General features: G+C 42.8%; 1 protein-coding gene and 1 long non-coding RNA gene across 2 annotated transcripts; both read right to left on the reverse strand.

Annotated features, from left to right (window-relative positions):
- Positions 1-25,896: 25,896 nt before the first annotated feature.
- On the reverse strand, positions 25,897-47,479 carry LOC311120364 (NLR family CARD domain-containing protein 3-like). Its single transcript, XM_084194976.1, has 10 exons — positions 47,366-47,479; positions 42,685-42,769; positions 42,327-42,555; positions 40,054-41,851; positions 39,588-39,761; positions 37,589-37,762; positions 33,968-34,141; positions 32,010-32,178; positions 31,799-31,805; positions 25,897-29,094 (listed from the first exon to the last, which is right to left on the reverse strand). The coding sequence occupies exons 1-10, from the start codon at positions 47,431-47,433 to the stop codon at positions 28,571-28,573; spliced, it is 3,402 nt and encodes a 1,133-aa protein (XP_084051102.1). The 5' UTR covers positions 47,434-47,479; the 3' UTR covers positions 25,897-28,570.
- Positions 47,480-62,202: 14,723 nt separating this feature from the next.
- On the reverse strand, positions 62,203-67,141 carry LOC311120362. Its single transcript, XR_014612151.1, has 3 exons — positions 67,074-67,141; positions 64,696-64,752; positions 62,203-62,260 (listed from the first exon to the last, which is right to left on the reverse strand). It is a non-coding gene; the product is annotated as an uncharacterized lncRNA (long non-coding RNA).
- Between the last annotated feature and the right edge of the window lie 4,948 nt (positions 67,142-72,089).

Here is a 72,089-nt window from a genome sequence, read left to right on the forward strand (position 1 = left end):
CCCCCACTGCTGCTCTCACCCCCCACCCCCCACCCCATCCCCTGACATGCTGGACTCTCAGGTTCTGGTCAATAAAGTGCAGCACAGTACAGTACAACTTTATTTGTCCATGTTACAGGGAACAAAGGGAATTTGTCTTTCTGAAGGGGTTGGTCACAGATCTGCCAGTTCAGATCCAATCCCACGTTTTGTTGTCTGGCTCAGGACTCAAACCAGTGACCTTTCAGTTACTGGACTAATTCTCTAACTTCCACCTCCTAACACTTCTAGCATGGGCTTCCTAGGCAAAGTTCCTTTTACACTATCCCATGTGTGTAGAAAACATGAGTCTGTCTCATGATCTGGTAATGAGGTAGTCCTGCCTTCAACTTCAAAATCAGTGTCACCCTCAGGTCAAGAGGGCATTACCTCTTGATCTAATGGTCAAGACACTGGTTTTTCCCATGGGACACCTGGGTACAGATCCCGCCCATGAAATGTGCACACCTCTCGCAAGGCACCATTCCACTGCTTCCACCAGTGTAGTGTTTTTTTGCAAACAGCAACGGTGTAATTCCCCTTTCGTCTCAAACCCGGGTCTCCCTGCCCGTAGGCAAACAAATATATTGTAGTGAATTCAGTGGGTAGTCCCAAACGGGTTTTGAACCTGGGTCCATCAACTGTCAACCCAACACCTTAAGCGTGTTAGGTTCTAAATGAACATAGTAAAACTCAGGGACGTTTAGTAAAGCTCAAACCAAGTTTATTCACCCATTGGATCATACAGCTGCATAAGACAAATAACATATTCACACAAGCACTGGTATTTAACCCTTTCTCCTATGCTGAGCCCCTCCTTCCACATCTGAACAGCCAATACACCTCTGTTGCTATCCAGAAGATTAGTGATATATGTTCTTCCTCACTTCATCTAACCTGACCTCTGTCCAAATTGCTCACTCCTCCCCAACTCACGGCTGTCATGTTGACTTGTACCAGACTTTGTCTCTTCTCCTCCAATAGGATCCCTGATGACTAACAATAACATATCCTGACAGAATGGAAACGTTATACATTCCCCTCTCTCCCTCAGTGACATGAATAAGTCTATTTCATGTTTAGAAGTCAGAACCCAACAAGCGCTACGCCAAGAGGTCCGAACCTCTCGATGATGTGGCTAGGTGTTGGATTAAGGTCGCTACATTACCCCCTTCCTTGGGGAGAGCATGCCCCCACACTTCTTTATAGCAAGTATCTCACGTGTACACGCCTCTTTGATGGCCTCACAGGCACTATCCCACTTCTGACACCAAAGTAACGAATTAAGGGATAGCTCCAACCGGGACTCAAACCCAGGTCCAGCGACTATCAAGCCAACACCTTATCCATTACACCAAGAGATCAGAAGGTGGTAATTGGTAGGTGTTGGGTTCAGCTTGCTACAGTATATACTTATATAGGGCAATGTGTGATCTGGGAGCGGCAGCACTACCACTAGTGCTCCTGACACAGCCGAACACAATCTTTACCTTCTGAACCTTAAAAACTGACCTAAAGTCAGATACATTTAGACAAACCACCATGTGAGCAGCAAGTGTAGGGTTAATGGAGTGAAGTGGGGGATGGGTAGGACCACCAGTATCAACTATATGTCTATGAATGCATTACTATTAATGCAGTACTAAAACGGATGGATGCTCTTCATCAACACCATCTCACCTGTGAAACTAGATGTCAGCAATCAATCAACAAGACTAATGAAATGGAGCAAATGAAGATATTAGAACTGCTAAAGGTCAGATATTATATTCTGTCACCAATTTCCTACTGGTAGATGTTGTACATGATCTGTCAATCCTGAGAGCAACGCTCTCTCTCCTCCTCTTCCCCCATCTCTCTTTGCTGGGGTGAAGTTTCCCCTAGATACAGATCTAGGATCAGCTTCCCCTCCCCCAAACCTAACAAGGATCATTAGTGGGGGGAATTTAAACCTGATCCAAAGCCAGTGTCTATTTGGGAAACTTGTCCCCTCCCCCACAACTCTACATGTGGATGCGGCTTCCTCCATCTCACCATGTTCACAAAGAAAACGGCAGTGTATTTCAGCTGTAAGTATTTTGAAGTTACTAGCTATATTATTTGAATTGAATTTACCTAGCATCATTATTGTTCAACAATAACTCGGCCAATGTAGCATGTTATATTTTGTCGATGCATGGAAAAGTATTACCTATGTTGAAGCATTACGTTAGCTAGCAGCTAGCTAGCTAGCCACTTTTCCTGGCTATACTGATAGGTTAATTAGCTAGCTAGCTAGCTAGCTGCTAAAGGTAGCTAGACTAGTCATTAATACATTTCAGAATTTCTTATTAGTGCATTGCTTATCTTTGCTATGATGTTTTAGATGTTCTCATATGAAAGCATTTTGTGTTGTGCCTAATGTTAAAACCTCCATAGGTAGGCTAGCTAGCTAAATTAGCTACTGGTAGCTAGCTATATTGTAATGCAAATGTGGTGCCTTGTGGTCCTAGCTAGGTAGCTTTGCTGTGGCAGGCAGAGTAATTTTTTGCGCAAGTCACAATGTGAGCCATTTTGTTTAGCAGTGATTGCATTTGGAAATAGCAGTAAGGATAGTTATTAGAAATATTTCACTATTCAAATATGGATATTTGGATGATCCAAATACATCTTTTTTTTTTTGTTGGTGAAAACATTTTTTGTTTGCTGCAAGACTGGCAGAGACAGTGTGGTGCTAGAAGTGCAGGTTTGATTGGGAGAGACAGTTGTTGCTGCCATAGATCTGTTATACTATACATTATTAATGACATGTCCATTTTTTCATTTTTTCTTGTCAGAACATGGATAAAAGCAGGAATCTCTCTGTTGCCAATGTATGTAGCCAACCTACTGCATCTCCTGCATATTAAAGTGCCAATCAGCAGTTGCAAAATCCATTTTTGGACATGCAATTTAATGATATATACCCATTGATTCGTGAAGAATATAACTTATAAATGCATCATGAGCTTAGTTCAACTGTTGTACCCATCAGAACTCAACATATCAGCTTGTCTTCCTCCAATGTGTGGAAACAAAGTAAATGTAAACAAACACTATGTAGCTTCAGAACGTGGTTAAACATGGATCAATACAACTAATGGGAGGGAAATGGAGCCTTACAATCAGCTGTTATTGGCAGAGAGATTTCAAACTCACTTTGTTATTGGTCTATTAACTTATACCACATGGTGATGTCACCAAGCAAGACAAAACTCCACCAAATGCAAAACGTGCTGATTAGATGGTTCTGTGTAGATTGTATTTTCAATCAGCAACTATCAGGAAATAACACTGATCACATTTTTTCATAGTTTCATCAGCTGTTGTACAAATATGATACAAAACACAGAAAAAAATTGAATTTAGACTGTGTTGACCTTTCATTTTAATGGTTTTAATTTCAATATTACAGACGTAGAAGGAGGACAGTAACACTGATTTACAGATGGATTTATCAGCTGCATCAGAGTCCGAGTATGAACCTGACAGCGAAAGCTGTAGTGACAGCTGTTCAGAACTCACTCAGTCTGGTAAGTTGGTGACGGTAGACTGCGGCTGCTTTTGTAAAGCAAAGGGAGAGCTGTAATGCTGTTGCTTGCTTATATGTGGATTTGTTGTTACTCTTCTGTATGTGCCATCTCTTTGTGTTTTTCAGGCAAGCCTGGGAAAGGACTGAAAAAACACACTAAAGATTCAAGACAGAGACACCAGGAAGAGGCCCAAAAGGACTTGGACGCAGGATCAGAAGACAGCCAAGGTTGTTCAGAACTCACTCAATCCGGTAAATTGGTGAGGGTACACTTTGAGACTGCTTACCTGACACTGACAAAGTCTTGTAACTGGTTACAATTCGCTCTACTGCCTTCCTCTTGTAGCCTAACTATTTGATGTGTACCGACCTGTAAAGGTCAAAGCAATGTAGTGAAAACCTAACCGCTGCCAAGCTTAAACCTATCCAGACCCTTCAGATCTGCCAAGCTTAAACCTATCCAGACGCTTCAGATCTGCCAAGCTTAAACCTATCCAGACCCTTCAGATCTGCCAAGCTTAAACCTATCCAGACCCTTCAGATCTGCCAAGCTTAAACCTATCCAGACCCTTCAGATCTGCCAAGCTTAAACCTATCCAGACCCTTCAGATCTGCCAAGCTTAAACCTATCCAGACCCTTCAGATCTGCCAAGCTTAAACCTATCCAGACCCTTCAGATCTGCCAAGCTTAAACCTATCCAGACCCTTCAGATCTGCCAAGCTTAAACCTATCCAGACCCTTCAGATCTGCCAAGCTTAAACCTATCCAGACCCTTCAGATCTGCAAACATTTATGGTTGAGTCCTGGAGTAGGGAAAGCATTGACACCAGCTTTTAAAGGTCTATTCAGTGAGATGACGTTGCATGCAGGAATTCAACACAGTGGGTCAATTTCCACAACAACTAAGAGTGTTGAAGCTCGAGGACAAACTTTTCCTCTGTTTTGGTCTCGTAGCTCCCACGTTGTAGCAGATACTCTGCTTGACTGTGTGTGAGCAACTTCCCACTGGGCACTGACGTCAATTCAATGTCTATTCTACGTTGAACCACGTCATTTTATTGAAACAACATTGATTCAACCGGTGTTTGCCCAGTGGGTTCTTGCACCGCACTCATTGCAATACCTGGTGTGCTGCTCATTACAACGTCATCTGGCTGAGTGAAGGAGGGAGAGAGACAGACTGTTGAGGTGGAAGTAGAGGGAGAGAGACAGACTGTTGAGGTGGAAGTAGAGGGAGAGAGACAGACTGTTGAGGTGGAAGTAGAGGGAGAGAGACAGACTGTTGAGGTGGAAGTAGAGGGAGAGAGACAGACTGTTGAGGTGGAAGTAGAGGGAGAGAGACAGACTGTTGAGGTGGAAGTAGAGGGAGAGAGACAGACTGTTGAGGTGGAAGTAGAGGGAGAGAGACAGACTGTTGAGGTGGAAGTAGAGGGAGAGAGACAGACTGTTGAGGTGGAAGTAGAGGGAGAGAGACAGACTGTTGAGGTGGAAGTAGAGGGAGATTGAGCAGTCAGTACTGTTAACAAATGGAAAGCCCAATGTTCAGGGCCATACAATTTGTCCATTGTACAGTATACAGCCTACAAGGCACTGCACTACAGTATACAATACTAAAAGGGACAAACATCAAAGGAGTAAACATGTGATCAATGTGCTTCTTCTTGTCTTTGGGCTGGGTCAGGCCAGAGCACTTCGTCCACATCACAAGCAATATTGTCCCTCCTGAGGCAACGGGCGAAGAAGCCTTTTGTGTGCCGTATCCAGCCCTGACATTACTCATTACATTTACGTTTTCATTTTAGTCATTTAGCAGACGCACTTATCCAGAGTGACTTACAGGAGCAATTACGGTTAAGTGCCTTGCTCAAGGGCACATTGACAGATTTTTCACCTAGTCGGCTCAGGGATTAGAACCAGCTACCTTTCGGTTACTGGCACAACGCTCTTAACCACTAAGCTACCTGCCGCCCCAGGCTTGAAGCAGATTTACTCTGGTGTAGGGTTGTCTATCATACACTTTCCATCTCCAAGTGGAGAAAAACTCTTCAATCGGATTCAGGAAAGGCGAGTATGGAGGGAGGTACAAGTTCATAAACTGCCCATTGATGTTAAACCATTCCCTTACCTGAGCAGCTCGGTGGAAACTGACATTGTCCCACACTATCACATAGGTGGGAATGGGATTCTCATTTAGCTCTTGACCCTGCTGCTCTTGAACCTGCTGCTCAAATAAAATATCTCTTAGATTGGCAATAGATCTTAGAAGGTGCCGGGTGTTATATGGCCCGAGTGTAACATGGTGATGTAGAACGCCATGGTTGCCGATAGCAACACAGATTGTGACATCGCCACCTCGTTGACCAGGGACTTCAACAACGGCCCGCTGTCCAATCATGTTTCGGGCCTCTCCCTTCTCCTCTTTGTTAGATTGAAGCCTTGATTCATCGACAAAGATGAACTCATGGGGTCTGTCCAAGGATTCCAAGTCAAATATTGTCTGTGTAGAAATACAATATACTGTATGTAGGATTTTGTAAGTGGTCCAGAGACAGTGCTCTACTGTAGAGTACAATTAGGCCTACTGTATGCACTTCTGATTCACATACATTGGATGTACTGAAGAGTAATGTCATTCACATGGTATGTGTTAGCACTGTAGACAATCTGGATTACAGTAAATGTTTCTGAATGTACACTTACTTGCACATACTGAGCTCGCAGTTCTTCCACCCTTGGTGAGTTGCGCTCAAAAGGTACTCTTTATACTTGTTTCATTCGCATCCTGTTACGACGGAGGACACGGTCAGTTGTGGTCGATTCCCTGGAAGTGTGTGTTGTCTTGTATCACCCGTTCCTGGATTTCTCTGAGTCGTATTACATTATCTTGAAGGACCATGCCAACTATAACGGCCTCTTGCTCCCGAGTGAATATAGCTGTCCTTCCACCTGCATGTGGCAGCCTTGCAATTCTACAAAAAGTAGTTGTGCAGTTACAAAACATATTCATGCAGTACAATACATACAGTGATTCACTTTACAAATGTATATTGAAACTGCTGCATATAGTGTAGTACAGTCAATTTGCAATTACAAAAATACAGTAGTACACTGTACCTGTTCTCTTCTCTGAATGTCCTTACTATGGTGGACACAGAAAATCGGCTCAAATTGGGTTGCACTCTAAGTCCTGCTTCCCTCATTGTCAGTCCATGGACAAGAACATGGTCTATGACTGTTGCTCGAATTTCATCAGATATTTCCACTCTTTGTCTTCCTCTTCCTCTTCGTCCTCCTCTTCCTCTTTCTTGCCCTCCTCCTCCTCCTCTTCCTCTTCGTCGCCCACCTGGCATACGCACTCGTCCTCGTCCTCTCACATTGTTTCTTCTATCCATTCTCAGACTTTCTCCTTCCCACCTTCAACAACCTGTTTGCTCTCTGAACTGCCTTATATTGGTTGTGTCGCATCATTTGAAACAGGTTAAATCCATTTTGAGTGGTTGTGTTCAATCAATGACATGTGTTCTCTATTTGTATTTGATTGTTGCCTCTTGTGTTTACCAGTATGGATGACAGGTGCATTAGAGTGCAGAATGTGTTTGGAGAATGAGAACGTGTTTAGAGTTTTGCTGAAAAGTCTAAGTGAGATCTGCAAATTGTGTTTTACCATGTGAGATGGTTTAAGGTATTGACAACAGACTGCATAATTAGCTAAATGAGTCCAGGCAACTGAGAACTTTGTTCAGCCAATGGGTTTTAGTGTTTTAGCAATTGAGAAACACTGTAATGCCACAGGGGGGCAACAGTGTCCAACTGATCAGGGAAACCCAGTTGGCAGGACGTTAATGCCACAGGGGGACAACAGTGTCCAACTGATCAGGGAAACCCAGTTGGCAGGACGTTAATGCCACAGGGGGGCAACAGTGTCCAACTGATCAGGGAAACCCAGTTGGCAGGACGTTAATGCCACAGGGGGACAGCAGTGTCCAACTGATCAGGGAAACCCAGTTGGCAGGACGTTAATGCCACAGGGGGACAACAGTGTCCAACTGATCAGGGAAACCCAGTTGGCAGGACGTTAATGCCACAGGGGGACAACAGTGTCCAACTGATCAGGGAAACCCAGTTGGCAGGACGTTAATGCCACAGGGGGACAACAGTGTCCAACTGATCAGGGAAACCCAGTTGGCAGGACGTTAATGCCACAGGGGGACAACAGTGTCCAACTGATCAGGGAAACCCAGTTGGCAGGACGTTAATGCCACAGGGGGACAGCAGTGTCCAACTGATCAGGGAAACCCAGTTGGCAGGACGTTAATGCCACAGGGGGACAGCAGTGTCCAACTGATCAGGGAAACCCAGTTGGCAGGACGTTAATGCCACAGGGGGACAACAGTGTCCAACTGATCAGGGAAACCCAGTTGGCAGGACGTTAATGCCACAGGGGGACAACAGTGTCCAACTGATCAGGGAAACCCAGTTGGCAGGACGTTAATGCCCTGGCATTTGCTGCCCAGTAATAATGCTTAAAGATGGGGAGGCCTAAGACGCCACTTTCCTTGGGCTTTTGCAAGTGGGCTTTACGAATACGATGGTTTTTGTAACCCCAGACAAATGACAAGATTGCAGAGTCCAAAGTCTTAAAAAATGACGAGGTAAGACAAATAGGAAGATTCTGGCAAAGATATAGTGTAACAAAGTGAACATGTAAAGTTTCCATCAACCTGGGTGCAATGTAGACATCAAAGAACGGTGCAGTTCGTGGTAGAGTAGTGGGTGCAACCATTCACTTCAGGAAAAGGGGTGATATAAATAAAGTTTCCTTTCATTTTGTGTTACTGAATTCATAAAAATATTTGCTGCCATTGTAGTAAGGTTGGTAACATGAGAGGTCTTCGGACTTAGCATTTTTTTTACTATTTTCTTTTGAAAGAACAACTAGTCGGTTTGGAGTGCCTCTCCCCTATTTGGGAAGTTGGTCTGGGAAGTTGGTCTGCCCGCTCCTCAGTCTGAGAGATATTCTGAGAGCAGGTTCGTGTTCCTCTGTTTATAAAAACGGTTTAAAGCTGTATAACATAAGTGTTTTGGAAAACTGGTTCATATATCCTAAAGTCAATAGCAAATGTGGCTATGTATATATTTATTTTGCCGTTAATGTATTGAAGACCTATTTCAGCAAGTGAACCAAGTTTTTGCTGGCTTAGCTAGCCATGTTAATGATGAGCTAACTAGCACTGTTGGTCACTGCACTACAACGTCATGCTAGCTATTGCCAGCAGGTGACTTATTGAAACTAAGTGAATGTTTATTTTCTTACTACCTTAAAAGGTTTATATAAAAGGGTTGTACTTGTGCTCTGTATTTATGGATTAATATTACTTCACATTGAGGGTATGTATCACTACTGTTGCTCCTATCTAAAATATATATTGTGTCCTACTAACCAGTGAACGTGAGGCTGTGACCGTCCTGTCAATGCCTGTCATCACTGTTTGATATCTTTTACTGCAGATAAAAACCGAGTCAACCTGAAGTGTGGGTGTCCGTGTGCCTTTCTTCTGGGGGGATATGTGAAGTTGGTTACAAAAGGAACCTGGGAAGAGAAACCATTTTTATGGCATTAATGCGCCCCATCATAGAAAGAGGCAATATTCCCCAGCTCTCTATGTTTTGTTTTAGCTTTGCAACCAGATCACTGTAGTTAAGCTTGAAGATAAACTTTGGGTTTCTAGGTATGTTTAGTCCCAGGTAAGTTAAGTGATCATGCACCACTTTAAATGGTATCCTCTCTAGCTCACTTGTTGTAAAATTATCTGAGATACACATGAGGTCACTTTTTCCCCAATTTATTGAATTTCCAGAAGTTTGCCAAATGAATTGATTAAGTCTAGTAGGTTAGGGACAGAGGCTACTGGGTCTGAGAGGTATAAAAGCACATCGTCTGCATATATAACGAAATGATGCTTTCTATGTTTCCTACTTTAAGACCTTGGATATTAGGATGATCCCTTACTTGTATCGCCAGGGGTTCAAGGGAGACAGCGAAGAGCAGAGGACTGAGTGGGCAACCCTGCTGGACAGATCTCGGTAGTTCAAAGGGACTGGATTTGTCTCTGTTGGTCAGAATAGAGGACGTTGGGCAGGCGATCTCCTCCAGTCACATGTCATTCCCTTTTGTTTTATGGCAGACTCATATGAAATAATATGACCTCTCATAACCACTTGAAAAGGTTCCTATAGTGTAGAATCAGATACCACTCCTGTGTCATTAGTCTTTGGCTTGGATGCATATTTGATGTGGTTGAAATACTGTCATCTTTTATGATGCTGATAAAGACAGGGGCCGTCTGTTAAGGTGATAACTGCACAGTGTAGCTACAGGTTATACACTGAGTGGACTAAATATTCACAACACTGTTATGACCAGTTTCTCTGGTATCTCGTACTTCAGGATTTAAGAGAGTAGTCGACCACTTAGATGGAGATTTGATTCATTGTTATTTAATGGTTACAGTACTGGATTCAATGACAAGCGGTACGGGCGTAGCCTCTTGTCATCTGAATGACTTCCATAGAAAACCTCTCAGTTTATATAATGCTCTCCGAGCTACTTCCATCCCACAGTTGCCAACCATTATTGAGTGTCACTCATCTCCTACAATAGGATCCCCATACATAGTATCGTGTGGCACCCTAGCCAGGCCATTCCATCACGTACTCTTTCTAAGATTAGCAACAGTGGCCCCTAATCTATCTTGGCACGCCGACCTTCTGGCCCCCCATCCGTGACCGACACAACACATGGCGTGTCCTTCTCCTCTCTCTCACCTACAGCTGATGACTTTAAAGACATTAATAAATGCTGTATCAAAAGACGTTATATCAAACACCTTCCTAATATTGAGTTACCGCCCCACTTTTGCCCTCAGAACAGCCTCAATTCATCGGGACATGGACTCTGCAAGGTGTTGAAAGCGTTCCACAGGGATGCTGGCCCATGTTGACGCCAATTCTTCCCACAGTTGTGTCAAGTTGGCTGGATGTCCTTTGGTTGGTGTACCATGAGCGTGAAAAACCCAGCAGCGTTGCAGTTCTTGACACAAACCGGTGTGCCTGGCACCTACTACCATACCCCGTTCAAAGGCACTTCAATATTTTGTCTTGCCCATTCACCCTCTGAATGGCACACACACACAATACATGTCTCAATTGTCTCCAGGCTTAAACATCCTTCTTTAACCTGTCCCGTCCCCTTCATCTACAAGTGACATCAATAAGGGATCATAGCTTTCACCTGGATTCACCTGCTCAGTCTGTCATGGAAAGAGCAGGTGTCCTTAATGTTTTGTCCACTTAGTGTAAATTGCACAATAAGAATCCATTGATGGATTTTTCTTATGTAGTCTATTGTTTTCTCTGTATTGAACCTGCCTGCCACCCACCCACCTGGGGACTGTGGGTTATGAGACAACCCCCGCATCACTAGCTTGCATGTTCTGCAGCCTTGTAGAGACAGGGAGGGGATGACTGGGAGGCAGGTTGGCATTTATTGTCATGAATCTTGCCCTGGAGGCAGTTCTGCAAAGTGGTCACTAGCTGGCACAGGCATAAAGAAATAATATCTGATTTTAATGCTAACCTTAACCTCACTGCTAATCCTTACCTTAAATTAAGACCATACAACACAATTATTTTCCACAAATGTTTACGATATAGCCCATTGTGTCTATGCAGCTGGGATATCTAGAGGAAATTCCGCAGTTCTGCCTCCAGGGCAAGATTCATGACAAAACGTCAACCTGTGACTGGGAAAGGGAACGTAAAATCGATAACGAAATTGTTTTGACAATTAAAGTGCTTTTTATTATGAAAAGTACAAAATATCCATGTACAATTTTTTCAACATAAAATATATACAACAAATTATCACATTGGTATTTTAACGGTGTTATTGTAAGAGTTTACATTTTTAACTTGCTTTTTCTTGTTTAAAGTATGTTTTATTATGAAAAGTACAATATATCCATGTACAATTGTACAATTATGGAGCATATGTCCATATACAATTATACAATTCGTTTTTCAACATAAAATATATGCAACAAATTATCACATTGGTATTTCAACAGTGTTATTGTAAGAGTTTAAATGGTTAGAGGATTAAATGGTTAAACAGAGGATACATCTAAAACAGTATCAACAAAGTGCAGTATGTTCTGAGTATGTTACCTTAACGTCAACTCATAACATCCCACTATAACTTCATGGGAGTCTAGTGGAAAGACTACATGTTGCTTTGGGTGGATTCATCAACATTTGCAGAATATTCCTGTAATGTCAGATGGCATCTTGTCAGATGGCAACAGCCTAGTCGGCTGCAGACACTCATAAGGAGTTCAAGTAGTTTATTTGCCATTTGCAGGTATTAAAAGTAATACATACATTGGAATTCCTTGTTGGAGCTCATATAGGACAGTACATACCAGTGGAGGCTGCTGAGGGGAGGACGGCTCATAATAATGGCTGGAACGGAGCCAATTAAATGGCATCAAACACATGGAAACCATGGAAACCATGTATTCGAAGTATTTGACACCATTCCACTTATCCGCTCCAGCCATTACAAGCCTGTCCTCCCCAACTAAGGTCCCACCAACCTCCTGTGGTACGTACACACAAACAGTAAAATGTATCATAAGAATATCAATAAAACATGCAAAGTGGTAAGATCATAAAAGGAAAAAAAGTGTGTGTGTGTCCAGTGTGTGTCTGTGCGTGTGTCCAGTGTGTGTGTGTCCAGTGTGTGTGTGTCCTGTGTGTGTGTGTCCAGTGTGTGTGTGTCCAGTGTGTGTGTGTGTGTGTGTCCTGTGTGTGTGTGTGTGTACCCAGTGTGTGTGTCCGGTGTGTGTGTGTCCAGTGTGTGTGTGTGTGTGTCCAGTGTGTTTGTGTGTCCAGTGTGTGTGTGTGTGTGGGTGTGTGTGTGTGTGTCCAGTGTTTGTGTGTCCAGCATGTGTGTGTGTCCGGTGTGTGTGTCCAGTGTGTGTTGGTGTGTGTGTGTCCAGTGTGTGTGTCCAGTGTGTGTGTGTGTGTGTCCAGTGTGTGTGTGTGTACCCAGTGTGTGTGTCCAGTGTGTGTGTGTGTCTGGTGTGTGTGTGTGTGTGTTCAGCGTGTGTGTGTGTGTGTGTGTACCCAGTGTGTGTGTGTGTGTGTGTACCAAATGTGTGTGTGTCCAGTGTGTGTCTGGTGTGTGTGTGTCCGGTGTGTGTGTGTCCCCGGTGTGTGTGTGTGTCCAGTGTGTGTCCAGTGTGTGTGTGTCCAGTGTGTGTGTCTCCATTGTGTGTGTGTGTGTGTGTGTGTGTCCAGTGTGTGTGTGTGTGTGTGTGTCCAGTGTGAGTGTGTGTGTGTGTGTCCATTGTGTGTGTGTGTGTGTGTGTGTGTCCTGTGTGTGTCCAGTGTGTGTCCAGTGTGTGTCCAGTGTGTGTGTGTGTGTGTGTGTGTACAGTGTCCAGTGTGTGTGTGTCCAGTGTGTGTCCAGTGTGTGTCCAGTGTGTGTCCAGTGTGTGTGTGTGTGTCCAGTGTGAGTGTGTGTGTGTGTGTGTGTCCAGTGTGTGTGTGTGTGTGTCCTGTGTGTGTGCTGTGTGTGTCCAGTGTGTGTCCAGTGTGTGTGTTCAGTGTGTGTGTGTCCAGTGTGTGTGTGTGTGTCCAGTTTGAGTGTGTGTGTGTGTGTGTTCAGTGTGTGTGTGTGTGTCCTGTGTGTGTCCTGTGTGTGTCCAGTGTGTGTGTGTTCAGTGTGTTAAAGTTACTGAGGAACCCCAAACATTATCAACACAAAACCCTGGATAGAGGGGCTCAGTGAATGTGGAGTGGAATGTGTACAGGTGGGTCAGTGTGTCAGAGGAGACTCATGGAAACCATGTATTTGATCTATTTGATGCCATTCCACCCAATCCGCTCCAGCCATTACAAGCCTCTCCTCCCCAACTAAGGTCCAACCAACCTCCTGTGGTACGTACATACAAACAGTAAAATATATCATAAGAACATCAATAAAAAATACAAAGTGGTAAGATCATAAAAGGGAAAAAATGTTCAGTCATGTTCTAAAAGTATGATGGAAACAGTTTAGGTTGCTTGATTTAATAGGCAGATAGAACTGGGATAGAAGCTGTTCTGGAACCTGTGATCCAGAAACTGCCTAGCAACCACTGGTCCTCACCAGATTGGTGCCCTCACAAGGTCCTCACTATTATAGGAAGATGTGTGAGTGTGTGTCCAGTGTGTGTGTGTATCCAGAGTGTGTGTGTGTGTCCAATATGTGTGTGTGTGTCCAGTGTGTGTCTAGTGTTTGTGTGTCCAGTGTGTGTGTCTCCTGTGTGTGTCCATTGTGTGTGTGTGTGTGTGTGTCCAGCATGTATATATACTGTAGCTATAGCCAACCACTGAACGTTATCCTGCTCCCAAATATATATACGGTAGCTATAGCCAACCACTGAACGTTATCCTGCTCCCTAACATATATATACTGTAGCTATAGCCAACCACTGAACGTTATCCTGCTCCCAAATATATATATACTGTAGCTATAGCCAACCACTGAACGTTATCCTGCTCCCTAACATATATATATATATATACTGTAGATATAGCCAACCACTGAACGTTAACCTGGCCCCAAATATATATATATATATATATATATATATATATATATATATATATATATATATATATATATATATATATATATATATATATACTGTAGCTATAGCCAACCACTGAACGTTATCCTGCTCCCAAATACATATGTAGCTATAGCCAACCACTGAAAGTTATCCTGCTCCCAAATATATATATACTGTAGCTATAGCCAACCACTGAATGTTATCCTGCTCCCAAATATATATACTGTAGCTATAGCCAACCACTGAACGTTATCCTGCTCCCAAATATATATACTGTAGCTATAGCCAACCACTGAACGTTATCCTGCTCCCAAATATATATACTGTAGCTATAGCCAACCACTGAACGTTATCCTGCTCCCAAATATATATACTGTAGCTATAGCCAACCATCGCAGTTGATATGGTCAGTAGTGACTTTGCCACATGATAGGTAAACAAACAAACAGGCAAGTAGCCTACAAGCGGAGTATGAAAAATATATGCACTCACTAAAAACAAGCGGATTCAGCAACACGGACACCGATGGAAATTCTTGCGATTTGACAGTTCCCAAAGGACATGAACTGGTTGAATCAACATTGTTTCTACTTTATAGGACAAGGCTTAATCAGTTTTATGGGAAACCAGCCAATAGTGTACAGCCATAATATAAATGTTTAATGTCTGTTTCCACTAGATTGCGTTACTTACTGACCAGACTGTCTGACCTGCACTGCCTCCTCCTGACTGATATCTAACCAGCCCAGAGGCTTGAAGAGACATTAGACTGTCTGACTGATATCTAACCAGCCCAGAGGCTTGAAGAGACATTAGACTGTCTGACTGATATCTAACCAGCCCAGAGGCTTGAAGAGACATTAGACTGTCTGACTGATATCTAACCAGCCCAGAGGCTTGAAGAGACATTAGACTGTCTGACTGATATCTAACCAGCCCAGAGGCTTGAAGAGACATTAGACTGTCTGACTGATATCTAACCAGCCCAGAGGCTTGGAGAGACATTAGACTGTCTGACTGATATCTAACCAGCCCAGAGGCTTGAAGAGACATTAGACTGTCTGACTGATATCTAACCAGCCCAGAGGCTTGAAGAGACATTAGACTGTCTGACTGATATCTAACCAGCCCAGAGGCTTGAAGAGACATTAGACTGTCTGACTGATATCTAACCAGCCCAGAGGCTTGAAGAGACATTAGACTGTCTGACTGATATCTAACCAGCCCAGAGGCTAGAAGAGACATTAGACTGTCTGACTGATATCTAACCAGCCTAGAGGCTTGAAGAGACATTAGACTGTCTGACTGATATCTAACCAGCCCAGAGGCTTGAAGAGACATTAGACTGTCTGACTGATATCTAACCAGCCCAGAGGCTTGAAGAGACATTAGACTGTCTGACTGATATCTAACCAGCCTAGAGGCTTGAAGAGACATTAGACTGTCTGACTGATATCTAACCAGCCCAGAGGCTTGAAGAGACATTAGACTGTCTGACTGATATCTAACCAGCCCAGAGGCTTGAAGAGACATTAGACTGTCTGACTGATATCTAACCAGCCCAGAGGCTTGAAGAGACATTAGACTGTCTGACTGATATCTAACCAGCCCAGAGGCTTGAAGAGACATTAGACTGTCTGACTGATATCTAATCAGCTCAGAGGCTTGAAGAGACATTAGACTGTCTGACTGATATCTAACCAGCCCAGAGGCTTGAAGAGACATTAGACTGTCTGACCTGCACTGCCTCCTCCTGACTGATATCTAACCAGCCCAGAGGCTTGAAGAGACATTAGACTGTCTGACTGATATCTAACCAGCCCAGAGGCTTGAAGAGACATTAGACTGTCTGACTGATATCTAATCAGCTCAGAGGCTTGAAGAGACATTAGACTGTCTGACTGATATCTAACCAGCTCAGAGGCTTGAAGAGACATTAGACTGTCTGACTGATATCTAACCAGCCCAGAGGCTTGAAGAGACATTAGACTGTCTGACTGATATCTAACCAGCCCAGAGGCTTGAAGAGACATTAGACTGTCTGACTGATATCTAACCAGCCCAGAGGCTTGAAGAGACATTAGACTGTCTGACTGATATCTAACCAGCTCAGAGGCTTGAAGAGACATTAGACTGTCTGACTGATATCTAACCAACCCAGAGGCTTGAAGAGACATTAGACTGTCTGACTGATATCTAACCAGCCCAGAGGCTTGAAGAGACATTAGACTGTCTGACTGATATCTAACCAGCCCAGAGGCTTGAAGAGACATTAGACTGTTTGAGCTACACTGCCTCCTCCTGTGAGAGCCACGTCAGGCGACACTACACCGTCCCAACAATGCAAACACACATCCTGGTCGAGGTCACTGGAGACGGGGGGACACAAAGGCCACCATGGCAACGCTGGAAAGACAAAGAGAACTCAAGAGGTAATTTTCTGTTATTTAACGTTCCTGAATGCCATTGACAATACCCCAATTTGATAAATACTCCTATTTGATATACCATTTCTTTGTATTTCAGTTAGAGAAACTAAACTGTGAACTGTGTGTGTCATGCTTAGGAAAGTGACACTGAGGAGGAGGAGGAGGAGGATGAGGAGGAGGAGGAGGAGGAGGAGGAGGAGGAGGAAAGGGGGAGCTTCTGTAAAAAAGATGAAGATGCAAGTTATTAAAGTGGAAGAAGATTCTGCTGAGGAGAATTCTGACAAACTATTGAGGAGGATTTATGAGCTAGAGCAACAGAACAGAAACATCGATATAGACTTGAAGCAGGAGAACTCTGAACTAGAGAAATCTTCTGAAGACTTAAAACAGAAGAACTCTGAGCTAGAGAAAGACTTGGAGCAGAAGAATCAACACGAAAAGTCATGTTCTATAAGTTAATCTCAGACTACATTCTTAGAAAAGAAGGCGCTACCTAGAACCATAATGGTTCTTCAATTATCATCGTAGGAGAACCCTCTGAAAATAAACAGTTTTTGTTACAATTGGAATCCTTTCACCACTAAAAGGTTCCAAGTAGAACCGTTTTCACCACCCAAGGGTTCTACCTGAAACAAAAAAGGGTTTTCCTATGGGGACAAACGAAGAACCCCTTTGCCTGTAGTATCAAAATAACTATAAATGGGAATTCTCTTCTTGGAGATAAGTGTCAGAATCTGGGCACTAAACTCACTGTTTTTGTGTTTTAATCACTGTTTATATCCATTTCTACTCAGAACAGACTAATAATACCCACCCAGTCCTGTAGATGAATACCTCTCTGAGTGGTTTTACAGTGTCTCAGTCCTGTAGATGAATACCTCTCTGAGTGGTTTTACAGTGTCCCAGTCCTGTAGATGAATACCTCTCTGAGTGGTTTTACAGTGTCCCAGTCCTGTAGATGAATACCTCTCTGAGTGGTTTTACAGTGTCCCAGTCCTGTAGATGAATACCTCTCTGAGTGGTTTTACAGTGTCCCAGTCCTGTAGATGAATACCTCTCTGAGTGGTTTTACAGTGTCTCAGTCCTGTAGATGAATACCTCTCTGAGTGGTTTTACAGTGTCCCAGTCCTGTAGATGAATACCTCTCTGAGTGGTTTTACAGTGTCTCAGTCCTGTAGATGAATACCTCTCTGAGTGGTTTTACAGTGTCCCAGTCCTGTAGATGAATACCTCTCTGAGTGGTTTTACAGTGTCCCAGTCCTGTAGATGAATACCTCTCTGAGTGGTTTTACAGTGTCTCCGTCCTGTAGATGAATACCTCTCTGAGTGGTTTTACAGTGTCTCAGTCCTGTAGATGAATACCTCTCTGAGTGGTTCTACAGTGTCTCAGTCCTGTAAATGAATACCTCTCTGGGTGGTTCTCCAGTGTTTCAGTCCTGTAGATGAATACCTCTCTGAGTGGTTCTCCAGTGTCCCAGTCCTGTAGATGAATACCTCTCTGAGTGGTTTTACAGTGTCCCAGTCATGTAGATGAATACCTCTCTGAGTGGTTCTCCAGTGTCCCAGTCCTGTAGATGAATACCTCTCTGAGTGGTTCTCCAGTGTCCCAGTCCTGTAGATGAATACCTCTCTGAGTGGTTCTCCAGTGTCCCAGTCCTGTAGATGAATACCTCTCTGGGTGGTTCTACAGTGTCTCAGTCCTGTAGATGAATACCTCTCTGTGTGGTTCCCCAATTTTCCCAGTCCTGTAGATGAATACCTCTCTGGGTGGTTCTCCAGTGTCCCAGTCCTGTAGATGAATACCTCTCTGAGTGGTTCTCCAGTGTCCCAGTCCTGTAGATGAATACCTCTCTGAGTGGTTCTCCAGTGTCCCAGTCCTGTAGATGAATACCTCTCTGAGTGGTTTTACAGTGTCCCAGTCCTGTAGATGAATACCTCTCTGGGTGGTTCTCCAGTGTCTCAGTCCTGTAGATGAATACCTCTCTGAATGGTTCTCCAGTGTCCCAGTCCTGTAGATGAATACCTCTCTGGGTGGTTCTCCAGTGTCTCAGTCCTGTAGATGAATACCTCTCTGAATGGTTCTCCAGTGTCCCAGTCCTGTAGATGAATACCTCTCTGAGTGGTTCTCCAGTGTCCCAGTCCTGTAGATGAATACCTCTCTGGGTGGTTCTCCAGTGTCCCAGTCCTGTAGATGAATACCTCTCTTAGTGGTTTTACAGTGTCCCAGTCCTGTAGATGAATACCTCTCTGAGTGGTTCTACAGTGTCTCAGTCCTGTAGATGAATACATCTCTGAGTGGTTCTCCAGTGTCTCAGTCCTGTGGATGAATACCTCTCTGAGTGGTTCTACAGTGTCCCAGTCCTGTAGATGAATACCTCTCTGAGTGGTTCTCCAGTGTCCCAGTCCTGTAGATGAATACCTCTCTGAGTGGTTTTACGGTGTCTCAGTCCTGTAGATGAATACCTCTCTGAGTGGTTCTCCAGTGTCCCAGTCCTGTAGATGAATACCTCTCTGAGTGGTTCTCCAGTGTCCCAGTCCTGTAGATGAATACCTCTCTGAGTGGTTCTCCAGTGTCCCAGTCCTGTAGATGAATACCTCTCTGAGTGGTTCTCCAGTGTCCCAGTCCTGTAGATGAATACCTCTCTGAGTGGTTTTACAGTGTCCCAGTCCTGTAGATGAATACCTCTCTGAGTGGTTTTACAGTGTCCCAGTCCTGTAGATGAATACCTATCTGAGTGGTTTTACAGTGTCTCAGTCCTGTAGATGAATACCTCTCTGAGTGGTTCTCCAGTGTCCCAGTCCTGTAGATGAATACCTCTCTGAGTGGTTCTCCAGTGTTTCCGTCCTGTAGATGAATACCTCTCTGAGTGGTTTTACAGTGTCCCAGTCCTGTAGATGAATACCTCTCTGAGTGGTTTTACAGTGTCTCAGTCCTGTAGATGAATACCTCTCTGAGTGGTTCTCCAGTGTCCCAGTCCTGTAGATGAATACCTCTCTGAGTGGTTCTCCAGTGTCCCAGTCCTGTAGATGAATACCTCTCTGAGTGGTTCTCCAGTGTCCCAGTCCTGTAGATGAATACCTCTCTGAGTGGTTTTTGTCACGATCGTCATACATAGAGGAAGCGGACCAAGGCGCAGCGTTGAAGGTGAACATATCTTTTATTTACTGATCAACCGATCAAAACAATAAATGATAACGTGACGTCTACAGTTTCACACAAACTGAAATGAACAAGAAACCACAAACACAACGTGAAAGACAGATAGTTAAATATGGCTCCCAATCAGAGACAACGAGCCAACAGCTGACACTCGTTACCTCTGATTGGGAGTCACTCAAACAAAGAAATACAATAACCTAGACCCACAACAAAACATAGAAACTAACACCCTGGCTCAACATACGAGAGTCCCCCGAGCCAGGGCGTGACAGTACCCCCCCCTAAAGGCGCGGACTCCGACCGCGCCAACGAAACACAACAGGGGAGGGACCGGGTGGGCACTCCGCCTAGGCGGCGGATCCGGCTCCAGTGGAACAGGCACGTGCCGTGCCGGACCGACGACGCACACCACTGGCTTGGTGTGGGGAGCAGGCACGGGCCGTGCTGCACTGACGACGCACACCACTGGCTTGGTGTGGGGAGCAGGAGCGGGCCGGACAGGGCTGACGAAACGCCCCACAGACTTGGTGCTGGGAGCAGGAATGGGCCGGACCGGGCTGGCGACGCGCACCACAGACCTGGTGCGGAGAGCAGGAACGGGCAGAGCCGGGCTGACGAGACGCACCACAGACTAGATGCGGGGAGCAGGAATGGGCCGGACTGGGCTGGCGACGCGCACCACAGACCTGGTGCGGGGAGCAGGAACGGGCAGAGCCGGGCTGACGAGACGCACCACAGACCTGGTGCGGAGAGCAGGAACGGGCAGAGCCGGGCTGACGAGACGCACCACAGACTAGATGCGGGGAGCAGGAATGGGCCGGACTGGGCTGGCGACGCGCACCACAGACCTGGTGCGGGGAGCAGGAACGGGCAGAGCCGGGCTGACGAGACGCACCACAGACTTGATGCGGGGAGCAGGAATGGGCCGGACTGGGCTGGCGACACGCACCGCAGGTTCGGTGCGGGGAGCAGGAATAGACCGGACCGTACTGGGGACACACACCACTGGCTCTACACCGGGATCTGGAACGGGCCGGACCGGACTGGCAACACACGCCAGTACCTCTCGCCGTGCCTCCACACCTTCCATCCCCTCTTCTACCAGTGGCCCCCGTAACCCGGCGGCCTTCTCCGGCAACCCACTGGACCGCTCTATCGCGGCCTCCTGCTGGTCCGCCGTCGTGAGCCCCCCCCTAAAAATTTTCGGGGCGTCTCTCCTACCCGTGGACCACGTCTCCATATCCTTCGCCAGCTTCTCGCCCTTCTGCCATAATGTCAAGCCCTTGTCTTCCTCCCTCGGCTTGACCCAGTCCAGGAGGCGAAGGAGATCTGTGAGGGATCTCCCTGGCGATGGCTCCTGGACACGCTGCTTGGTCCCATCTTGGTGGTTTCTTCTGTCACGATCGTCATACATAGAGGAAGCGGACCAAGGCGCAGCGTTGAAGGTGAACATATCTTTTATTTACTGGTCAACCGATCAAAACAATAAATGATAACGTGACGTCTACAGTTTCACACAAACTGAAATGAACAAGAAACCACAAACACAACGTGAAAGACAGATAGTTAAATATGGCTCCCAATCAGAGACAACGAGCCAACAGCTGACACTCGTTACCTCTGATTGGGAGTCACTCAAACAAAGAAATACAATAACCTAGACCCACAACAAAACATAGAAACTAACACCCTGGCTCAACATACGAGAGTCCCCCGAGCCAGGGCGTGACAGTTTTACAGTGTCCCAGTCCTGTAGATGAATACCTCTCTGAGTGGTTCTCTAGTGTCCCAGTCCTGTAGATGAATACCTCTCTGAGTGGTTCTACAGTGTCTCAGTCCTGTAGATGAATACCTCTCTGAGTGGTTTTACAGTGTCCCAGTCCTGTAGATGAATACCTCTCTGAGTGGTTCTCCAGTGTCCCAGTCCTGTAGATGAATACCTCTCTGAGTGGTTCTCCAGTGTCCCAGTCCTGTAGATGAATACCTCTCTGAGTGGTTCTCCAGTGTTTCTGTGTTTAATCTACATGACATATCAGCTCTTACTGTTCTCTTCAGACTTGCTCATTCAAAACCTCTATTAGAGGCATTTTCACATTATCCCTGTAGGATCTGCTGGATCCTGGAGTGTTCAGAACATTAATGCTTAAAGAAAAAAATAAGCAAACACATTCCCCCTTCCGTATGTTTGGGGAAGAAGGTACTCTGGTCAGATGAGACAAAAATTGAGCTTTTTGGCCATCAAGGAAAACGCTATGTCTGGCGCAAACCCAACACCTCTCATCACCCCGAGAACACCATCCCCACAGTGAAGCATGGTGGTGGCAGCATCATGCTGTGGGGATGTTTTTCATCGGCAGGGACTGGGAAACTCATCAGAATTGAAGGAATGATGGATGGCGCTAAATACAGGGAAATTCTTGAGGGAAACCTGTTTCAGTCTTCCAGAGATTTGAGACTGGGACGGAGGTTCACCTTCCAGCAGGTCAATGACCCTAAGCATACTGCTAAAGCAACACTTGAGTGGTTTAAGGGGAAACATTTAAATGTCTTGGAATGGCCTAGTCAAAGCCCAGACCTCAATCCAATTGAGAATCTGTGGTATGACTTAAAGATTGCTGTACACCAGCGGAACCCATCCAACTTGAAGGAGCTGGAGCAGTTTTGCCTTGAAGAATGGGCAAAAATCCCAGTGGCTAGATGTGCCAAGCTTATAGAGACATACCCATAAGAGCGTTGTGCCAGTAACCGAAAGGTCGTTGGTTCTAATCCCCGAGCCGACTAGGTGAAAAACCTGTCGATGTGCCCTTGAGCAAGGCACTTAACCCTAATTGCTCCTGTAAGTCGCTCTGGATAAGAGCGTCTGCTAAATGACCAATTAATTTTTTTATTTATACCCCAAGAGACTTGCAGTTGTAATTGCTGCAAAAGGTGGCTCTACTAAGTATTGACTTTGGGGGGGTGAATAGTTATGCACGCTCAAGTTTTCTGTTTTTTTGTCTTATTTCTTGTTTGTTTCACAATAAAAAATATTTTTCATCTTCAAAGTGGTAGGCATGTTGTGTAAATCAATTGATACAAACACCCCAAAAATATATTTTAATTCCAGGTTGTAAGGCAACAAAATAGGAAAAATGCCAAGGGGAGTGAATACATTCGCAAACCACTGTATATCATGTATAATTAAAATTAATATGTTTTGTTTAACTGATTGAACAAACGTTTTGTTTTTAACTTTTATTTGTGGTGTGGTTTTCATATCAGCCCTTTTGGGCTTCCAGCCTCACCTGAACACCGTTTTTACCTGTTTATTTATCTGCAGTGTTTTGTCTTTCACTTCTTTTCTTTGGTGTGAATAAATAAAACCTAAAACCTAATTGAGAAATGGTTTCACTTGCAATGACTTGTTATGTTTAAACCGTGATTTAAACTGAGACTCGGTGATATGACATGTAAGGCTGTGTGTCTGCCTGTATTCATATATGGACCTGATTTCCATTCAGACTGCTTTGTCCAGCCAAGTGGCACTTTGTGGGATACATTGAATGTAATGGAGTTTAAGTTGTGTTCCCAGCAGTCCACAGGATGGCGCCAGAGCAGCATAACTGGACTGGTGGGACCTGAGTAATATACCAGGGAAATACACTATATATCAAATCAAATCAAATCAAATTGTATTGGCCACATGCGCCGAATACAACAGGTGCAGACATTACAGTGAAATGCTTAATTACAGCCCTTAACCAACAGTGCATTTATTTTTTTTAGAAAAAAAGTAAAATAAAACATCAACAAAAAAGTGTTGAGAAAAAAAGAGCAGAAGTAAAATAAAATAACAGTAGGGAGGCTATATATACAGGGGGGTACCGGTGCAGAGTCAATGTGCGGGGGCACCGGCTAGTTGAGGTAGTTGAAGTAATATGTACATGTGGGTAGAGTTAAAGTGACTATGCATAAATCATTAACATAATATACACAAGTATGTGGACACTCTTCAAATGAGTGGATTATGCTATTTCAGCCACACCCGTTACTGACAGGTGTATACAATCGAGCACACATAGTTACACAGTGCTTTCGGAAAGTATTCAGACCCCTTGACTTTTTCCACATTTTCAGCCTTATTCTAAAATTGATTAAATTGTTTTTTTTTTACTCATCAATCTACACACAACATCCCATAATGACAAAGTTATGGGTTTTTAGAACTCCTGCATTGTCTTGGTTGTGTGCTTAGGCTCCTTGTCCTGTTGGAAGGTGAACCTTCACCCCAGTCTGAGGTCCAGAGCGCTCTGGAGCAGGTTTTCATCAAGGATCTCTCTGTACTTTGCTCTGTTCATCTTTCCCTCGATTCTGACTAGTCTCCCAGTCCCTGCCACTGAAAAACATCCACACAGCATGCTGCCACCACCATGCTTCACCGTAGGGATGGTGCCAGGTTACCTCCAGACGTGACGCTTGGCATTCAAGCCAAAGAGTTCAATCTTGGTTTCATCAGACCAGAGAATCTTGTTTCTCATTGTCTGAGAGTCCTTTAGGTGCCTTTTGGCAAACTCCAAGCGGGCTGTCATGTGCCTTTTACTGAGGAGTGGCTTCCGTCTGGCCACTCTACCATAAAGGCCTGATTGGTGGAGTGCTGCAGAGATGTCCTTCTGGAAGGTTCTCCCATATCCACAGAGGAACTCTGGAGCTCTGTCAGAGTGACCATCGGGTTCTTCGCGGGTTCTTCGTCACCTCCCTGACCAAGGCCCTTCTCCCCCGATTGCTCAGTTTGGCCAGGCGGCCAGCTCTAGGAAGAGTCTTGGTGGTTCCAAACATCTTCCATTTAAGAATGATGGAGGCCACTGTGTTCTTGGGGACCTTCAATGCTGCAGAAATTTTTTGGTACCCTTCCCCAGATCTGTGCCTCGACACAATCCTGTCTCGGAGCTCTACGGACAATTCCTTCGACCTCATGGCTTGGTTTTTGCTCTGACATGCACTGTCAACTGTGGGACCTTATGTAGACAGGTGTGTGCCTTTCCAAATCATGTCCAATCAATTGAATTTGAAGTTGAATACAAGTCCTTTCCTTTAATCACTGTATATACCTCCTTTTTAATCACGTTGTTTTCCCACTCCGATATCCGTCTCGAGTCCTTTTCTGCCGTCCATGACGATGTTAACTCCAGTGGTGGAAAAAGTACCCAATTGTCATACTTGAGTAAAAGTAAAGATACCTTACCAGAAAATGACTCAATTAAAAGTGAAAGTCACCCAGTAAAATACTACTTGAGTAAAAGTCTAAAAGTATTTGGGTTTAAATATACTTAAGTATCAAAAGTAAATGTAATTGCTAAAATATACTAAAGTATCAAAAGTAAAAGTACAAGTATAAATCATTTCAAATTCCTTACATAAAGCAAACCAGACAATTTTCTTGTTTTTTAAATTTACGTTCAGCCAGAGGCACACTCCAACACTCAGACAATTTACAAACAAAGCATTTGTGTTTAGTGAGTCTGCCAGATCAGAGGCAGTAGGGATGTTCTCTTGATAAGTGTGTGAATTGGACCATTTTCTGTCATGCTAAGCATTCAAAATGTAACGAGTACTTTTGGGTGTCAGGGGAAAATGTATGGAGTAAAAAGTATATTATTTTCTTTAGGAATGTAGTGAAGTAAAAGTAAAAGTAGTCAAAAATATGAATAGTAAAGTCAAGTACATATACCCCCAAAAAACTACTTAAGTAGTACTTTAAAGTATTTTTACTTAAGTACTTTACACCACTGGTTAACTCTCTTTCTTAGCTAGCTCGACTATGCACTTGCCTCTGCTAGCAATACACTGTGCTAACATTAGCCTAGACTGTACCACAGAAAATAACAGTTTTAAACAGTTGTAAAAACCCACTTCTTCCAGACAGAATAGTTCCTGTAGATTCAGACTTACTCATCACCAATCTTTTGTTATGTCTCGTGGGTTTCATAACCACGTCTGTATAACAATTCAATAATGATGAGACGGGAGACAGGAATCAGTTCAACCATTTATCTGGAACGTGATCATCTCAATACATACAAACCCCCATGATGCTCTGCGGCACAACCCCAATATACAACAAATACATAAATAAGTAAATGGACACTAAACAAAACTCATAGAGGAATTTAAATGTTCAGTTGTAGAAAGTAGGGCCATGGGATAGGGTCAGAAAGGTCAGTATGTTTGATAACTGGTTCCAGAGGTGACATAACAAGCTTAAGGTCCATTATAACACAGTGAAGTAGAGGTGGGAGCTAAAAGCAGACATGGACAGTGAGACGGTGTGAGGAGGTCAGGGGTGAAACACTAGATCAGGACAGGTAGAAATGGCAGGGCTGGTTGTGTTCAGTGTGTGTGTCCAGTGTGTGTGTGTGTGTCCAGTGTATGTATGTGTGTCCAGTGTGTGTGTGTGTGTGTGTGTGTGTCTAGTGTGTGTGTGTGTGTGTGTGTCCTGTGTGTGTGTGTGTTCAGTGTCAGTGTGTGTGTGTGTTCAGTGTGTGAGTGTGTGTGTTTAAAGTGTGTGTGTGTGTGTGTCCTGTGTGTGTTTGTCCAGTGTGTGTGTGTGTCCAGTGTGTGTGTGTGTTCAGTGTGTGTCCAGTGTGTGTGTGTGTGTGTGTGAGAATCCAGTGTGTGTATGTGTGTGTGTGTCCAGTGTGTGTGGATGCGTGTGGATGCGTGTCCAGTGTGTGTGTGTCCAGTGTGTGTGTGTGTCCAGTGTGTGTGTGTCCAGTGTGTGTGTGTCCAGTGTGTGTGTGTCCAGTGTGTGTGTGTGTGTGTGTGTGTCCAGTGTGTGTGTGTGTGTGTGTCCAGTGTGTGTGTGTGTGTGTGTGTGTCCAGTGTGTGTGTGTGTGTGTGTGTCCAGTGTGTGTGTGTGTGTGTGTGTGTGTGTGTGTGTGTGTGTGTGTGTGTGTGTGTGTGTGTGTGTGTTCAGCGTGTGTGTGTTCAGTGTGTGTGTGTCCAGTGTTCAGTGTGTGTGTGTGTGTGTGTGTGTGTGTGTGATCAGTGTGTGTGTGTCAATTGTGTTTGTGTATCCAGTGTGTGTGTCCAGTGTGTGTGTGTGTGTGTGTGTTTGTGTGTGTGTGTGTCCAGTGTGTGTGTGTGTGTGTGTCCAGTCTGTGTGTCCAGTGTATGTGTGTGTGTGTGTGTCCAGTCTGTGTGTCCAGTGTTTGTGTGTGTGTCCAGTGTGTGTGTGTCCAGCGTATGTGTGTGTGTCAAGTGTGTGTGTGTGTTTGTGTGTGTCCAGTGTGTGTTTCCAGTGTGTGTGTGTGTGTGTCCTGTGTGTGTGAGTGTGTGTGTAAGTGTGTTTGTGTGTGTGTGTCCAGTGTCTGTGTGTGTGTCCAGTGTGTGTGAGTGTGTGTGTCCAGTGTGTGTATATGTGTCAAGTGTGTGTGAGTGTGTGTGTGTGTGTCCTGTGTGTGTGTGTGTCCAGTGTGTATGTGTGTGGGTCCAGTGTGAGTGTGTGTATGTGTCCAGCGTATGTGTGTGTGTCCAGTGTGTGTGTCCAGTGTGTGTGTGTGTGTCCTGTGTGTGTGTGTCCAGTGTGTGTGAGTGTGTGTGTGTCCAGTGTGTGTGTGTGTCCTGTGTGTGTGTGTGTCCAGTGTGTATGTGTGTGTCGTGTGTGTGTGTGTCGTATGTGTGTGTGTCCAGTGTGTATGTGTGTGGGTCCAGTGTGAGTGTGTGTGTGTGTGTGTGTGTGTGTGTGTGTGTCCAGCGTGTGTGTGTCCAGTGTGTGTGTCCAGTGTGTGTGTGTGTTTGTGTGTGTCCAGTGTGTGTGTGTGTGTCCAGTGTGTGTGTGTGTGTGTTCGGTGTGTGTGTGTGTTCTGTGTGTGTGTGTCCTGTGTGTGTGTGTGTGTCAGGTGTGTGTGTGTGTGTCCTGTGTGTGTGTGTGTGTCAGGTGTGTGTGTGTGTGTGTGTCAGGTGTATGTGAGTGTGTGTGTCCAGTGTGTGTGAGTGTGTGTGTCCAGTGTGTGTGTGTGTCCTGTGTGTGTGTCCTGTGTGTGTGTGCGTGTCTAGTGTGTGTGTGTGTGTGTCCAGTGTGTGTGTGTGTGTGTGTCAGGTGTGTGTGTGTGTCCAGTGTGTATGTGTGTGTCCTGTGTGTGTGTCCAGTGTGTATGTGTGTGTCCTGTGTGTGTGTGTCCAGTGTGTGTGTGTGTCCAGTGTGTGTGTGTGTGTTTGTCCAATGTGTGTCCAGTGTGTGTGTGTGTGTGTGTGTGATTAGTGTGTGTGTGTCCAGTGTGTGTGTGTGTGTGTGTGTGTGTCCAGTGTGTGCTTGTCCGGTGTGTGTGTGTTCAGTGTGTTTGTTCAGTGTGTGTGTGTGTGTGTGTACAGTGTGTACAGTGTGTGTGTACAGTGTGTGTGTTCAGAATGTGTGTGTGTGTCCAGTGTGTGTGTGTGTGTGTCCAGTTTTTGTGTGTGTCCAATGTGTGTGTGTCCAGTGTGTGTGTTTGTCCAGTGTGTGTGTGTGTCTAGTTTGTGTGTGTGTGTCCAGTGTGTGTGAGTCCAGTGTGTGTGTCCAGTGTGTCAATGTGTGTGTGTGTGTGTGTCCAGTGTGTGTGTGTGTGTGAATCTAGTGTGTGTGTGTGTGTCTAGTGTGTGTGTGTGCGTGTGTCCAGTGTGTGTGTGTGTGTCCAGTGTGTGTGTTTGTGTCCAGTGTGTTTGTCCAGTGTGTGTGTGTGTCCAGTGTGTGTGTGTCAGTGTTACCATGGTTATTATTTACAGGGACACTGAGGAGTCAACATTAACCCAAAACCCTGGATAGAGGGGCTCAGTGAATGTGGAGTGGAATGTGTTCATGTGGGTCAGTGTGTCAGAGGAGACTCTGTAGAAGGACAGAGTGCCGGCTGGCCAGTCCAGATACACTCCTACTCTGTGGGAGCTGGAGGAGGGGACGTCTATGGTAGTGGACTTATTATTGTGCCAGACAGAGTAACTGTTGTCAGAGCAGTTCAGACTCCAGGACTTGTCATTGTCTCCAATCATACAGTCATAACCCCCTCCTCTCCTGCTGATTCCTTTATATGCCACTCCTATAACAGCCCCTAACCCACTCCACTCTACCTCCCAGTAACAGCGCCCAGTCAGACCCTCTCTACACAGCACCTGTCCCCAGTCCTCAAATCTCTCTGGGTGATCAGGATCCGGCTGCTCCTCTCTCCTCCATGTCACCTTTCTGTTCTCCTCAGACAGAGAGAGGAGTCTGTTTACTGTGTTTCGGTCCAGTATGAGATCACAGACATCTGATGGATGAAACCAGACACAATATTAGAAATCATCATCATTCACATTAGAATGTTAACTCACTTTTCACTAATTCATTTAATGTAGATGTTTCTAGGTATCAAAAGGAGAAGTTAAGGTAACTTGAGACTTGTTGAATGATTTACATTTTTTTTACATTTTTAGTCATTTAGCAGACGCTCTTATCCAGAGCGACTTACAGTTAAGTGAATACATTTTTTTATACTGGCCCCCCGTGGGAATCGAACCCACAACCCTGGCGTTGCAAACGCCATGCTCTATCAACTGAGCTACATCCCTGCCGGCCATTCCCTCCCCTACCCTGGACAATGCTGGGCCAATTGTGCGCCGCCCATGAGTCTCCCGGTCGCGGCCGGCTGCGACAGAGCCTGGATTCGAACCAGGATCACTAGTGGCACAGTTAGCACTGCGATGCAGTGCCTTAGACCACTGTGCCACTCAGGAGACTGTGCCACTCAGGAGAATGATCATATGTTATACTGTATGGTAATATAAAACACACTTATTCCCATTAATTACACACACACACACACACACACACACACACATCCTGAACACACACACACACATCCTGAACAAACACAAACACAAACACACACTGGACACACATACAAATCCTGAACACACACACACACACTTACACTGAACACACAAACACACACATCCTGAACACACACAGGAACACGCCACACACAAACACACAAACACACACACATTGTCAAAGCAACTCTTTGTAAACTTTGGTGTCCCTGATTTGTGCTTCTGTAGAACTACAGCTGATATTTAATATGACCAAGTAAGTAATGATGGTGGTCTTTGACTTTGACTTCACTTGAATTAAGACTTATTCTTAGTCATATTCTTCACAGCAGTCAACACTCACATTTTCTAAGTCCAGGTTTCATTGTGTTCTCTCCACCATGTTCCACACTGTAGCGGTAAGCAGAAGAACAGACAGTCATTGAGGGATACACCTGAACTCACACACACACACACACACACACACACACACACACACACACACACAACACACACACAAACAGTCAGCATATAACTTTGTGTGTGTCCAGTGTGTGTGTGTGTGTGTCCAGTGTGTGTGTGTGTGTGTGTGTCCAGCGTGTGTGTGTGTGTCCAGTGTGTGTGTGTCCAGCGTACGTGTATGAGTGTGTGTGTCTTGTGTGTGTGTGTGTGTCCAGTGTGTGTGTCCAATGCGTGTGTGTCCAGTGTGTGTGTGTGTGTCCAGTGTGAGTGTGTCCAGTGCCTGTGTGTCCAGTGTGTGTGTGTGTGTGTGTCAAGGATGTGTCCAATGTGTGTGTGTGTGTGTGTCCGTGTGTCCAGTGTGTGTGTGTCCAGTGTATTTGTGTGTGTCCAGTGTGTGTGTATGTGTCCAGTGTGTGTGTTTGTGTGTGTGTGTCCAGTGTGTGTGTGTGTGTGTCTCCAGTGTGTGTGTGTGGCAAGTGTGTGTGTGTGTGTGTGTATGTATGTGTGTGTGTGTGTGTGTGTGTCCAGTGTGTGTGTGTGTGTGTCTCCAGTGTGTGTGTGTGTGTGTGTCTCAAGTGTGTGTGTGCGTTTGCATGTGTCCAGTGTGTATGTGTCAAGCGTGTGTGTGTGTGTGTGTGTCCAGTGTGTTTAGTGTCTGTGTCCAGTATGCACACACACACACAACACACACACACACACAATGGACAGACACACACAAACAGTCAGCACATACCTTTGTCCAAGTGTGTGTGTGTCCACTGTGTGTGTGTGTGTGTGTCCAGCATGTGTGTGTGTGTATGTGTGTGTGTCCAGTGTTTGTGTGTGTGTCCAACATGTGTGTGTGTGTGTGTGTGTCCAGTTTGTGTGTGTGTGTGTGTGTGTGTCGAGTGTGTGTGTGTCCAGTTTGTGTGTGTGTGTCCAGTGTCTGTGTGTCCAGTGTGTGTGTGTGTGTGTGTTTCAAGGATGTGTCTAATGTGTTTCCAGTGTGTGTGTGTCCAGTGTGTGTGTGTGTGTTTGTCCAGTGTGTGTGTGTGTGTCGAGTGTGTGTGTCCAGTGTGTGTGTGTGTGTCAAGTGTCTGTGTGTCCAGTGTGTGTGTGTGTGTCCAGCGTGTGTGTGTGTCCAGTGTGTGTGTCCAGTGTGTGTTTGTGTGTGTGTGTCAAGTGTGTGTGTGTGTGTCCGTGTTTCCAGTGTGTGTGTTTCCAGTGTGTGTGTGTGTGTTTGTCCAGTGTGTGTGTGTGTGTCGAGTGTGTGTGTCCAGTGTGTGTGTGTGTCAAGTGTGTGTGTGTCAAGTGTGTGTGTGTGTGTTTGTGTGTGTCAAGGATGTGTCCAATGTGTTTCCAGTGTGTGTGTGTCCAGTGTGTGTGTGTGTGTTTGTCCAGTGTGTGTGTGTGTGTCGAGTGTGTGTGTCCAGTGTGTGTGTGTGTGTCAAGTGTCTGTGTGTCCAGTGTGTGTGTGTGTGTCCAGCGTGTGTGTGTGTCCAGTGTGTGTGTCCAGTGTGTGTTTGTGTGTGTGTGTCAAGTGTGTGTGTGTGTGTGTGTGTGTGTATGTGTGTCCAGTGTGTGTGTGTGTGTGTATGTCCAGTGTGTGTGTGTGTCCAGTGTGTGTGTGTGTCCTGTGTGTGTGTGTTTGTCCTGTGTGTGTGTGTTTGTGTCCAGTCTGAGTGTGTCCAGTGTGTTGTTTTCCAGTGTGGACACACACACACACACACTGGACACACACACTGGACACACACACACACACACTCACACAAACACACACACACACACACACTCAGAAACGTACACTGGACACAAACACACACAGTCTTTATATAACTTAGTCCAAGTGGTGGTCAGAATGTTTGTCTTAACTAGCCTGATAACTCCAACATGTCTGATATGAACATTGACATAAACCCTCTACATACTTGAGTTTCTCCAGTCTGCAGTGTGGATCCTCCAGTCCAGCAGAGAGCAGTCTGACTCCTGAGTCTCCTGGGTGATTGTAGCTCAGGTCCAGCTCTCTCAGGTGTGAGGGGTTTGACTTCAGAGCTGAGGCCAGAGAAGCACAGCCTTCCTCTGTGACTAGACAGCCTGACAGCCTGCAAAGAGTCAAATCATATTAAAACCACACTGCTATTCTTTGGTGGTGAAAATAGTGGCAGTATATTTTTTCAACATATTCAGATACATCAGTGTCCTGAAACCTGCCATATCTATTCATAAATTAATGTATCATTATTAGAAATTATCATAATTTTGCTTGTAGAGAGAAAAATGTATAGTACAAATATTTGAGTAGACTGACCAGAGTAGTTTAAAAAGCAGTATCAGTCAAAAGACAGACAGTGAGGTATCAGATTTAGATTGTATTGAGTTTACAGTCCACACCATATCTATTTTGACAAAGATAACATTTTAAATGTGGCTCTTTACTCCAGCATTTTGGATTTGAGATCAAATGTTTCATATGAGGTGACAGTATATAATCTCACCTTTTATTTGAGGGTATTTTAATACATATCTGTTTCAACATTTAGAAATGAAAGCACTTTATGTATCTAGTCCCCCTATTTGAAGAAGTCAAACGTATTCTGACCAATTCACTTACAGTGTATTAAAGTAGTCAAAAGTTTAGTATTTGGTCCCAAACTCGTTGGTTGCATTTGCAGTTTGTTTTGGTTGTGTTTTGGGTTATGTTTTGCCCGATAGTAACTAAATGGTGGATGATGACTAGATTAATCTTCTGTCTAAGTGAGTAGATAACATGTTTCTAAACACTACTAAATTAATCCTGATGATGCTATGATTAAGAAAAATCATGAATGAATCATGAATAATAATGAATGAGAAAGTTACAGAGGCTACAACAAAACATGCTAACCTCTCACCATTACCAATAACAGAGGGGGTATGATCCTTGTTCCTCTGTAACTTTCTCATTAATCATCATTTACGATTCATACATGATTATTCATAATCATGGTAGCGTCCACATGAATGTAGAAGTGTTCAGAAACATATTCTATTCTTACTGACAATACAAGTGAAGTGACTCCAAAATGACAGGACATTATTCACCATTCAGTTTCTATTGGGAAAAACATCATCCAAAACACAACCAAGACAAACTGCAAATGCATTCAACAAGTTTGTAGAATCACAAGCTTGATGTAATCACTGTGGGTAAGGAATATGGGACCAAATACTAAACTTATGACTACTTTAATACAATATAAGAGAATGTGGGTCACACCCTGGCTCTGGGACTCTATATGTTGAGCCAGGGTGTGTTCATTCTTTGTGTTTATTTCTAGGTTGGTAGTTTCTGTTGTGTTTAGTTCTATGTTGGCTAGAGTGACTCCCAATCAGAGGCAACGAGTGTCAGCTGTCGTTGGCTGTCTCTGATTGGGAGCCATATTTATTCTGTCTGTTTTCCCTTTGTGTTTGTGGGTTTTTGTTCCGTGTTCGGTCATTGATACCGTGGACTTCACGAGTCGTTTCTTGTTTTGTATTGTGTTTACGCTTTAACTAATTAAAGTATGTTCGTTCATCACGCTGCGCCTTGGTCTGTTCCATATGACGATCGTGACAATGTGTCCAAATTATTACGACTTTTTCAAATGGGAGAACTAGATACATACAGTCATTTCATTTCTAAACAGTAACACAGATATGTATGAAAATACCCTCAAATAAAAGGTGACATTCTGTACTGTCACCTAATATGAAACATTCCATCTCAAACCCAAAATGCTGGAGTATAGCACCAAATGTAAAACTGTAAACTTCACTGTCCAAACACATATGGTGTGGACTACGTGTGCCTTGTAAACACATGTGGATCTGGTGAATAGTTATCACTTGTTGACCAACTACAGGAATACTGACCTCAGAGTCTCCAGTTTACAGTGGGGATCCTCCAGTCCAGCAGAGAGCAGCTTCACTCCTGAATCCTTCAGGTCATTGTTACTCAGATCCAGTTCTCTCAGGTGTGAGGGGTTTGACCTCAGAGCTGAGACCAGAGAAGCACAGCCTTCCTCTGTGACTAGACAAACTGACAGCCTGCAAAGAGTCAAATCATATTAAAACCACACTGCTATTCTTTGGTGGGGAAAATAGTGGCAGTATATTTTTACAACATATTCAGATATATCAGTGTCCTGAAACCTGCCATATCTATTCATAAATGAATGTATCATTATTAGAAATGATCATAATATTGCTTGTAGAGAGAGACATGTATAGTACGAATATTTGAGTTGACTGACCAGACCAGTTTAAAAAGCAGTATCAGTCAAAAGACAGACAGTGAGGTATCAGATTTACTGTATTTTCCGCACTATAAAGCGCACCGGAGTATAAGCCGCAGCAGCTAAATTGAATGATGTGTACATATATAAGCCGCACTGGACTATAAGCCGCAGGTGTTTTAATGTTTAATTACCATATGTAAGGGTTCGTGCACAGAGGGGATTGTCGGGAAAGAGATGGCTGCTTGAGGAAGCTCCCCTTTATTAACATTTCAACAAACAAGTTGCATATTTGCATAACGTATTCCAGCAAAATTAGTTAATAGCGTCACAATCATTTAACCACTTAACTTTGGTTATTTTTGAAAAACCTTGAAAAAGTGTGCACATCTTTGAATATTTATCTACATTATAGCCTACAGTAGTACCATAACAAAAAACAAAGCTTACAGCGCTTGACGAGGCAATATCAATGGCTAAATTAAATGTGTGTTTTTAAAAGTGCAAAATAAAGTGCCTGTAACACGACAGTAAGCGCGTAAACCTAAAGTTGCAGCAACACGGCTGCTTAAAATATACGGTAATCAGCCTACCAGAAAAGTCATTAATCCTCATCTTCATCTTTTAGGCCAAGGTGCAGTACATGGCTGTAACCAGAAAAGTAAAGTCATTAATCCTCATCTCCGTCTTCTTCCTGCGTACTAAAACCACCAAAGTCCTCATCTTCAGTGTCGGAAATGAACAGGCTCAGGGTGGCTTCGTCAACCACTCTCCTCTCTCCTTCGTTGACGCTCTCAAAACCAACGAACTCCTCTTCGTCACTGACGGAATCGAACAACCTCTGAAGGGCCTTTGCTGTGGCGGCGTCCTCCTCTTCATCACGCAGCAGTCCAGCCTTTCGGAACCCGTTAATGATCGTGGATGTTTTGACACTCCTCCACACTATCAGGATCCACTCGCAAACTTGAGCGAAAGTTGCTTTTCGCATGCGACCAGTTTTGGTGAATGATTTATCGCCGCTAGTCATCCACGCCTCCCACTGAACGCGTAGTGCCACTTTGAACGCACGATTGACACTGATGTCGAGTGGCTGCAGATGCTTCGTTGTTCCCCCAGGAATCACAGCTGGAATCGAGTTTGTGCTCTTGATGGCTGCTTTCACATAATCCGTTATATGGGCCCTCATGCTGTCCAAAACGAGCAAAGCTTTTTTTGGGCGAAAGAATCCTCCAGGGCGCTTGATGTAGCACTCATTCAGCCACTCATTCAACCACTCATTCAGCCATTCATTCAGCCACTCATTCAGCCACTCATTCAGCCACTCATTCAGCCACTCATTCATTACGCTTTCCATCATCCACCCTTTCTTGTTGACTTTAAAAGGAGATGCCATTCAATATTTTCTATTTTCATTTCGGTGGCGACTGTTTCAGCTTTCAGTCGGATCTGCACGGTGGAAACACCTCGGCCGTCTGCTCTCTGTGTGTTCTCCCAATCTTCAAGAAAGTCTTCAAGTTCGGGCCATCTGCTTTTATTACTTCTGAAAGCTTTTTTTGACTTTTTGCATTGAGACAGTTCTTCCCGCTGGCGTCTCCAACGTCTCACCATTGACTCATTGATGCCAAGGCTACGTGCAGCAGCTCTATTTCCTTCTTTTACAGCCAGATTGACTGCCTTTAACTTAAAAGCTGCATCATATGCATTTCTACGTTTGTTTTCCATAATGAGGGTTTGTGCATGAAAACTTCCTTTGCACAAACTGTCTTGCTCTCGTTCTGTCTCTCGTTCTGTCTCTCGTACCACTCTCGGTTCCACTTTTACTTTTACGCGCTACCCGTCTCACTCTTTTCCGGCCTCCAGCTTTTCCTGCTGGAGCCCGCCGCTTAAAGGTGGGGGGCGCGGACCGGTCATAGAGCCCATAGAGTTAAAGTTGGTGGACTGTAACCTGTAAAATCCATAGATTTAGGAGGTCTTCTAGTGGCCGTTAGCTGTAAAAATCCATAGATTAGCCGCACCGTTATATAAGCCGCAGGGTCGAAAAATTGGAAAAAAGACGCGGCTTATAGTCCGAAAATTACGGTAGATTGTATTGAGTATACAGTCCACACCATATCTATTTTGACAGTGAAGCTAACATTTTAAATGTGGCTCTATACTCCAGCATTTTGGATTTGAGATCAAATGTATCATATGAGGTGACAGTATATAATGTCACCTTTTATTTGAGGGTATTTGAATACATATCTGTTTCACCATTTAGAAATGAAAGCACTTTATGTATCTAGTCCCCCACTTTTGAAGAAGTCATAAGTATTTTGATAAATTCACTCATAGTGTATTAAAGTAGTCAAAAGTTTAGTATTTGGTCCCAAACTCGTTGGTTGCATTTGCAGTTTGTTTTGGTTGTGTTTTGGGTTATGTTTTGTCCAATAGTAACTGAATGGTGGATGATGACTGGAGTAATTTTCTGTCTAAGTGAGTAGATAACATGTTTCTAAACACTACTAAATTAATCCTAATGATGCCATGATTTAGAAAAATCATGAATGAATCATGAATAATAATGAGTGAGAAAGTTACAGAGGCTACAACAAAACATGCTAACGTCTCACCATTACCAATAACAGAGGGGGTATGATCCTTGTTCCTCTGTAACTTTCTCATTCATCATCATTCATGATTCATTCATGATTATTCATAATAATGGTAGCATCCACATGAATGTAGAAGTGTTCAGAAACATCTTCTATTCTAACTGACAATACAAGTGAAGTGACTCCAAAATGACAGGACATTATTCACCATTCAGTTTCTATTGGGAAAAACATCATCCAAAACACAACCAAGACAAACTGCAAATGCATTCAACAAGTTTGTAGAATCACAAGCTTGATGTAATCACTGTGGGTAAGGAATATGGGACCAAATACTAAACTTATGACTACTTTAATACAATATAAGTGAATATGTACAAATTATTACGACTTTTTCAAATGGGAGAACTAGATACATAAAGTGCTTTCATTTCTAAACAGTAAAACAGATATGTATGAATACCCTCAAATAAAAGGTGACATTCTGTACTGTCACCTAATATGAAACATTATATCTCAAATCCAAAATGCTGGAGTATAGCACCAAATTTAAAACTGTAAGCTTCACTGTCCAAACACATATGGTGTGGACTATGTGTGCCTGGTAAACACATGTGGATCTGGTGAGCAGTTATCACTTGTTGACCAACTACAGGAATACTGACCTCAGAGTCTCCAGTTTACAGTGGGGATTCCCCAGTCCAGCAGAGAGCAGCTTCACTCCTGAATCCTTCAGGTCATTGTTACTCAGGTCCAGCTCTCTCAGGTGTGAGGGGTTTGACTTCAGAGCTGAGACCAGAGAAGCACAGCCTTCCTCTGTGACTAGACAGCCTGACAGCCTGCAAAGAGTCAAATCATATTAAAACCACACTGCAATTCTTTGGTGGTGAAAATATATTTTTTCAACATTTTCAGATACATCAGAGTCCTGAAACCTGCCATATCTATTCATATATGTATATATACACACTACTACTAGTCGAGAGTTTGGACACACCTACACATTCAAGGGGTTTTCTTTATTTTTACTATTTTTGACATTGTAGAATAATAGTGAAGACATCAAAACTATGAAATAACACATATGGAATCATGTAATAACCAAAAAAGTGTTTAACAAATCAAAATATATTTTAGATTTTAGATTCTTCAAATAGCCACCCTTTGCCTTGATGACAGCTTTGCACACTCTTGCCATTCTCTCAACCAGCTTCATTAGGTAGTCACCTGGAATGCATTTCAATTAACAGGTGTGCCTTCTTAAAAGTTAATTTGTGGAATTTCTTTCCTTCTTAATGCGTTAGAGCCAATCAGTTGTGTTGTGACAAGGTAGGGGGGTATACAGAAGATAGCCCTATTTGGTAAAAGACCAAGTCCATTTATGGCAAGAACTGCTCAAATAAGCTACGAGAAATGACAGTCCATCATTACTTTAAGACATGAAGGTCAGTCAATACGGAACATTTCAACAACTTTTAAAGTTTCTTCAAGTGCAGTCATTAAAAATATCAAGCACTATGATGAAACTGGCTCTCATGAGGACCGCCACAGGAATCGAAGACCCAAAGTTACCTCTGCTGCAGAGGATAAGTTCATCACAGTTACCAGCCTCAGAAATTGCAGCCCAAATACATTTTTCACAGAGTTCAAGTCACAGACACATCTCAACATCAACTGTTCAGAGGTGACTGTGTGAATCAGGCTTTCATGGTTGAATTGCTGCAAAGAAACCACTACTAAAGGACCCCAATAATAAGAAGAGACTTGCTTGGGCCAAGAATCACGAGCAATGGACATTACACAGGTGGACATTTGTCCTTTGGCCTGGAGTCCAAATTTGAGATTTTTGGTTCCAACCGCCGTGTCTTTGTGAGAAGCGGTGTGGGTGAACGGATGATCTCGGCATGTGTATTTCCCACCGTAAAGCATGGAGGAGGAGGTGTTATGGTGTGGGGGTGCTTTGCTGGTGACACTGTCTGTGATTTATTTAGAATTCAAGGCACACTTAACCAGCATGGCTACCACAGCATTCTGCAGCGATACGCCATCCGATCTGGTTTGGGCTTAGTGGGACTATCATTTGTTTTTCAGCAGGACAATGACCCAACACACTTCCAGACTGTGTAAGGAGAGGGATTGAGTGCTGCATCAGATGACCTGGCCTCCACAATCACCCGACCTCAACCCAATTGAGATGGTTTGGGATGAGTCGGACGGCAGAGTGAAGGAAAAGCAGCCAACAAGTGCTCAGCATATGTGGGAACTCCTTCAAGACTGTTGGAAAAGCATTCCAGGTGAAGCTGGTTGAGAGAATGCCAAGAGTGTGCAAAACTGTCATCAAGACAAAGGGTGGCTATTTGAAGAATTTCAAATATAAAATATAATTTCATTTGTTTAACACTTTTTTTGGTTACTACATGATTCCATATTTGTTATTCCATAGTTTTGATGTCTTCACTATTATTCTACAATGGAAAAAATTAAGACAAACCCTTGAATGAGTAGGTGTGTCCAAACTTTTGACTGGTACTGTGTATACATGAATTAATGTATCATTATTAACAGTAGATAACATGTTTCTAAACACTACTAAATTAATTATTGTGTGTGTGTGTGTGTGTGTCCAATGAGTGTGTGTTCATTGAGTGATACAGGAATACTGACCTCAGAGTCTCCAGTTTACAGTGGGGATTCCCCAGGACAGCAGAGAGCAGCTTCACTCCTGTATCCTTCATGACATTGTTACTCAGATCCAGCTCTCTCAGGTGTGAGGGGTTTGACTTCAGAGCTGAGACCAGAGAAGCACAGCCTTCCTTTGTGAGTCCACAGAATGACAGCCTGCAAAGACATCATCATGATTTCACAAACACACTGTTAATTTAACACCAGTAGTGTAGAAGGACAATGGCATATGCATTTGGTTTATTCTCTTAAACAACATATAGATTAATCTTCCGTCTCCTAGAATTGTATGGACATATTGTTATACTAATGTGAACATCAATGCATTGATTCAGTAAGTTTTTCAATATAATATAATATATTACATACATATTATAATATATATTTTTCTCTAAACGGAATATTTCTTCCTGATGATTAGTACTTAAATGTCATTTTATGTACTCACAGAGCAGCTCTGGAGGCTTTGACCACTGGCAGCAGCCTCAGAAGACCTTCCTCTGATCTGGAGTATTTATTCGGGTCAAACACATCCAGCTCCTTTTCTGAAGTCAGCAACACAAAGACCAGAGCTGACCACTGTGCAGGTGACAGGTTGGCTTCTGAGAGACTTCCTGATCTCAGGTAGCTTTGGATCTCCTCCACTAGAGAATGGTCATTCAGTTCATTCAGACAGTGGAACAGATTGATGCACCTCTCTGGAGAGGGATTCTCCCTGATCTTCACCTTGATGTACTTGACTGTTTCTTCATGGCTCTGTGAGCTGCTTCTTGTCTTTGTCAGTAGACCTCGTAAGTACTTCTGATTGGACTCCAGTGAGAGGCCCAGAAGGAATCGGAGGAACAGGTCCAGGTTTCCTGTCTCACTTTGTAAGGCTTTATCCACAGCACTCCTGTAGAAAGTAACTTCAGGCTTGTAGTCTCTGAACAGCGAAGAAAAGTTGCTTGACTTTGATTGAGGTTTGGCCATTAGATTTTCATTGTTGTTGATGAAGGAGAGGAACACATATACAGCAGCCAGAAACTCCTGAATGCTCAGATGCACAAAGCAGTACACCTTGTCCTGGTACAGCCCACATTCCTCTTTAAAGAGCTGTGTGCACAATCCTGAGTACACTGAGGCGTCATTGACATCAATGCCAGCCTCATTCAGGTCTTCTTCATAGAAAATCAGATTGCCATTCACAAGCTGTTGAAAAGCCAGTTTTCCCAGTGACAGAATGCTCTCTTTATTCCAGTGTGGACCTGTCTCTTCTTTCCCAAGATACTTATCATTCTTCTGTTTGGTATGAAACTCCACAAGGTGTGAGTACATCTCAGTCAGAGTCTTGGGCATCTCTTCTGTCTTGTCTGTACTCAACATGTGTTCAAGGACTGTTGCAGAAATCCAACAGAAGACTGGAATGTGGCACATGATGTGGAGGCTCCTTGATGTCTTTATGTGTGAGATGATTCTGCTGGCCAGGTCCTCATCACTGAATCTCTTCCTGAAGTACTCCTCCTTCTGTGGGTCATTGAACCCTCGTACCTCTGTCACCTGTTCAACACACCCTGAAGGGATCTTATTGGCTGCTGCAGGTCGGGTAGTTATCCAGAGGAGAGCAGAGGGAAGCAGATTTCCCTTGATGAGATTTGTCAGCAGAACATCCACTGAGGTTGATTTTGTGACGTCACAGCAGATCATGTTCTTCTGGAAGTCTAGGGGCAGTCGGCACTCATCCAGACCATCAAAGATGAACAGAACTTTGTACTTGTCGTAGTTGGAGATTCTTGATTCTTTGGTTTCCATTGAGAAGTGATTGAGAAGTTCAATGAAAGTGTGATTGTCCCCTTTCATCAAATTCAGCTCCCGAAAAGGGAATGAAAATACAAATTGGACATCCTGATTTGCTATTCCTTCAGCCCAGTCCAGAATGAACTTCTGCACAGAGACTGTTTTTCCAATGCCAGCGACTCCCTTTGTCAGCACAGTTCTGATAAGTTTGTCTTGTCCAGTTAAGGGTTTGAAGATGTCGTTACATTTGACTGCAGTCTCTGGTCTTGCTTGTTTCCTGGTTGGTGTCTCAATCTGTCTCAGCTCATGTTCATTATTGACCTCTCCTGTTCCACCCTCTGTGATGTAGAGCTCTGTGTAGATCTTATTGAGAAGTGTTGGGTTTCCTTGTTTAGCGATCCCCTCAAATACACATTGAAACTTCTTCTTTAGATTAGATTTGAGTTCACGTTGGCAAATCACAGCAAGCTCATCTGAATGAAGAAATAACAGAGGATATAATATTATGTATGTTTTAATGCCTACAGTATTGTAGGACTGTTATAAAGTTTTTAATAAAAATAATGTATTCTCTTAATTTACTGTATAAATGTGTAAATGTTTTCATAATGCATTACAGACTGGATTATATGATTATATTCTCTCTCTCTCTCTCTCTCTCTCTCTCTCTCTCTCTCTCTCTCTCTCTCTCTCTCTCTCTCTCTCTCTCTCTCTCTCTCTCTCTCTCTCTCTCTCTCTCTCTCTCTCTCTCTCTCTCTCTCTCTCTCTCTCTTCTCTCTGTCTAAATTAATCACCACAACACATCCCTGCTGCTACATGATGAGGTCACTAGGTGTTGTGTTAAGGCTGCTACAATATCACTGAGTTACACAGCTACTTTAGCTGTACTTTAGCTACAGCTTTTAAATGTTCTAAAACAGCATTCAACATGAGGCAGACAGCTCTTACTTTTCTCCAGTGTGTCAGCAAGCTCCTTCTGGTTCATTTTCCTCAGGACGTGCAGTGTGATCTTCAGAGCCCCCTCTCTGGCACTGCTCTCCTGCTTCTCATCTTCAGCATCCACCACGTCCTTATCCTGCTTCTGACTCTCAAAGCCTTCTGGGAGTTCTGGACTAAGAATCCTCTTGAACCTCTTCAGCTCGTTCTTCACAAATGTCATAATATTATCTTCAAGCAACTGAAATGAATCAAGTAAATAAGTTAAGCAAGAGTCTAAATGCTTTCTCATTAACACATGAATGAACGATTGACAGATCAACTTTACTTGAGGTAAACAAAAACAAATGTACATAACAGGACCACATACACTGAATATGGAGGCCAGGTCTGTTTGATGACTCTGGGAAGACTGACCACTGAGAATCTCTGACTCTGATCTCTCCTGTTGGTTTCTGTGGACAAAACATCAGATTACATCTCCTCATCCAGGGAGTACACACACACACACACACACACACACACACACACACACACACACACACACACACACACACACACACACACACACACACACACACACACACACACACACACACACACACACACACACACACACACACACACACACACAGAGGGAATGTTGTGTTAGTTTAATATTGTTTCAGGACTATGAAAATGGAAAAAAGGTTTAGCCTATGGATTATGAAAACAACAAAAATAAATGAGAAAATGGGAGAGGAGAAATGACTAGAGACAGTGTTGTTTAACTCACTGACCATGACCCATGAGTTCTTCTTACCTTTGTTCACTAGAAAAGTCTCTCTCTCTAAACTGTATAGGTTGATGCATAGACCGGTCACTCTTCATGGACACACAGCTGGGTACAGGGGAGGCTGGTCTCTCCTGCTTGATTGGGCTTCAACACAACAGAGACAAACATTACATCTCTCATCTACTCTGAGCTCAGAAGGGGAAACATAAGAAGAGTTTCATTCCAAAACGCTATATATCCATTTTCAGAAATGTTGGTAAATTAGCTTTTATTGTTTAAGAAATTATGAAAGAGATTGGTGTGTTTTTTCACAATCTAATCATGGTATGCGATTGTTCAATGACAGACATGTATTTCTTTAAAATCGATCACTTGATGGTTTCATTTTGAATAAGCCGCCTCAATATTTGCAGCCGTAGGTGGTAATATCTCTCTAGGAGCTGATCCGTGGTCAGTATTGTGAAATAATAAGATTTAATGGAGAAAACTGATCCGAGAGCAGCGCTCCCCTTCTTTCGATCCTATCAGTATCGATGCATGCTCCACCGGACGTGATACCTTGTCATGCTGCTGATCCAGTTTCTACTGGTCTGCCTGCGGATCTGGAACTCTGACCTGTTCACCGGACGTGCGACCTTGTCCCGAACCTGCTGTTTCGACCCTCTCTCTCTCTCTACCACACCTGCTGTCTCGACCTCTGAATGCTCGGCTATGATAAGCCAACTGACATTTACTCTTGAGGTGCTGACGTGTTGCACCCTCTATAACCACAGTGATTATTATTTGACCCTGCTGGTCATGAACATTTGAAAATCTTGAAGAATGATCTGGCCTTAATGGCCATATCCTCTTATAATCTCCCCCCAGCACAGCCAGAAGAGGACTGGCCACCCCTCAGAGCCTGGTTCCTCTCTAGGCTTCTTCCTAGGTTCCTGCCTTTCTAGGGAGTTTTTCCTAGCCACCGTGCTTCTACATCTGCATTGCTTGCTCTTTGGTGTTTTAGACTGGGTTTCTATAGAAGCACTTTGTGACAACTGCTGATGTAAAATAAAATATAATTGTGGTACGCATATGAAGCAGACCAGGCCAGGGTTTAGGGTTTGAGAAGTCAAAGAAGTAAAAATGACTTCCTTAGATGTTAATTTTGAAACTGTTCTGTCTTAAGTAGTTTAACAAACGGACACATTTTCATGTTAGTCATAAACAACTTTATATCGAAAAAGTGCCTTTGATTTGTCGGCCTGCACATGTGCAGTTCGGCACAAGACGACCATTAGACCCAATGACGTACAGTGGGGAGAACAACTATTTGATACACTGCCGATTTTGCAGGTTTTCCTACTTACAAAGCATGTAGAGGTCTGTAATTTTTATCATAGCTACACTTCAACTGTGAGAGACGGAATCTAAAACACAAATCCAGAAAATCACATTGTATGCTTTTTAAGTAATTCATTTGCAGTTTATTGCATGACATAAGTATTTGATCACCTACCAACAAGTAAGAATTCCGTCTCTCACAGACCTGTTTTTTTTTTTAAGAAGCCCTCCTGTTCTCCACTCATTACCTGTATTAACTGCACCTGTTTGAACTCCTTACCTGTATAAAAGACACCTGTCCACACACTCAATCAAACAGACTCCAACCTCTCCACAATGGACAAGACCAGAGAGCTGTGTAAGGAGATCAGGGATAAAATTATAGACCTGCACAAGGCTGGGATGGGCTACAGGACAATAGGCAAGCAGCTTGGTGAGAAGGCAACAACTGTTGGCGCAATTATTAGAAAATGGAAGAAGTTCAAGATGACGGTCAATCACCTTCGGTCTGGGGCTCCATGCAAGATCTCACCTCGTGGGGCATCAATGATCATGAGGACGGTGAGGGATCAGCCCAGAACTACACGGCAGGACCTGGTCAATGACTTGAAGAGAGCTGGGACCACAGTCTCAAAGAAAACCATTAGTAACACACTACGCCGTCATGGATTAAAATCCTGCAGCGCACGCAAGGTCCCCCTGCTCAAGCCAGCGCATGTCCAGGCCTGTCTGAAGTTTGCCAATGACCATCTGGATGATCCAGAGGAGGAATGGGAGAAGGTCATGTGGTCTGATGAGACAAAAATAGAGCTTTTTGGTCTAAACTCCACTCGCCGTGTTTGAAGGAAGAAGAAGGATGAGTACAACCCCAAGAACACCATCCCAACCGTGAAGCATGGAGGTGGAAACATCATTCTTTGGGAATGCTTTTCTGCAAAGGGGACAGGACGACTGCACCGTATTGAGGTGAGGATGGATGGGGCCATGTATCGCAAGATCTTGGCCAACAACCTCCTTCCTTCAGTAAGAGTATTGAAGATGGGTCGTGGCTTCCAGCTTGACAACGACCCGAAACACACAACCAGGGCAACTAAGAAGCATCTCAAGGTCCTGGAGTGGCCTAGCCAGTCTCCAGACCGAACCCAATAGAAAATCTTTGGAGGGAGCTGAAAGTCCGTATTGCCCAGAGACAGCCCCGAAACCTGAAGAATCTGGAGAAGGTCTGTATGGAGGAGTGGGCCAAAATCCCTGCTGCAGTGTGCGCAAACCTGGTCAAAACCTACAGGAAACGTATGATCTCTGTAATTGCAAACAAAGGTTTCTGTACCAAATATTAAGTTCTGCTTTTCTGATGTATCAAATACTTATGTCATGCAATAAAATGCAAATTAATTACTTAAATATCATACAATGTGATTTTCTGGATTTTTGTTTTAGATTCCGTCTCTCACAGTTGAAGTGTACCTATGATAACAATTACAGACCTCTACATGCTTTGTAAGTAGGAAAACCTGCCAAATCGGCACTGTCTTTCACTCATGCTGCCAAACATGCCCTCGTAAAACTGACTATCCTACCGATCCTTGACTTCGGCGATGTCATTTACAAAATAGCCTCCAACACTCTACTCAGCAAATTGGATGTAGTCTATCACAGTGCCATCCGTTTTGTCTCCAAAGCCCCATATAATACCCACCACTGTGACCTGTACGCTCTTGTTGGCTGGTCCTCACTACATATTCTTCGCCAAACCCACTGGCTCCAGGCCATCTATAAATCACTGCTAGGCAAATCCCCGCCTTATCTTAGCTCATTGGTCACCATAGCAGCACCCACCTGGTCATCCCCAAAGCCAACACCTCCTTTGGCCGCAATTCCTTCCAGTTCTCTGCTGCCAATGACTGGAACAAATTGCAAAAATCTCTGAAGCTGGAGACACTTATCTCCCTCACTAACTTTAAGCATCAGTTGTCAGAGCACCTTACCGATCACTGCACCTGTACACAGCCCATCTGAAATTAGCCCGCCCAACTACCTCATCCCTATATTGTTATTTATTTTGCTCATTTGTACCCCAGTATCTCTATTTGCACATCATCTCTTGCACATCTATCATTCCAGTGTTAATACTAATTGTAATTATTTTGCACTATAGCCTATTTTATTGCCTTACCTCCATAACTTGCTAAATTTGCACACACTGTATATATATGTATTTCTGTTGTATTTTTTTTGACTTTGTTTTGTTTTACCCAATATGTAACTCTGTGTTGTTGTTTTTATCGCACTGCTTTGCTTTATCTTGGCCAGGTCGCAGTTGTAAATGAGAACTTGTTCTCAACTGGTTTACCTGGTTAAATAAAGGTGAAATAAAATAAAATAAAATAAAGTATCAAATACTTGTTCTCCCCACTGTATTTCTGCGCATGAGCTTCAATTGAAATCAAATTGTATTTCTCACATGCGCCGAATACAACAGTGGTACACTTTACCGTGAAATGATTACTTACGAGCCCTTTCCCAACAATGCAGAGTTAAAAAGTCACAAAAATTATCTAAATAAAAAAGGAAATAGTAACATAATAAAATAACAATAAGGTAGTTGAGGTAATTTAGGAAATATGTACATGTACGTAGGGGTAAAATGACTAGGCAATCAGGATAGAGATTACATCTCCTCATCCAGGGAGTGCACACACTCACTGAAACACACACACACACTCACTGACACACACACACACACACACACACACACATACACACACACACACACACACACACACACAGGGAGGGAATGTTGTGTTTGTTTAATATTGTTTTAGGACTATGAAAATGGAAAAAAGGATTAGCCTATGGATTATGAAAACAACAAAAAGAAATGGGAAAATGGGAGAGGAGAAATGAATAGAGACAGTGTTGTTTAACTCACTGACCATGACCCATGAGTTCTTCTTACCTTTGTTCACTAGAAAAGTCTCCCTCTCTGAAGTTTATAGGTGGATCCATAGACCAGTCACTCTTCATGGACACACAGCTGGGTACAGGGGAGGCTGGTCTCTCCTGCTTGATTGGGCTTCAACACAACAGAGACAAACATTACGTCTCTCATCTACTCTGAGCTCAGATGGGGAAACATAAGAAGAGTTTCATTCCAAAACCCTATATATCCATTTTCAGAAATGTTGGTCAATTAGCTTTTATAGTTTAAAGAAATTATGAAAAGAGATTGGTGTGTTTTTTCACTATCTAATCATGGCATGGGGTTGTTCAATGACAGACATGTATTTGTTTAAAATCTATCACTTGATGGTTTCATTTCAGAGAGACAAATAATCATGTTTTTTTGCTAAATGCTATATATCTGCCTCACTCTCAGAGAAATAAGTAGTACTGCTAGGTTTTACACAGTAATAATATATATCTGCCTAACTCTCAGAGAAATAAGTAGTACTGCTAGGTTTTACACAGTATTAATATATATCTGCCTCACACTCAGAGAAATAAGTAGTACTGCTAGGTTTTACATAGTAATAATATATATCTGCCTAACTCTCAGAGAAATAAGTAGTACTGCTAGGTTTTACACAATAATAATATATATCTGCCTCACTCTCAGAGAAATAAGTAGTACTGCTAGGTTTTACACAGTAATAATATATATCTGCCTCACTCTCAGATAAATAAGTAGTACTGCTAGGTTTTACACAGTAATAATATATATCTGCCTCAGTAGTACTGCTAGGTTTTATACAGTCAAATGTGGCCGACCGGCTCGATTCGATCTTATGTAGCAAAATTTGAAATTGTGTGTTTTTTACATTGGATAAAAGTAGAGACTCAGATAGAAAAAGGTATATCATACAATACCCCACTTAAAGTGCTACATGAGACACCCTGATATAGTTCTGTGATCTGTGATATACTTCTGTGAATCACTGAGGCATTGTGTGTTTGTGTGTTCTTTGTCCTCAGAACTTTCAAATAACTTGAGGTGTTTTATGATTAATAGTGATGTTGTGCTTTTGGACACACTGTCCTCAGGCTCCAGCTTTATGTTTATATGTTTTTATGTTGATGTGCTATTGTTTTTAATTGATTTTATTTTATTTGTATATTTAACCTATTCTTGACTCTGTGGTTCTTGCACTTGTTTGGGGAACAGGATTTCATTATTTTTATCTACATTGCTGCCTGAGAAATGACCCCCTGATATAGTTCTGTGATCTGTGAAACAGTTCTGTTAATCACTGAGGCATTGTGTGTTTGTGTTCTTTTTCTTTTTCTTTTCAAATAAACTTGACGTGTTTTATGATTAATAGTGATGTTGTGCTTGTCCTATTTTGGACACACTGTCCTCAGGCTCCAGCTTTATGTTGTATGTTGATCATACTAAAACAAAGACAACAATCTGATGTTGTTGTTTTTAAGTTATATATACCATGATTTTTCCGGTCCGGCCCACTTGGGAATAGATTTTCCTCCATGTGGCCCCTGAGCTAAAATGAGTTTGACACCCCTGTCCTAGTACATTCATTCATAGTCAGATTCATCAACCACCCGAGCCACTGCCTGTTCACCCCGCTATCATCCAATAGCGAGGTCAGTACAGGTGCATCAAAGCTGGGACTGAGAGAATGAAAAACAGCTTCTATCTCAAGGCCATCAGACTGTTAAATAGCCATCACTAGCACATTAGAGGCTGCTGCTGCCTATTGAAATCACTGTTCACTTTAATAATGTTTACATATCTTGCACTACTCATCTCATATGTATATACTGTATTCTATAATATACTACTGTATCTTAGTCCATGCCGCTCTGTCATTGCTTGTCCATATATGTATATATTCTTAAATTCCATTCCTTACTAGTTTTGTGTGTATTGGGTATATGTTGTGAAATTGTTAGATATTACTTGTTAGATATTACTGCACTGTCAGAACTAGAAGCACAAGCAGTTCGCTACACCCGCTATAACATCTGCTAAACACGTGTATGTGACAAATAACATTTGATTTGATTTGATGTAATTTATTGGCGGGCTGGAAGATGCACTCTTGTCTTTTCTATTCCGAGGTTATTTACTCCCAATATCAGATATTAAGATTATTTTCTATAATGCATGTATACTAGGGTTGAGGTTGGAGCATCTGACTAGTGATTATTTACCAGGGGTTCAACACCTGCTATAGTCACTATTTAATTGCTCTTCCAAAAGCATCACAGGCCTAATACGAGATATATAGCTAACTAAAGTAATGAGTGACCATTTTAGAAAATCATTGGACATATAGCCTTGGTGAGGCAGCTGAGAAATAAAGTGTATTTTTCTTGTTAATTCCTTAGATCAGTCTCAAACCTGACCCACCTGTCCCACGCCAATTTCTGGTCTTTCACATAGAGGTTACTAGGTCACCCAGTTGAAACCACATGTGAAAAATAAAACTAATGTTTATCAAGTGTTCTGTCTTGCAATTATACATATAATAAAATAACAACAAAATAATCAAATAGCTATTTAATACTATAATTATATTTACTAAGATAATATTATTAATAATATAGATTCTAAAAGTGTTCTAGGCTACCCTACCCTAGAATTAGGGGTTAGGGTTACGGCTAAAATAGGTTATAAGTAGGGTAAGAGTTTCTGTATAGCACTTTGTGACATCTGCTGGTGTAAAAAGGGCTTTATAAATACATTTGATTGATTGTTAGGTTTAGGGTTTATATGGCAAAAAACAGTATGGGTTTATGGCACTCTTGCTCCTCCTTGTGACCACTATATAACTAATTCATTACATTTACATTTTAGTCATTTAGCAGACGCTCTTATCCAGAGCGACTTACAGTTAGTGAGTGCATACGTTATTTAATTATTTTTTCATACTGGCCCCCAGTGGGAAGCAAACCCACAACCGTGGCGTTGCAAACGCCATGCTCTACCAACTGCGCTACATCCCTGCCGGCCATTCCCTCCCCTACCCTGGACGACGCTGGGCCAATTGTGCGCCACCCCATGGGTCTCCCGGTCGCGGCCGGCTACGACAGAAACTGGATTCGAACCAGGATCTCTAGTGCCTTAGACCACTGCGCCACTCGGGAGACCTGACACTTCATGACACTTGCTAGGCTCATAATCCGAGGTAGAAACTGCGTCAGATCTACAAATCCATTACCTAGACCACCCGATTAGACAACAATCACCCCATTACACCCATTTGGTTTGCAACTCAGTGAACCTGCGCAGCATTCGCTCAATTTGATGCCTACGAACAAAGATTTCGATGCATATCAAATTACCCAGCAGCCATTTAGAAACAACAAGTCGTCCAAAAAATGGTTATTTCTTAATTAAAAAATGTCTTCTGGCTGTTTAAATCGGCCACATCTTGAAAAAGACGATAGGGACATGCGTTTTGTTTAGATTGTACACTTTTTTCTTAAAACAAATATGGTTAACCATGACCAGAACATTTTTTATGTTTGATGGCTATTCCGCCAGCCATTGCCTCGCAGGCAGGTCTCATTGATAACAATAGTGAAGCTGGCATTGTGACGCAGAACAATGGGCTGGGAATAGAATGTTCTGAAGGCGAGTCGGTGTCACGGAGCTAATTTTTTTTATTTTTTATTTTATTTAACCTTGATTTAACCAGGTAAGCCAGTTGAGAACAGGTTCTCATTTACAACTGCCACCTGGCCAAGATAAAGCAAAGTAGTGCAATAAAAACAACACAGAGTTACATATGGGGTAAAAAACATAAAGTCAGAAATACAACAGAAAATATATATACAGTGTGTGCAAATGTAGCAAGTTATGGAGGTAAGGCAATAAATAGGCTATAGTGCAGAATAATTACAATAGTATTAACACTGGAATGTTAGATGTGCAAGAGATTATGTGCAAATAGAGATACTGGGGTGCAAAAGAGCAAAATAAACAACAATATAGGGATGAGGTAGTTGGGTGGGCTAATTTCAGATGGGCTGTGTACAGGTGCAGTGATCGGTAAGGTGCTCTGACAACTGATGCTTAAAGTTATTGAGGGAGATAAGAGTCTCCAGCTTCAGAGATTTTTGCAATTCGTTCCAGTCATTGGCAGCAGAGAACTGGAAGAAATGGCCGCCAAAGGAGGTGTTGGCTTTGGGAATGACCAGTGAGATATACCTGCTGGAGCGCAGACTACGGGTGGGTGCTGCTATGGTGACCAATGAGCTAAGATAAGGCGGGGATTTGCTTAGCAGTGATTTATAGATGGCCTGGAGCCAGTGGGTTTGACGACGAACATGTAGTGAGCTTCCAGGAAATTGGAACGGAAATGGCGCCACACCAAACTGGAAGTCTTCCGACTAGCTTGGAAAGACAGTACCGTGCAGTACCGAAGAGCCCTCACTGCTGCTCGATCATCCTACTTTTCCAAATTAATCGAGGAAAATAAGAACAATCCAAAATTTCTTTTTGATACTGTTGCAAAGCTAACTAAAAAGCAGCATTCCCCAAGAGAGGATGGTTTTCACTTCAGCAGTGATAAATTCATGAACTTCTTTGAGGAAAAGATCATGACCATTAGAAAGCAAATTACGGACTCCTCTTTGAATCTGCGTATTCCTCCAGGGCTTAGCTGTCCTGGATCTGCACAGCTCTGCGAGGGCCTGGGATCGGGAGAGACACTTAAGTGTTTTAGTACTATATCTCTTGACACAATGATGAAATTAATCATGGCCTCTAAACCTTCAAGCTGCATACTGGATCCTATTCCTACTAAACTGCTGAAGGAGCTGCTTCCTGTGCTTGGCCCTCCTATGTTGAACATAATAAACAGCTCTCTATCCACCGGATGTGTACCAAACTCACTAAAAGTGGCAGTGATAAAGCCTCTCTTGAAAAAGCCAAACCTTGACCCGGAAAATATAAAAAACTATCGGCCAATATCGAATCTTCCATTCCTCTCAAAAATTTTAGAAAAAGCTGTTGCGCAGCAACTCACTGCCTTTCTGAAGACAAACAATGTATACGAAATGCTTCAGTCTGGTTTTAGACCCCATCATAGCACTGAGACTGCACTTGTGAAGGTGGTAAATGACCTTTTAATGGCGTCAGACCGAGGCTCTGCATCTGTCCTCGTGCTACTAGACCTTAGTGCTGCCTTTGACACCATCGATCACCACATTCTTTTGGAGAGACTGGAAACCCAAATTGGTCTACACGGACAAGTTCTGGCCTGGTTTAGATCCTACCTGTCGGAAAGATATCAGTTTGTCTCTGTGAATGGTCTGTCCTCCGACAAATCAACTGTACATTTCGGTGTTCCTCAAGGTTCCGTTTTAGGACCACTATTGTTTTCACTATATATTTTACCTCTTGGGGATGTTATTCGAAAACATAATGTTAACTTTCACTGCTATGCGGATGACACACAGCTGTACATTTCAATGAAGCATGGTGAAGCCCCAAAATTGCCCTCGCTAGAAGCCTGTGTTTCAGACATAAGGAAGTGGATGGCTGAAAACTTTTTACTTTTAAACTCGGACAAAACAGAGATGCTTGTTCTAGGTCCCAAGAAACAAAGAGATCTTCTGTTAAATCTGACAATTCATCTTGATGGTTGTAAAGTCGTCTCAAATAAAACTGTGAAGGACCTAGGCGTTACTCTTGACCCTGATCTCTCTTTTGACGAACATATCAAGACTGTTTCAAGGACAGCTTTTTTCCATCTACGTAACATTGCAAAAATCAGAAATTTTCTGTCCAAAAATGATGCAGAAAAATTAATCCATGCATTTGTTACTTCTAGATTAGACTACTGCAATGCTCTATTTTCCGGCTACCCGGATAAAGCACTAAATAAACTTCAGTTAGTGCTAAATACGGCTGCTAGAATCCTGACTAGAACCAAGAAATTTGATCATATTACTCCAGTGCTAGCTTCCCTACACTGGCTTCCTGTTAAGGCAAGGGCTGATTTCAAGGTTTTACTGTTAACCTATAAAGCGTTACATGGGCTTGCTCCTACCTATCTTTCCGAGTTGGTCCTGCCGTACATACCAATACGTACGCTACGGTCACAAGACGCAGGCCTCCTAATTGTCCCTAGAATTTCTAAGCAAACAGCGGGAGGCAGGGCTTTCTCCTATAGATCTCCATTTTTATGGAACAGTCTGCCTACCCATGTGAGAGACGCAGACTCGGTCTCAACCTTTAAGTCTTTACTGAAGACTTATCTCTTCAGTAGGTCATATGATTGAGTGTAGTCTGGCCCAGGAGTGTGAAGGTGAACGGAAAGGCTGGAGCAACGAACAGCCCTTGCTGTCTCTGCCAGGCCGGTTCCCCTCTCCACTGGGGTTCTCTGCCTCTAACCCTGTTGCAGGGGCTGAGTCACTGGCCTGCTGGTGCTCTTTCATGCCGTCCCTGGGAGGGGTGCGTCACTTGAGTGGGTTGAGTTACTGACGTGATCTTCCTGTCTGGGTTGGCGCCCCCCCCCCCCTTGGTTTGTGCTGTGGTGGAGACCTCTGTGGGCTATACTCGGCCTTGTCTCAGGATTGTAAGTTGGTGGTTGGGGATATCCCTCTAGTGGTGCGGGGGCTGTGCTTTGGCGGAGTGGGTGGGGTTATATCCTTCCTGTTTGGCCCTGTCCGGGGGTTTCTTCGGATGGGGCCACAGTGTCTCCGGACCGCTCCTGTCTCAGCCTCCAGTATTTATGCTGCAGTAGTTTATGTGTCGGGGGGCTGGGGTTAGTTGGTTATACCTGGAGTACTTCTCCTGTCTTATCCAGTGTCCTGTGTGAATTTAAGTATGCTCTCTCTAATTCTCTCGTTCTCTCTTTCTCTCTGAGAACCTGAGCCCTAGGACCATACGTCAGGACTACCGGGCATGATGACACCCTGCTGCCCCCAGTCCGACTGGCCTTGCTGCTATTCCAGTTTCAACTGTTCTGCCTGCGGCTACGAAACCCCTACCTGTCCCAGACCTGCTGTTTTCAACTCTAAATGATCGGCTATGAAAAGCCAACTGAGAGACCTGAGCCCTAGGACCATACGTCGGGACTACCGGCCGTGGTGACTCCTTGCTATCCCCAGTCCGCCTGGCCTTGCTGCTATTCCAGTTTAAACTGTTCTGCCTGCGGTTATGGAACCCCTACCTGTCCCAGACCTGCTGTTTTAAACTCTAATGATCGGCTATGAAAAGCCAACTGAGATTTATTCCTGATTATTATTTGACCATGCTTGTCACTTATGAACATTTTTGAACATCTTGGCATGGTTCTGTTATAATCTCCACCCGGCACAGCCAGAAGAGGACTGGCCACCCCTCATAGCCTGGTTCCTCTCTAGGTTTCTTCCTAGGTTTTGCCTTTCTAGGGAGTTTTTCCTAGCCACCGTGCTTCTACACCTGCATTACTAGCTGTTTGGGGTTTTAGGCTGGGTTTCTGTACAGCACTTCGAGATATTAGCTGATGTAAGAAGGGCTATATAAAATAAAATTGATTGATTGATTGACCAGCCAACAAGAGCGTACAGGTCACAGTGGTGGGTAGTGTATGGGGCTTTGGAGACAAAACGGATGGCACTGTGATAGACTACATCCAATTTGCTGAGTAGAGTGTTGGAGGCTATTTTGTAAATGACATCGCCGAAGTCAAGGATCGGTAGGATAGTCAGTTTTACGAGGGCATGTTTGGCAGCATGAGTGAAGGAGGCTTTGTTGCGAAATAGGAAGCCGATTCTAGATTTAACTTTGGATTGGAGATTCTTTATGTGAGTCTGGAAGTTGAGTTTACAGTCTAACCAGACACCTAGGTATTTGTAGTTGTCCACATACTCTCGGTCAGACCCGTCGAGAGTGGTGATTCTAGTCGGGTGGGCGGGTGCCAGTAGCGTTCGATTGAAAAGCATGCATTTAGTTTTACTAGTGTTTAAGAGCAGTTGGAGGCTACTGAAGGATTGTTGTGTGGCATTGAAGCTCGTTTGGAGGTTTGTTAACACAGTGTCCAATGAAGGGCCAGATGTATACAAAATGGTGTCGTCTGCGTAGAGGTGGATCTGAGAGTCACCAGCAGCAAGAGCGACATCATTGATATACACGGAGAAAAGTGTCGGCCCAAGAATTGAACCCTGTGGCACCCCCATAGAGACTGCCATAGGTCCAGACAACAGGCCCTCCGATTTGACACACTGAACTCTATCTGAGAAGTAGTTGGTGAACCAGGCGAGGCAGTCATTTGAGAAACAAAGGCTATTTAGTCTGCCAATAAGAATGTGGTGGTTGACAGAGTCGAATGCCTTGGCCAGGTCGATGAAGACGGCTGCACAGTACTGTTTATTATCAATCGCGGTTATAATATCGTTTAGGACCTTGAGCGTGGCTGAAGTGCACCCGTGACCAGCTCGGAAACCGGATTGCATTTTTTACATTTACATTTTAGTCATTTAGCAGACGCTCTTATCCAGAGCGACTTACAGGAGCAATTAGGGTTAAGTGCCTTGCTTAAGGGCACATCGACAGATTTTTCACCTAGTCGGCTCGGGGATTAGAACCAGCGACCTTTCGGTTACTGGCACAACGCTCTTACCCACTAAGCTACCTGCCGCCCCGATTGCATAGCGGAGAAGGTACGGTGGTATTCGAAATGGTCGATGATCTGTTTGTTAACTTGGCTTTCGAATACTTTCGAAAGGCAGGGCAGGATGGATATAGGTCTGTAGCAGTTTGGATCTAGTGTCACCCCCTTTGAAGAGGGGGATGACCGCGGCAGCTTTCCAATCTCTGGGGATCTCAGACTTTATGAAAGAGAGGTTGAACAGACTAGTAACAGGGGTTGCGACAATTTCGGCGGCTAGTTTTAGAAAGAAAGGGTCCAGATTGTCTAGCCCAGCTGATTTGTAGGGGTCCAGATTTTGCAGCGCTTTCAAAACATCAGCTGTCTGAATTTGTGTGAAGGAGAAGCGGGGGGGGGGCATGGGCAAGTTGCAGCAGAGGGTGCAGAGTTGGTGGCCGGGTTAGTGGTAGCCAGATGGAAAGCATGGCCAGCTGTAGCAAAATGCTTGTTGAAATTCTCGATTATTGTAGATTTATCGGTGGTGATAGTGTTTCCTAGCCTCAGTGCAGTGGGCAGCTGGGAGGAAGTGCTCTTATTCTCCATGGACTTTACAGTGTCCCAAAACTTTTTGGAGTTAGTGCTACAGGATGCACATTTCTGTTTGAAAAAGTTAGCCTTTGCTTTCCTGACTGCTTGTGTATATTGGTTCCTAACTTCCCTGAAAAGTTGCATATCGCGGAGGCTATTTGATGCTAATGCTGTACGCCACAGGATGTTTTTGTGCTGGTCAAGGGCAGTCAAGTCTGAGGAGAACCAGGGGCTATATCGGTTCTTAGTTCTGTATTTTTTGAATGGGGCATGTTTATTTAAGATTGAGAGGAAATTACTTTTAAGGAACAACCAGGCATCCTCTACTGATGGAATGAGATCTATATCCATCCAGGATACCTGGGCCAGGTCAATTAGGAAGGCCTCCTCGCTAAAGTGTTTTAGGGAGCGTTTGACAGTGATGAGGGGTGGTCGTTTGACCGCGGACCCGTTACGGACGCAGGCAATAAGGCAGTGATCGCTGAGATCCTGGTTGAAGACAGCTGAGGTGTATTTAGAGGGTATGTTAGTCAGGATGATATCTATGAGGGTACCCATGTTTACGGATTTAGGGTTGTACCTGGTAGGTTCGTTGATAATTTGCGTGAGGTTGAGGGCATCTAGCTTGGATTGTAGGATGGCTGGGGTATTAAGCATATCCCAATTTAGGTCACCAAGCAGTACAAACTCTGAGGATAAATGGGGGGCAATCAATTCACATATGGTGTCCAGGGCACAGCTGGGGGCTGAGGGGGGTCTGTAGCAAGCGGCAACAGTGAGAGACTTATTTCTGGAAAGGTGGATTTTTAGAAGTAGAAGCTCAAACTGTTTGGGCACAGACCTGGATGGTATGATAGAGCTCTGCAGGCTATCTCTACAGTAGATTGCAACTCCACCCCCTTTGGCAGTTCTATCTAGACGGAAAATGTTATAGTTGGGGATGGAAATTTCAGAATTTTTGGTGGCCTTCCTGAGCCAGGATTCAGACACTGCTAGAACATCAGGGTTGGCAGAGTGTGCTAACGCAGTGAATAACTCAAACTTAGGAAGTAGACTTCTGATATTTATGTGCAAGAAACCAAGACTTTTGCGATTACAGAAGTCATCAAATGATAGCGCCTGGGGAGTAGGAGTGATACTGAGGGCTGCAGGGCCTGGGTTAGCCTCTACATCACCAGAGGAACAGAGGAGGACTAGAATAAGGATACGGCTAAAGGCTTTAAGAACTGGTCTTCTAGTGCGTTGGGTACATAGAATAAAGGGGGCAGATTTCCGGGTGTTATAGAAAAGATTCAGGGCATTATGTACAGACAAGGATATGGAAGGATATGAGTAAAGTGGAGGTAAACCTAAGCGTTGGGTAACAATGAAAGAGATAGCATCGCTGGAGGCATCAATTGAGTCGGTCTCCGCGTGTATAGGGGGAGGGGCAAAGGAGCTATCTAAGGCAGGTTTAGCTAGGCTGGGGGGTCTACAGTGATATAGTACAATTAGAAATAACCGAAACAACAATAAACTAACCATGTTTGGGCTGAGGCTAAACATAAACAGGATGTAGTACCTCAAAAAGGAGCAGTCCAGCAGATATCAGCTATAGTTATCATAAGGTCCGGTGGTGAAGCACTAGTGAGTAAGAGGCCACGGCTAGCGTGTGCTAGCGGGCCAGGGCTAGCAGATGGATGGAATCTTCTTGGTTAACCTCGTAACCACATCAGAAGATTTCGTCGGCAGACCAGTCGTGAAGGATCGGCGGGGCTCCGTGTCAACACTAGGTGGTCCCGTCCGGTTGACAGAGAGGTAGATAGCCGGGAGATGGGCCTAGCTCAGGATGATTAGCCAGAACACAGAGTCCGTTTTGCTGTAGCTAGCTGGTAGCGATGAATCCGGAGTTAAAGGTCCATTGATTCAGTGATTCCGGCGGAAAAACTGATATGTTCTGGGTCGATAACGCGCTGTGCAGACTGGCCGAATATCCGATGATCAATGTCCAGTGATTAAAATTGATCCCGCAGAAAAAAAAATCCAATGTTCTGGGTGAAACACCGCTAGCTGTGGCTAATAGCAAGTAGCTAGTTAGCTGGCTAGCTAGTTTCAACTGGAGATTCTAGATTCTAGATAAAGGTAAGTCAATAATAGAATCCGTTCCACATTGAGTGAGGCGGGTTGCAGGAAAGTATATCTTGTAGAAGGATGAAAAGTCTGATAGGGAAATATGTACGAAAAATAGGGTATTTACAGGCTATTTACAGACATACAGTGGGGGAAAAAAGTATTTAGTCAGCCACCAATTGTGCAAGTTCTCCCACTTAAAAAGATGAGAGAGGCCTGTAATTTTCCTCATAGGTACACGTCAACTATGACAGACAAAATGAGAAAAAAAAATCCAGAAAATCACATTGAAGGATTTTTAATGAATTTATTTGCAAATGATGGTGGAAAATAAGTATTTGGTCAATAACAAAAGTTTCTCAATACTTTGTTATATACCCTTTGTTGGCAATGACACAGGTCAAACGTTTTCTGTAAGTCTTCACAAGGTTTTCACACACTGTTACTGGTATTTTGGCCCATTCCTCCATGCAGATCTCGTCTAGAGCAGTGATGTTTTGGGGCTGTCGCTGGGCAACACGGACTTTCAACTCCCTCCAAAGATTTTCTATGGGGTTGAGATCTGGAGACTGGCTAGGCCACTCCAGGACCATGAAATGCTTCTTACGAAGCCACTCCTTTGTTGCCCGGGCGGTGTGTTTGGGATCATTGTCATGCTGAAAAACCCAGCCACGTTTCATCTTCAATGCCCTTACTGATGGAAGGAGGTTTTCACTCAAAATCTCACGATACATGGCCCCATTCATTCTTTCCTTTTCACGGATCAGTCGTCCTGGTCCCTTTGCAGAAAAACAGCCCCAAAGCATGATGTTTCCACCCCCATGCTTCATAGTAGGTATGGTGTTCTTTGGATGCAACTCAGCATTCTTTGTCCTCCAAACACGACGAGTTGAGTTTTTACCAAAAAGTTATATTTTGGTTTTATCTGACCATATGACATTCTCCCAATCCTCTTCTGGATCATCCAAATGCACTCTAGCAAACTTCAGACGGGCCTGGACATGTACTGTCTTAAGCAGGGGGACACGTCTAGCACTGCAGGATTTGAGTCCCTGGCGGCGTAGTGTGTTACTGATGGTAGGCTTTGTTACTTTGGTCCCAGCTCTCTGCAGGTCATTCACTAGGTCCCCCGTGTGGTTCTGGGATTTTTGCTCACCGTTCTTGTGATCATTTTGACCCCACGGGATGAGATCTTGCGTGGAGCCCCAGATCGAGGGAGATTATCAGTGGTCTTGTATGTCTTCCATTTCCTACTAATTGCTCCCACAGTTGATTTCTTCAAACCAAGATGCTTACCTATTGCAGATTCAGTCTTCCCAGCCTGGTGCAGGTCTACAATTTTGTTTCTGGTGTCCTTTGACAGCTCTTTGTTCTTGGCCATAGTGGAGTTTGGAGTGTGACTGTTTGAGGTTGTGGACAGGTGTCTTTTATACTGATAACAAGTTCAAACAGGTGCCATTAATACAGGTAACCAGTGGAGGACAGAGGAGCCTCTTAAAGAAGAAGTTACAGGTCTGTGAGAGCTAGAAATCTTGCTTGTTTGTAGGTGACCAAATACTTATTTTCCACCATAATTTGCTAATAAATTCATTAAAAATCCTACAATGTGATTTTCTGGATTTTTTTTCCTCAATTTGTCTGTCATAGTTGACGTGCACCTATGATGAAAATTACAGGCCTCTCTCATCTTTTTAAGTGGGAGAACTTGCACAATTGGTGGCTGACTAAATATTTTTTTCCCCCACTGTACGATAAAAACACAACTGCACTACTACGCCATCTTGGAAAGGCCAATAGAACTAATAGGAGCTGGCAGGGTGAAAAATGCCCGAACATAAGGCCTGTTTTTTCGCGATTACTTCATAACCAGGGACAGAAGGTAATATTATGAAACTGGGCTCCATGGCGGATGCAATTAACTAGTTTTTATCAGAAATAAACGTTGTAAAATAGGTAACTTGAGGCGCCCCGAAAATAATATTCAAAAGTTCAGTCCTTGGACACAGAGGGGTTAAACACTAAAGTTACCGTCCATCTAGTGAAGAGGAGAACCGGACAGAGGGATGGTAGGTAGCCAGCATCTGTCAACGAGAGAGGGAGAAGCCCTCCATGGTATTTAACAGGTGGAAGAAACAACCCGGGAGCTCCATCGGTCCACAAGAAATGCAGGCAGCCGGTGATGATGTAGTGGTAGCTAGGATAACTAGGATGCTGCTGGTAGAGTAGCTAGCTTAGCTAGCTGTACCGAATAGCTTGGCTAGCTAGCAGGTCGTTCGTCTGTCCCTCGAGGATGATGACGAATCCGGTGAACCGCAAGATGAAACAAGGATAGTGAGTGAAAAGGATCTGGCTACACTCACACTGTCCCTGACCAAAAAGCAAATTGAACAATAAACTTTGGCGTCTCAACACTGTAACAAACTCCGTCGCTATTCCCCAAGATCACCTCAGTCCACTTTGCGCGTAACTGGACAATATGCTTGGCGCCAAACCTTACGTGGACGCGGACAGTTCCTGAACGCGGACATGAGCAGAGCAACCCAATAAACTAAATAGTCTTTACAGTGGCTTACATTAGTAATATTATTTTATTTATTTTTTATATGTAAAACAAACATTCAAAGTTTTTTTTATAACAATATTTTGAGATCTGGGCCCATATCCACAAAGTATCTCAGAGTAGAAAATTGGTCGTATAAGTGCTGAGAATTAAGACATTTTACTCTTATGGGTATAAATGAATGCATAGCATTTTGTCTTCGGTTTGGCAGATTAACTTATTTCTGAAGATAAACTCAGGTTTTCGCCCAGCGGCTAAGGAGTTGGAGCTGTGGCAGAAGTTGGACCTATGGCAGAAAGGTGGCTGGTTCGAATCACGGGCCGGGCGCTGGAAAAAACGGGCGGGCTTGATCTGACCACTGGAGGGCTGCTGGGTTCACATCCTCAAAACATTCACCTTTCGTTGATCAGAACTCTAGAGGTTCTTCTTCACTGAACCCAAAAATATATCTAACTTTATTATTTAATTACCTATATCATGTTATTTCAAGTTATCACTTTGGAGCGCAACATCACGTTGTTAAAAATTGAATCATAAATTGGCCATGGCTATAAATTGGCCAATTGAAGGCATCTAGGGCGAAATATGTGTTCGATGAAAATGAACATTGTATTTAAAGTTGTAGGCAACATTATTGACAAGGGACCCTGAAGCCTACGATGCCAAAGCTATTTAGAGTTGTTAAACGGGTGGGAAGAGTGTATTGGTATAATGGTAATATTGTCAAAATTCTGCTTGTAACAACCATCAGAATTGGTAAAAAAAAAAACATGAAAGTAAAATATGCATTCCATTATAGCATTAGCAGATGCTTTTATCCAGAGCGATTTATAGTAAGTGCATTCATCTTAAGATAGCTTTTTATTTTGTAAATCAAATTAATAAATTCTATATAAAATTGTCATCTCACCTCTTAGCTTTGGTGTCATGTTCCCCAGAGAGACGCATTTTAGAGGCAGGGCCCCCCTCCTCTCTCTCCCCAGAGAGAATCATTTTAGAGGCAGGGCCCCCCTCCTCTCTCTCCCCAGAGAGACTCATTTTAGACCACTGACCCCTAAACAGAGATGCAGCATGTTGGTTGTGGTGAACACAGTGACAACTCATGATCTCTTAGAAATAAAACATTTACTAACAGACACATCCAAACAGTCGGGTGATTTAATTTAATCACATGAACATTGTTACGTTCCTCAACAAGACATAAAACATTGTCTCTCAAACAGAAGAAGGAACTAACAGAGAGTCCCTAACAACAACCAAAACGAAACAGGTGGTTTTAGGAGGGGTTCTGAAAGACACTCATGGGGGTGTCCACTAGTGATGGGAAACAGAGGCTTTCTGAACGCTTTGGGGCTTTGACCAAATTGTGCCGAAAATGCCATGGATAGATTTGAGTGCTAATAAACAACATTTAGCTAGAATGTGGGGTTCGCTTTTTGCCTCCAGGTTCACTATGTTTTGAAAAACGATGCATATGTGACTTTCAACGTGGCACCGTCATAGGATGCCACCTTTCCAACAAGTCAGTTCGTCAAATTCCTGCCCTGCTAGAGCTGCATGTTTGTTGATTTATGTAATGGCATATATTTTAATGCTTTATGTAATGTATTTTATCTATTGAAATATAATTTTGATTTAGTTTAAAATGTAGTTTCATGGGGATTTATTATGTTTTCCAGAATCTCCAACCAAACTCTGAGATCAGTCTCTCCAGTACCCAGTCATCTGTCCATGAAGAGTGACATCTCTATGGATCATCCTATACATTTTAGTGATGGACCAGTGGCCTTTGACCCTAGGTAAGTTACTGGTCAGAATTGATGATATTACTATTGAAGAGGAGAATCTTCTAGATCTGAAACCAGATGTATTTTGTGTATCTGAGCATATCATTTGTTGTTTATGTTACATATTTTAATACACTGAGTGTACAACATTTTGCACAACATTTCCAACGGAGACCATCAGGTTGGTAAGTCATCATACTGTAGCTCAAACCTACTGTGATGACGACCTAACTTTATAATAGTTTGTAGCCTACCTAGCAGAATCTGCCCGTCTTTCTTTCTAAATCAACACATTTATCCGTCTTCTAATGCAGTGGTGTAAAGCACTTAAGTAAAAATACGTTAAAGTATCTGTACTTTACTATTTATATTTTTAACAACTTTTACTTTTACTTCACTACATTCATAAAGAAAATTATGTACTTTTTACTCCATAAATTTCCCTGACACCCAAAAGTACTTGTTACATACAGAAAATGGTCCAATTCACACTTATCAAGAGAACATCCCTACTGCCTCTGATCTGGCAGACTCACTAAACACAAATGCGTTTTTTAAATGATGTCTGAGTGTTGGAATGTGACCCTGGCTATCCGTAAATGAAAATAACAAGAAAAATTGTGCCGTCTGGTTTGCTTCATATAAGTAATTTTAATTTAAATTATTCCTACTTTACTTTAGCAATTACATTTACTTTTGATACTTAAATATATTTAAAATCAAATACTTTTAGACTTTTACTCAAGTAGTATTTTACTGAGTGACTTTCACTTTTACTTGAGTCATTTTCTATTAAGGAATCTTTACTTTTTCCACCACTGTTCTAATGTTCCATATGCGCCCCAGTTTGAACAGACATTTTGTAACTGCGTAGGCTACAAAGTCACTTTCAATTTCAAATAAGGAAATGAAGTTATAACGGTGACTGGGTGAATTAGTTTTCCATTGGCCGGCTCCCCGGGTGGGCAGAGTTGGCATGTTTTAGACCATTCCATTGGTCATTAAATTAAATGTCCACTCCCCCGTAGCACCGGGCCATGCAAAACGAACAGTACCACTGTAGCAGGGCACTGAGACAGAGTTCTGAACCCAGAGGCGTTTAGACTTCAGGGAACGCTTCAAGGTGTCACCCCTTTACAACAGTAACCAGAGGGTGGCGCTAACAGTCAGTTGCATGCCACAGCAGTAACTCATGACATTGTACCGAATGGTACTTCAGTTTTTTTTTCTTATAGTCCTTCTTCAAGACATTTCTCTTACATTATTTTTGATAAACATGTAATTTGCTTGAAACCAGGTTTAGCTGTGTTTTTTTCCTCCAAAATGTGATTTACTGTAGGCCTATAATAATTGTAAACAGGCCTACAAATCCAAAAGGTTTTAATTTGAGAATGTTCATTTGTATGCCTCAAATAATAAACTGTCTTAAATTATCTGATGATTAGTTGAATCAGGTGTGTAAATGCTGGGCAAGAACAAAATGATTGAGAAACCCTGAGATAAACATAAAACCCTATCATTTAAAAGCTCCTCCACCATCTTTACCAGACGTTTGACTGATAACATGTGATAACACTTTGAAAACTGCTGTCTGTCAGCAACTAAGCTCAAGTAGCAGTTCTACTAACTAGTAATATCTCATTCCAGGTATTCATTCTCTTACTCTGTACATTAGAATATATTATTGTTCAGAAATACTCACTTTATTTTTTTGTTCTCTCCATATAGCGTTTTCTGCTCTGTCGTCTCAAAATGGATCCTGTACAAAAGAACAACTTTACTTTCTGTTTCAGCTCAACCGTCTCCCCATCCTGATAATAACGTGTTTTATTGGTATCTTCCACTAGATGGCAGTAAACACCTGCTGTAACAGTAAATTCTCTCCCGTACCAAGTCATCTGTCCATGAAGAGTGACATCTCTATGGATCATCCTATACATTTTAGTGATAAATCAGGGACCTTTGACCACAGGTAAGTTACTGGTCAGAATTGATGATATTACTATTGAAGAGGAGAATCTTCTAGATCTAAAACCAGATGTATTTTGTGTATCTGATCATATCATTTGTTGTTTATGTTACATATTTTAATTACATTTACATTTACGTCATTTAGCAGATGCTCTTATCCAGAGCGACTTACTGTTAGTGCATACATTATTATTTTCATACTGGCCCCCCGTGGGAAACGAACCCACAACCCTGGCGTTGCAAACGCCATGCTCTATCAACTGAGCTACCTCCCTGCCTGCCATTCCCTCCCCTACCCTGGACGACGCTGGGCCAATTGTGCGCCGCCCCATTGGTCTACCGGTTGCGGCCGGCTACAGCAGAGCCTGGATTCGAACCAGGATCTCTAGTGGCACAGCTAGCACTGCAATGCATTGCCTTAGACCACTGCGCCACTCGGGAGGCCCAATGGGTGTACAACATTTTCCACAACATTTCCAACGGAGACCATCAGGTTGGTAAGTCATCATACTGTAGCTCAAACCTACTGTGATGACGACCTAACTTTATAATAGTTCGTAGCCTACCTAGCAGAATCTGCCCATCTTTCTTTTAAAATCAACACATTTATCCATCTTCTAATGCTGTGGTGTAAAGTACTTAAGTAAAAATACTTTAAAGTACTACTTAGGTCTTTTTTTTTAGGTATCTGTACTTTACTATTTATATTTTTAACAACTTTTACTTTTACTTCACTACATTCATAAATAAAATAATGTACTTTTTACTCCATACATTTTCCCTGACACCCAAAAGTACTCCTTACATTCAGAAAATGGTCCAATTCGCACTTATCAAGAGAACATCGCTGGTCATCCCTACTGCCTCTGATCTGGCAGACTCACTAAACACAAATGCTTTTTTTAAATGATGTCTGAGTGTTTGAATGTGACCCTGGCTATCCGTAAATGAAAATAACAAGAAAATTGTGCCGTCTGGTTTGCTTAATATAAGACATTTTAATTTTAATTATTCCTACTTTACTTTTACTTTTGATACTTAAGTATATTTTAGCAATTACATTTACTTTTGATACTTAAGTATATTTAAAACCAAATACTTTTAAACTTTTACTCAAGTAGTATTTTACTGGGTGACTTTCACTTTTACATTAGTCATTTTCTATTAAGGAATCTTTAATTTTACTCAAGTATGAGAATTGACTACTTTTTCCACCACTGTTCTAATGTTCCATATGCGCCACAGTTTGAACAGACATTTTGTAACTGCGTAGGCTACAAAGTGACTTTTAATTTCAAATAAGGAAATGAAGTTATAACGGTGTCTGGGTAAATTAGTTTTCCATTGGCCGGCTCCCCGGGTGAGCAGAGTTGGCACGTTTTAGACCATTCCATTGGTCATTAAATTAAATGTCCACTCACCCGTAGCACCGGGCCATGCAAAACGAACAGTACCACTGTAGCAGGGCACAGAGACAGAGTTCTGAACCCAGAGGTGTTTAGACTCCAGGGAACGCTTCAAGGTGTCACCCCTTTACAACAGTAACCAGAGGGTGGCGCTAACAGTCAGTTGCATGCCACAGCAGTAACTCATGACATTGTACCGAATCTTGCTTCAGTTTTTTTTTCTTATAGTACTTCTTCAAGACATTTCTCTTACATTATTTTTGATAGACATATAATTTACTCTAAACCAGTTTTAGCTGTGTTTTTTTCCTCCAAAATGTGATTTACTGTAGACCTTTAATAATTGTAAACAGGCCTATAAATCCAAAAGGTTTTAATTTGAGAATGTTCATTTGTATGCCTCAAATATTCAACTGTCTTCAAATATCTGATGATTAGTTGAATCAGGTGTGTAAATGCTGGGCAAGAACAAAAGGATTGAGAAACCCTGAGATAAACATCAAACCCTATCATTTAAAAGCTCCTCCACCATCTTTACCAGACGTTTGACTGATAACATGTGATAACACTTTGAAAACTGCTGTCTGTCAGCAACTCAGCTCAAGTAGCAGTTCTACTAACTAGTACTATCTCATTCCAGGTATTCATTCTTACTCTGTCCTTTAGAATAGATTATTGTTCAGAAATACTTAGAAATACTCACTTTATTTTTTTGTTCTCTCCATATAGCGTTTTCTGCTCTGTCGTCTCAAAATGGATCCTGTACAAAAGAACAACTTTACTTTCTGTTTCATCTCAGCCATCTCCCCATCCTGATAATCAGGTGTTTTATTGGTATCTTCCACTAGATGGCAGTAAACACCTGCTGTAACTAGACTACGACTATGTGTTCGGTTTCATACATGCAGTTTCCCAGAGGAGGAGTGCTGATCTAGGAGCAGGTCCCCCCTGTCCATTTAATCTGTTTCATTATGATCTAAAAGGAAAAACTGATCCCAGATCAGTACTCCTACTCTTTATGAATACTGTCACAGGTGACTCCTCAAGATGAGGCTCATGATTTATACGTTATATTCTTTAAGAATCAATTAATATCATTAATTGAACTGCTTTGCCATGAGCAGATCTGTGAGGTCTTAACTTAAAGGTACTATATAGACTTTATGGTCATTTTAATGGGGTTGAACATTCATCCCATCAGATTGTGTATATGATTTTATGAGTTAAGAAAAATACTGACTTGGAAGCATCTCTCTGACCTCACCCTGCTGAAACACACTCAAATAAAGACCACATAGCTACAGTTATATGCTTTTCTTTTTTTACCCACTTTTACAGTCAATGTGTGCACTGGCATCCATATGACTCAGTAGAATATACAGACTAGTTAGCCAATAAGGGTTCAGCAACATCAAGCAAGCAGCACTAAACATACAGGCATCTCAGGCAACACAATCTCACACTCAACACGTGCAAATATATGCTAAAAGTTTTGCAGCAGATTTCGTGCGAACGTGCGCGTTTTTGTGCTACTTAATTCGTAAGAAAAGACTAAACTAATTGTGTGACTTCCTTTGTGAGAAAAGACACAAATTTAACGAGTACACGCAAGCCTTTGCAACAACCATATAAACGCGATATTATGAATATACAGAAATATTGTCTTAATTTAATCCCTTTTAAAAACTTGTAGTTGTTTATAAACTGTTGTAGATTTTTCTGAACAGACTTTTCAGAATACAATGAATATAAGCAAAGCATGATGGATAATGGTGTTTTACTTGATTGCAGTTCAACGTATTTCTTACAGAAAACAAAGCTGTAAACCGTTGCTGATGTAAAAAGGGCTTTATAAATACATTTGATTTATAAATGTGATTTTATTGACCTGAATGTAACCGAAAATACAATACAATAGCCTTGCCATTGTTAATCAATACCAATTTCAGCATCACATTTGGGGAAATTGATTCAGTCATTGTAGTTGTTGGCCAACCAAAACGTTAACCCGTAAAGGGATAGGGTGGAATTGTACTGTGAGCTGGCTCAGTCCAAACACATGGCTCTGGGTGTAACCACCTTTTGGCTTTCCACTGAAAAGGGGGTAGCTGCATCCAAATATGGCGAACGGAGTATGGCCGAGTGGGTGTGTCGAAAGGAAAGTAGTGGGCGTGTGGAAAAGGAGTGGTTGTGTCGAAAGGAAAGTAGTGGGCGTGTGGAAAAGGAGTGGGTGTGTCAAAGTGCTCTGCTACAGGTTAGACGGTTTTGATTGAGAAGTGTTGTTTTTCTTCTGTGTCTTCCCAGGAAACTACCGTACATTGAGCTACCGTACCACCAGAGTTTGGACTTCTGTTTTTAAGCCAGAGGATGAGTGTGAGTCGTATTTCACTGTTAGTTTTACACAAATAATTGTACATTGTCAGTTCTAAAACTGATGATTGTTTATTTGTGATTAAAAGTATTGATGATGGGTGTAGTTCATGTGTAGAATGCGTGTGCAGCTGTCACCCAGCTACTAGGTAGCTACTTCCCATTGAGTCTGAGTTAGTTTTAGTAGCTACTTCCCATTGAGTCTGAGTTAGTTTAGTAGCTACTTCCCATTGAGTCTGAGTTAGTTTTAGTAGCTACTTCCCATTGAGTCTGAGTTAGTTTTATCAGCTACTTCCCATTGAGTCTGAGTTAGTTTTAGTAGCTACTTCCCATTGAGTCTGAGTTAGTTTTAGTAGCTACTTCCCATTGAGTCTGAGTTAGTTTTAGTAGCTACTTCCCATTGAGTCTGAGTTAGTTTTAGTAGCTACTTCCCATTGAGTCTGAGTTAGTTTTAGTAGCTACTTCCCAGCCATTGCCAGACAGTAGTATTTGTCAAGCAGGAGCGAAGGGCGCACAGGTTTGTATCAAGAACTGCAACGCTGCTGGGTTTTTCATGATCAACAGTTTCCCGTGTGCATCAAGAGTGGTCCACCACCCAAAGGACTTCCAGTCAACTTGAAACAACTGTGGGAAGCACTGGAGTCAACATGGGGGTGCAATTCAATTTATTGTATTTATTTATTTAACTTTATTTAACTAGGCAAGTCAGTTAAGAACAAATTCTTATTTACAATGACCGCCTACACCGGCCAAACCCGGACGACGCTGGGCCAATTGGGCGCCGCCCTATGGGATTCCCAATCACGTCCGGTTGTGATACAGCCTGGAATTGAACCAGGGGGTCTGTAGTGACGCCTCAAGCACTGAGATGCAGTTCCTTAGACTGCTGCACCACTCGGGAGCCCAAGTATTTACCATTAATTTCTATTGGGCACAAACTAATCTGAAACACAATCTAAATAAACAGCAAATGCATCCAACAAGTTTGTAGAGTCACAAGCTTGATTTGGTCCTTGTGTGCTATGAATATGGGACCAAATACTTTTCACATATAAGTGAACCACTGCACCACTCGGGAGCCCCGATATGAGGAAGGTGTTCTTAATGTTTTGTCCACTCTGTGTATGTTTCATGTGTCATTTATATTTCATTTATCTTTTCAAGGGCTGATGACAAAGGATTTGTTTTGGTATATATATATATATATATATATATATATATATATATATTTAGGGGGTAGATTTGTTGAACACTTTTTGGGTTACTACATGATTCCATATGTGTTTTTTCATAGTTTTGATGTCTTCACTATTATTCTACAATGTAGAAAATAGTAAAACATAAAGAAAAACCCTTGAATGAGTAGGTGTGTCCAAACTTTTGACTGGTGGTGTATATATCAACATTGTATCAACCATCCCCTCATAACTAATATATCAACATTGTATCAACCACCCCCTCATAACTAATATATCAACATTGTATCAACCACCCCTCATAACTAATATATCAACATTGTATCAACCACCCCTTCATATCTAATGTATCAACATTGTATCAACCACCCCCTCATAACTAATATATCAACATTGTATCAACCACCCCCTCATAACTAATATATCAACATTGTATCAACCACCCCCTCATAACTAATATATCAACATTGTATCAACCACCCCTTCATATCTAATATATCAACATTGTATCAACCACCCCCTCATAACTAATATATCAACATTGTATCAACCACCCCTTCATAACTAATATATCAACATTGTATCAACCACCCCCTCATAACTAATATATCAACATTGTATCAACCACCCCTCATAACTAATATATCAACATTGTATCAACCACCCCTCATAACTAATATATCAACATTGTATCAACCACCCCCTCATAACTAATATATCAACATTGTATCAACCACCCCCTCATAACTAATATATCAACATTGTATCAACCACCCCTCATAACTAATATATCAACATTGTATCAACCACCCCTTCATAACTAATATATCAACATTGTATCAACCACCCCTCATAACTAATATATCAACATTGTATCAACCACCCCCTCATAACTAATATATCAACATTGTATCAACCACCCCCTCATAACTAATATATCAACATTGTATCAACCACCCCTCATAACTAATATATCAACATTGTATCAACCACCCCTCATAACTAATATATCAACATTGTATCAACCACCCCCTCATAACTAATATATCAACATTGTATCAACCACCCCCTCATAACTAATATATCAACATTGTATCAACCACCCCCTCATAACTAATATATCAACATTGTATCAACCACCCCTCATAACTAATATATCAACATTGTATCAACCACCCCTCATAACTAATATATCAACATTGTATCAACCACCCCCTCATAACTAATATATCAACATTGTATCAACCACCCCTCATAACTAATATATCAACATTGTATCAACCACCCCTCATAACTAATATATCAACATTGTATCATCCACCCCCTCATAACTAATATATCAACATTGTATCAACCACCCCCTCATAACTAATATATCAACATTGTATCAACCACCCCCTCATAACTAATATATCAACATTGTATCAACCACCCCCGCATAACTAATATATCAACATTGTATCAACCACCCCTTCATAACTAATATATCAACATTGTATCAACCACCCCTCATAACTAATATATTAACATTGTATCAACCACCCCCTCATAACTAATATATCAACATTGTATCAACCACCCCCTCATAATGCCCACATTCATCTGACACACACTAATGTCAGATACTGTTTATATTTCCAATGAACAATTAGCCTACCAAACATAATTAGTGATTCTAATGAAACTCATATAGGCCCTTTTTATTAATGTGTAATTGTTACTCAATTTCTAATGGACAGATATTGGATTCCATCAAAGAACTCTGGTCAAAAGTAGTGCACTTTCAAGGGAATAGCGTGGCATTTGGAACACAAGGATCCAGTACCTTTGTCCATTGAACAAACATTGTTCCAGTGTGACGAGGTGTGAAGGTAGGAGTCAGGCGCAGGAGGTAAAATACCGAATTCCAGAGATTATTCCGTTTACATAAATCAAACGCTCCAAGCGTCAAAACGAAACTATACAAGGGAATAGCGTGGCATTTGGAACAAAATGATTCCAGTACCTTTGTCCATTTAACAAACATTGTTCCAGTACAAAGACAGTGATCCAAACAGAATGTTGTAGACTAACTATATTGGAAAAGGCCCAGGTGAAATGAACAGCTGTATATATCAAACTGTGAGACTAAGAATGAGCTGTTTTCTAATATT

This window comes from Coregonus lavaretus, assembly GCF_964263955.1.
Source record: "Coregonus lavaretus genome assembly, contig: HAP1_SCAFFOLD_899, whole genome shotgun sequence".
NCBI classification, from domain to species: domain Eukaryota; kingdom Metazoa; phylum Chordata; class Actinopteri; order Salmoniformes; family Salmonidae; genus Coregonus; species Coregonus lavaretus.

Bases quoted from the DNA above. Each gene is read 5' to 3' on its own strand.
- LOC311120364 (XM_084194976.1), bottom strand. From the start codon at position 47,433: ATGAAGAGTGACTGGTCTATGGATCCACCTATAAACTTCAGAGAGGGA. The intron at 42,556-42,684 runs GTATGTGGTCCT...GATTCATTTCAG, and splicing joins ACCTGGCCTCCATATTCAGT to TTGCTTGAAGATAATATTAT. The intron at 41,852-42,326 runs GTAAGAGCTGTC...TTCTTCATTCAG, and splicing joins TGCTGACACACTGGAGAAAA to ATGAGCTTGCTGTGATTTGC.